General features: G+C 38.3%; 1 protein-coding gene and 4 pseudogenes across 1 annotated transcript; all 5 read left to right on the forward strand.

The window, feature by feature from the left end:
* The first annotated feature begins 585 nt into the window (after positions 1-585).
* LOC130831276 (tripartite motif-containing protein 5-like) lies at positions 586-7,428 on the forward strand (annotated as a pseudogene).
* Positions 7,429-19,761: 12,333 nt separating this feature from the next.
* Positions 19,762-20,503, forward strand: LOC130830906 (sorting nexin-3-like; annotated as a pseudogene).
* A 6,379-nt stretch (positions 20,504-26,882) lies between these two features.
* Positions 26,883-41,533, forward strand: LOC130830907 (tripartite motif-containing protein 5-like; annotated as a pseudogene).
* Positions 41,534-43,639: 2,106 nt separating this feature from the next.
* LOC130831125 (tripartite motif-containing protein 5-like) lies at positions 43,640-51,535 on the forward strand. The gene is given in 8 exon segments (XM_057698820.1): positions 43,640-43,676; positions 43,679-44,058; positions 44,646-44,741; positions 45,421-45,651; positions 49,283-49,305; positions 50,320-50,420; positions 50,701-50,727; positions 50,949-51,535. Coding segments are annotated over 8 exon segments (1,482 nt in total).
* An 8,609-nt stretch (positions 51,536-60,144) lies between these two features.
* LOC130832009 (tripartite motif-containing protein 5-like) lies at positions 60,145-62,116 on the forward strand (annotated as a pseudogene).
* Positions 62,117-72,089: the final 9,973 nt, after the last annotated feature.

The following is a 72,089-nucleotide window of genomic DNA, read 5'->3' on the forward strand; positions in this document are numbered from 1 at the left end:
AAATAGTTTAGTTAGAGCAGGTGTTTGTGATGAAAGAACATGTAAGAAGAGTGTTTATTGAAGTATAAGAGAGAGTCATACTGATATCAAGGGCAGCACTCCATGCTGAGAAAAGAGTGGGTATAAAAGTCCAACATCATTAAGTGGTTTCTACCTTTTGATATTGAGGATGCTTCTTGGGGCATGGGAAAGAAAAAGCAGATAGATGGTGGATCATACAAGTATCTTAGTAGAAAAGGTATCAGGTAATCCTTTTGCTTAGTAAAATTAAATAATAAGAATCATTGCACAGATAAGGATGGAATTTGTCATGTGACATGAATGATGAACTGAAAGTGAAGTTTTTACAATTATTATGAAATTTCCTTTTGGCCAGGTTACCAAGCTCCTTCACTTGTTTCTCCCTGTTTTCTTTTGTTTCCTTCAATAAATTGATCTTAGACTGTACTTGATTTAAACACAATTAGTATTATGTATTTCTATCTTTCTTACTCTGCCCCTTTTTATCCTGCCCAATCATGCAGAGATCTGTGAGCAAGAGAACCCACAGAAGTCAGGACAGGTAGGAGCGGAGGAATGGCTGCAATGACTTCAGGACATTTAGTGAAACTACAGGAGGAGGTGACCTGCCCTATTTTCCTGGAGCTTCTGAAAGAACCCCTGAGCCTTGACTGTGGCCACACCTTCTGTGAAGCCTGCATCACTGCAAAAAACAAGGAGGCAGTGATTGACCAAGAGGGGGAGAGCAGCTGCCCTGTGTGTGCAGAATCATGTATGAGCCTAATAGGCACCTGGCCAACATAATGGAGAGGCTCCAAGAGGTCAAGCTGAGCCTGGAGGAGCAAGAGGGAAATCTGTGTGTGCGCCATGGAGAGAAACTCCTGCTCTTCTGTGAGGAGGATGGGAAGGTCATTTGCTGGCTTTGCGAGCAGTCCCAGGAGCACTGTGGTCACCCCACATTGCTCATGGAGGAGGCTGCTGAGAAGTACCAGGTAAGAGACCAGAGAGGAGAAAAGACAGGTCAGAAAATGGTACTTGAGGGGAAATCTCTACTTTGCATTAGACTTTAATTACCTGATCACCATGAACCTGAGGTCTGTGATCTCTTTTCTTCCTATCTCCACCCTCTTACATCTGAAGGAAATCTCTGTGCATTCTGCCAATTACAAAGTAATAACTCTACACACAGACTCTTAGCCAGAAGCAGACACTTGTAGGTTGTGCTAATAGGTGGACACCTGGTGCCCAAGAGAAGCTCTCATTACCCCTTTGAACAGGAGGGGTAACTAGGACACTGGGTGGATTGAGGTGTAAGTTGTTTCCCTTCTGCAGGATCAGGTTTCTTTTAGAACAAAGAGAACCAGTCTTCTCTTGGCAAGTATACAGGGACTTCTATCACTTGAATCATAAAGAACACATTCCCCACCTCAGGTTTTCTTCTAGGTGATAGATTCTAATTGCTGTTCTCACAGTTTCTGTAGGGTCTATTCTCTTTGGAAATCTGCCTCATTTCTCCTCTACAGTGATGCTGAGAAAGCCCATAGCTTGACCCTAGTGTGTTTCTTTTCTCACAGAAGATGCTCCAGGTATATCTAGAGAGGCTGAAGGGGGAGCAGCAGGAAGCTGAGGAGTTGGGATGTGATTTCAGAGAAAAGATTGCTACCTGGAAGGTAGGAGGTGAAACTTCCTAAGGGAGTTAGATTATCAGGACAGGACCTTGGGTTAGTCACAAACAGATGCTTTCCTCTTTGTTCCCTGACAGTTAAGTCACTTGACTAGTCCTTTTCTTCATCCTTTTCCCGAGAGGGGTGGGTGCTGAAAAGTGAACATATCACAAATGAACACAGATACTGGAAGGGAGGTGTTCATATGGAGGGAGTCTCTGGTGAGGATGGCTAGTGAATTTCAGATTCCATTCCTGTCATGTGTTTTAGCCTTTGACTCTTCTCGGGCAGACATTTGTCAGTGGCTCATTGTTCAATCCTCAGCATTCAAGTTTTTGGCAGAGGGAGATGGGAGGAGGTCAGGACTAATGCAAGGAGGCACAAGCATCCTGGACAGATGTGTGAAGTCTGAGCCACACCTAGGGAACAAATCTGGCTCTGAGTTGTTATCAATAATGCAGACTTGGGGGATTATTGTGGAGTGTGATAGAAAACGATAGGAAAAGTCAGTTTCCCCAAGAGTTGCTTTCCTCCTCTCTCTCTGTCCCTATCCCTGTCTCCCTCTCTCTCTCATTCCTGAAGAAGCAAATACAACATGAGAGACAAAATATGCAGGCAGAGTTTAAAAAACTGAGAGTGATCTTGGACACTGAGGAACTAAAGGAACTGCAAAAGCTGAGCAATGAAGAGGAAGTTGGTCTACGTACCATGGCAGACTCTGAGAATGAGCTGGTCCAGCAGAGCCAGTTGGTGAGAGATCTCATCGTAGATCTGGAGTGTCGTTTGCAGGGGTCAACAATGGAGATGCTGCAGGTAAGACTTGGGAAGAAGCCCCTGCATCTGAGATATGAGAAGCATGAAGACAAAGTTTCCAGCTCTTCTGTGTTGCCGTGCTCTTTTTGGTGCTTTCACTAAAGTTGCCTTGGCCCTGCAGTACCCCTTCCCTGCATGTATTTCAGAGGTTATAAGTGAATACATGAATTGAATACAGGAATAACAAGGGAAATTTTTATTTATTTATTTCTAAAATGCCAAGTTCAGTGCAAAACTTTGATTGTGGAGAGAAGATTCATTGTGTTCGGTGGTTTTCTAAAGGCCTCTGCTATCTGTGATCTAGTGTTAAGCATTTATTGGGTACCTCTCCATGATCCAGCTTAGTCCCAGACAAACACATGCACTTCGGATTCCAAGAGGCTTTTTCTTTTCCCCTCAATATGCTGAGGTTTTCTTCCTCTTTCTCTGTTTCTGAAGAAAATTTTTGAAAGACTTATTTATTCTTTAAATATTCAGTGGAATTCACTAGAGAAGACATCTCACTCTGGGTGTTTTTTTTTTTTTTTCAAATACACAATTTAATGAGTTTTGACATGTATATGCCCATGAAACCATGATCAAAACAATATATTGAGTGTATTCATCTTCCCAAAGACTCCTTGTGCCCCTTTGTAATTCCTGCCTTCTATTCCACTCCCCTTGCCACTCCGAAGCAACCACTGATATGCAGACTGTCACTATAACTATGGGTGTGTCTTATTAAAAGGGTTTAAAAAATTTTACTTGTATTAGAATTATTTAGATTTTTTGCACTCCTTGAATCAGTTTTTGTATGTTTTTGTAGGAATTTGTCTATTCTAAGTTGTCTGATTTGTAAGCATAAAGTTAGTTATAATAATGCTTTATTACCCCTTTAATTTCTGTAATATTCATGGTAATGTCTCCTCTTTTATTCCTGATTTTGGTGATTTGCTTTTTCACTTTTTTTGTGGTCAGTTTTTTTATGTTTTGCTAAATTATTGATTTTAAAAAACAAACATTGTTTTAGTTATTTTGTCTATTTCTTATCCTTTCTTATTCATTTATTTCTGCTCTTACATTTATTGTTTTCTTTGTGTGTGTGTGTCTTTGTACATATTTGTGTGTGTGTGTGGGGGAGGTGGGTGGGTGTGCTGGTTTAATTTACTATTCCTTTCTTAGTTCCTTGAAGTGGAAACTTGGATCTCTGATTTGAGACCATCTCCTCTGATATAGTGTTTAATGATATAAGGGCACTTAATTCATTTTATTTCATACATTTTGATTATTTAGTTTTAATTTTTATTCAGTTCAACTTATTCTTAAATTTCTTTTGCAGTTTTGTTGTTTTGCTTTTTAAACCTTGGAGTTTTTAGAGTGTGTTGGTAATGAGAAAATACTTGGTGATTTCTGAGTTTCACTTCTGCTGTGGGTTTCAAATTTAATTCTGCAGTAATCAGAGAACATATATTTTTATTATTTCAAGCTTTTAAGTTTATTAATACTTGTTTATGGCCTAAAATACTGAGTGTACAGAAAAATTTTCATTATGAATTTGAAAAGATTGTATTCTTCATTCATTGGGTACAACGGACTATAGCTGCCACTTAGGTCAACTTGGTTGATAGTTTGTATATGTCTTCTATAAAAATGATGGTTTCCATACAAAATGTTCTCTCATTCTTGAGAGTGAGTTATTGAAATCTAGAACTATCATTACTGAATTGTGTATTTCTCCTTTCATTTTTGCTTTGAATAGTTTGAAGTCTTCTATCAGGTGCATGTACATTTATAACTGGTATATCTTTTTAATGTACTGAACCTTTTATAATTATGAAATTTCCCTTTCATTCTCTCATAACATTAATCTTAAAGTCTATTTTGTGTAATATTAATGTAAATAATTGACCTTTTTTGATTACTGCTTGCATGGTATGTATTTTTCTGTTTTTTACTTTTGCCCTTTCTTTGCCTTGATTATGTCTCATAAATAGCAGTAGTTGCATTTTGCTTTTTATCCAGGTCAGCAATCTCTGATTTCAATTGAGGCATTAACACATGACATTTAATGCAGTTATTGATATGGCTGTAATTAAATGTACTCTTCTGCTATTTGCTTTCTCTATGGCTACTGTAGGCTTCATTCTTCTCTTTCTCCTTACTACCTTCTTTTGTGTTAAACAGATATTTCTAGTATAAAATTTTGTCTTCTTATTTTCTAACTAGTTTTTTAGTTTTTTTTCCTAAGTTGGTCTAGTGATTAAAACATATTTCCTATGCTATCATGATCTAGTTCAGACTAATGTTTACTTAGTTTCAGTAAAATAGACACTTCCTGAAGCATCACTTTTTGTTTCCTTTCAGCGACAACACAGTGATACTTTAACATGGACACCTGACCCTACAGGCTAACACCTGTAGGCATCTGAACTTTTTTCTATAACAGGGAAGAGAAGCTCTCTTTTTTCTGGAGTTAATACCAGGAGGTTTATGTTTCCTTCACAAACTGAGAAAAAGGGTCAATATAGGTTGAATAAATAGAATTGGAGAAAGACACAGACCAGATTAGGAAGACAATGTTTGACTTTCAAAATTAAACTATGATTCAAGTTGCAACTGTCCTCCTATCCTTTATTCTTTCTTTACTTATTCTAGTTTAATTTGATTTTTGTCATATACACAAAAGAACCCTAATGCAGAGAGCATTTTTTTTGAAACTCAGATGTTTCCCTTGTTTTTGGTGACATGGGGGAAGTAAATCTGAAGTAAAAGTGATTAAATACAGTGGTACATACCTAATCAAACAAGCAAAACAATAAATGTGATGATTAAGAAGATTAGATGGCTAAAAACTGTTAAGGACCCAGAGTATACTGACTCAGTAGAGACTAAAGTGCAGGTAAATGCACTAGGTTTTGGGCAGTGTGTATATATTGGTAACATTTTGAAAATGGGGTACAAGAGAAGAGACAACTTGTTTGGCAAAAAAGTTACATATTAGACATCCTAAGTTACTGATTCCTGTGGCTTATTTACTACTGAATATATTAATATGCATTTACAAGACAAAGTTGAGTAAAAATAAAAGAAATGGAAATCAACTGCACACATGTGTATGCTGAATTTGAAGGAGTGGAAGAGATCACTAATAGTGTATAAGATGAGAAGAGAGAGACCTTAAAAACACCTAGAGAAATGCATTTGTTTCCTTGTACCCTAAATAAAAGCCATATAAATATCTTGAGGAATATTAGGTTTCTGTATTCATCTTTGATTCTCCAAAGCCTCATTTAATACTTTGCAAATAGTAGTATATCATTTCAGTTTTGTTGAATAAATGAAAGAACCATGAATTATTCAAATCATCTCATGGGTCAACAGAATTACAGACCTCTTTTTCTTCCCATGAATATGTCTCAACTCCAGATACTAGAAGCCTCATGCTTCCACAAAGGGAAAAGCCTTTTTACCTTTTTGGAAACCTGACAACATCACATGACTCTTCTGGAATGACTGACCTTACTCTTCTCTTTACTTTTTGACTCTCACATTGAGACCATCTCTATTCTCACAATCAGGGGCTGATGGGGATGTGATGAAGCTTTATAGGTGGGGGTACCTATCACTTCTTGACTCATGTTATCTTTTTTCTCACTGGGATGTGAATGGTGTCATGCAAAGGTTTGTGTGGGAGACCAGAGATGGTCCTTTTGTGCTGTGAAAGTAATGTAAAGCTACTAAAGTTATCTGTGGTCAATTAAAATAAAACAATGCTCAGGGCAGAAAAATGGAGTATAGATTTACCTTAGATTTCTGTTCACAAATCATGGCTAGATTGTTCTATAAACATTGAGAATGGACCAGATTCTGTGGTAGAGAATTTTTGTTGTGGGAAGTTGCAGAATTTGGGACAGTAGCAGTATTAAGAATAAGGCATTACAGTGTCAAGTCCCTGTGACTTCATAAATTCAATTCACATCGGGTGTCATTATGCAACTCAAGTTCCCACATTTAATAGGTGCTTCTCTTATCATGGGAAGGTTGAGTCTTCTTTACCTGCCAAGGACCTAGAATTGGAGACAATTCCTTTATATTTGAATTTTCAACTGCATATAGAAGAGACCAGGTCCTTCTATATCTTTCTGTTTAGATTTCCAAAAACAGACTTGAATCTTAAGAAATATTCTGGCCCTGGTACAAACCATTGATCCATCTTGGTCCCATAATTTAGAAGTCACAATGAAAAGGCAGCATCCTTGTGTCTGAATTTGCACAAGTACACGGCAGTAGCAAGATCTTTACAAACACATGAAATTTAGATCCTGTTAGTTTAATGTCTTCTTTTCCAAGGGTTTGTCATTATTCCCAGAGAACCTGAAATCTCAGGGTATTCTGAAGGCCTCCATATTGGACAGCAGCCTTTGAAGGTCTGGGGACTCTCTAGACAGTGTTCTCATACCTGACAGGTCTCAAACACCTAGAAGCCAGGCTCTGCAACCTCATTTTCTGACACCTCCCTGGGAGCACATACTTATGCAGTGACTTTTGCACAAATTAATTTTTTTAGGTACCAAAGATTTGTTTTGTTAAATGTATTTTTTCATACAATTTCATATGATCTCAAGGAGGTAGAGAGGGAGAGGTTAATGATTTCATTTTGGAAGGAAGAAACTGTCCTTCAGACAGGTCAAGATCTTCCCAGATTTCACACAGAGTGTAACTGGAAAGGTGGACACGAGCACATTTCTTCTGGCTCCAAGGTCAGGCATCCACTCGCTCCTTTCCGAGGGTTTCCAGAGAAGACAATTCAAGTGCATAAATGGGGTAGGAGTATTGCACATCAGTGGTTTCAGAGGGACACAAACTCAGAGGTGTGGGGGTCAATTTTTGTTTTCTCAAGGAGTGAGACCTTGATTCTGAAGAAACCAACAACTTTCTCTGAGGAACAGAGGATAGCATTTCGAGCTCCTGATCTGAGAGACATACTGCAAGTGTTTAATGGTGAGGAGTTATACCTTAGTGGGTGTGTATGAGATTCTTGTGATGGATGGGAAATGGGGAGGAGGCTCCAATTTCTAGGTGTGGATGGAGACAGTGAAGTTTAGATACTATGTGCTGATGACATGGTCATATTTATGGGGAATGACCAGGGGCTTGGTTCATCCTCTCTTTTACCAGTTCACTACCTCACCATAGCCCTTCCCCTAATTTGGAGTGGATTTCATTGCTAACTCCTTTGCTTATATTTAATATTATGGATTTTTATCATTTCAGAGTTGAGAAATGTGCAATGCCACTGGGGTAAGGAGACATCACACTGTCATTAAGCCACACTGTTCTCACCATCTTCTAGAAGATTTTATTTTTTTAGGAGGTCTTATGTTTTAAGACCCATACTTCCTAGGTCTTAAACAGAAACATATCTTTCCACTCAAGTTATTCTAAGCAACCTTTTATAATGTCACAAATAAAACTACATCATCACCCTAAGCCAAGCCTATAATTTTTCAACAGTTCACGTGACTCTGAATCCTCCCAAGGGTACATCAAATGTTGCCATTTCTGCGGATGCAAGACAAGTGAGATATGTGCACAATCAGCAACAATATAATGAATATCACAATATTGATTATGAAGATAATGGTGTCCTGGGCTCCCCCGTTATCACATCAGGGAGACATTACTGGGAGAGAGACGTGTCAGAGAAACGTGCCTGGATCCTGGGCGTATATAGTGAAAAATGCCCTGAATATAATGTGAAGTTACCAGAGAATTATGCCCCGTCCCTTTCTTTATTTGGTAACTACAACCCTAAAAGAACAAATAGAATAAATATATGTAATGTACAGTTTCCAGTTGAAACCAGTATAAATTGTCAAACTGTTTACTCGAGATATCAACCTAAATATGGCTATTGGGTCATAGGGTTAAAGCATGATTCTGTATATAATGCTTTTAATGATTCTTCCTCCTCAGATCCCTTGATCTTACCACTTTCCCTGAGTGTTCCTCCCCGTCGTATTGGAGTTTTCCTAGACTATAATGCTCACATAATCTCTTTTCTTAATGTCACAAACCATGGGTTTGTCATCTATAAATTCTCCTCATGTTCCTTTTCTGAGAACACTTATCCATATTTCAATCCTATGAAATGTGATACCCCCATGACTCTGTGCTCACCAGACTTTTGAACCTTATCACACCCACTTCTCTGCAGTGCTGCATGCTATGGGTTCACCTTACACACCTATGTTTATAGGTACCATTCTCATTTTTGTCCTTGCTCCATCTCCTTTGTCTTTTAAATGTCCTTTATTCATCAGTAGGGTGTACAATTTGCCTTGTGTCATATTTTCTCCAATATCATATTTGCATTAGGAGAAAATCTTAATTCACCATTTTCCATACCCCAAGGGAAAATGACTGATGTCCCATAAAGAAAGAGTAGTATCAAGTTAGCACCTCTGCCAAATTTTTACAATCTCATTTCCTCTGCCCCTGACTGAGAAGATGAAGGAAAGCTTCTCAACAACTTTTGTGTATTAGAGACCTAGTACAGGAGTCATTCACCAAACAAGACATCCTGAGCAGTGTCTCTGTTTACCCATCATGTCCCTTATTCATCAAGTAGTTAAGGAGAAAATATCATAAATGATATGTACTGAGTGGAAGTTTTGTGCCCAGAGTGTCTGAGTTCAAGTCCTGTCTCTCCACATATTAGCAGTGCAACCTAGAATAACCTCCCTAAATGCTATGTTTATTTTCTTAATGTAATCTTGGTATAAAATCTGCAGCATACATAAGATCATTGTCAGAAGATAAATGCTATTGAGTGTAAAACATCTAAGTGTCTCAAGTTAATAATAAATATTTGATCTATTCGTTACTGAAAAATTCAACCTATGTCAGTGTATTTTTTTTCTTTTCATTTTGTATGTACCCAGTTTATTGAGGAGTTGCAAATCATTGCAGTGTAGACATAAAAGTTTAATTTTTTTCTACAGCTGCTCCCCAACTCTATTATGTTCAACTCCCCTTCCTCCTACTTTTCTTTATTTACATCTCACTCTTTCATATGTCTCCAGTCTCGTCTAGTAGTTTGAATTGTCTCATTTAAAACTCACTCCTATTTATTGTAAAGTTTTCATCGCAAACATGATTTAAAGTTGTTTTCTCCCCACCCAGGTTAGAACCATCTTGGCCTCTAACAGTCTGAAGTGAGGATGAGGAGGTTGAGTGCCTTCAGAGGCACAAGTGTTTTTTTTATTGAAGTCTCATTTTCCAAATCCTAGATACCTCTGTGCTGCTGTCAAGACTACTTCAGCTCTTCCTGTCATAGAAAAGCATGTATGTGTGTGTGCTCACAGTTAGGATTTTATTATAATTCTGGGGTTGCTACATACAGGCTCTTGTCAAGTAAACTATATTCTATGGAATTCAGTTTCTCATTTTTTAAAAAGTGTACAAAACTTACCTAATTAGTATTGTGAATATTAAACAATACAGTGCTTGCATTAACTTCTGTAAGTCCTAGCACAAAAGCAATAGTCCGATATGGTGTTTATTCTTTTTTTTTGGTTCCCTCTTACTGTGACTGAAATAAATCATTTTCAGAATACATATTAGTTTATTTTCAACATTATTACCCTTTGTTTTAAGAAACAGAAAAAAATTGATTAAAGAATTACAATTTCCTTTAAATTTTACCTAATTGTTAAATGTTTCTATATAGCTGCTTTATTTTATTTTTTTTTAAAGTTCTGTAGTAATTCTATTTCATTGAAATTGAATTTAAATTTGGGCTCTGTTTGTGCAGCTTTAAAAAGTTATCATTCAGTGTGATACATTAAGCCTCAGAAGTGTAATTGTGGGATTTCTTAACAATGGTGTAGGTAGGTGTTGTGTGTGCCCTTGGTCAGCCTTACTTTTGCAATGAGGTAAATGTTCTCAGGAATAAAGACAAAAGTCTATTATCTTCCTTTAGTGAGAGAAGAGGGGAACTGTTTCTGCAATGGATGTTCATTCAGGGCTTGGTGGGATCTGATGTCTTTTGAAATTTTTAATCCCAACAGAGTCAAAGTTTGTTTTTTTTTTTTTTTTTAAGTGGATCAAGTGCACCTGCTCTCATCCCTGCTTCCCCAAAATTCCATCTTCCTTACCTTTGGATGACCTTTAATTTGACAAGTGTTTCCAAGGAGGATTTTTTCTAGTTTCTGTATCTGTGTGGGTATGCACACACCTATATCTTAGCACTCATCCTTGGAAACAGGGGAAAATGGGTCTTTTAAATATTTCCTTTGACCTGTGCCTTCCTGTCACCCCATTGCTACAATGACTGAGACTCTGACTCACTTGGAAAATCTGTACTCTTGAATTATTGACAAATGACTCTCCGGGGACATTGATGCCTTTTCCTTTACTGGAATGCCTAGTCCTCCAGTTCAGGATGAAGTACCGAGTTACAAGAAAATGAGGAACTGAATTTTTACAGACAACAAAAAAATCTGTACACTGAGAGGCATATACTTTCTAACAGAGACTCAGGGCCCAGAAATAAATCCCTCAGCTGAAAAGAAGATGACATCGTTAGGTACCTCCCAGTCACATAGTCTGTTCCCAGTAAAAGGCCAAAGAAGGCAGCCTGGAAGTTCTTCAGTAATTGGTGCTGGGAAAATTGGACAGCTACATCAGGAGAATGAGAATTGAACATTTCCTCCCACCATATACAAAAGTAAACTCAAAATGGATTAAACTCTTAAATGTTAAGTCCTAAAATCATAAAAGTCCTACAAGAGAATATAGGTAGAACACTGTTGGACATAAATCATAGCAATATATTTTTGCATTTCTCTGTAGGCAAAATAAGTAAAAGCCAAAATAAACAAGTGGGACCAAAGTAAACTTAAAAGCTTTTGCACAGTGAAGGAAACATTCAACGAAATAAAGACGACCTACAGAATGGGAGAAAAACTTGTAACTGAAATGAATAATAATCAGTTAATATTCAAAATTTTTAGGGAGGAATCAAGATGGTAGAGTAGGAGGATGTGCACTCACTCCCTCCTGCAAGAGCACCAGAATTACAACTAAATGCTGAACAATCATTGACAGAAAGACACAGAAAGACACATTGACAGAAACTCACCAAAAGAAAAAAAAAAACACCCCGCATCCAGAGACAAAGGAGACGCCACAATGAGATGGTAGGAGGGGCACAATTGCATTAAAATAAAATCCCATAAATGCTGGGTGGGTGACTCACAAACTGGAAAACAGTTATACCGCACAAGACTACCCACTAAAATGAGGGTTCTGAGCCCCACATCAGGCCTCCTAACCTGGGGGTCCAGCAATGGGAGGAGGTAATCACAGAGAATCAGATTTTGAAAGCAAGCAGGATTTGATTGCAGGACCTCCACAGGACTGGGGGAAATGGAGACTCCACTCTTCGAGGGCACACAAAAAATAGTGTGCTCACCAGGACCCAGGGGGAAGGAGCAGTGACCCCATAGGAGACTGAACCAGACTTACCTGCTGGTGTTGGAGAGTTGCCTGCAGAGGTGGGGGGCAACTGTGGCTCACCGAGGAGACAGGGGCACTGGCAGCAGGGTTTCTGGGAAGTGCACATTGGCGTGAGCCCTCCCAGAGTGTGCCATTAGCCCCTCCAAAGAGCCTGTAAGCTCCAGTGCTGGGTAGCCTCAGGCCAAACAAGAAAAAAGGTGGGAACACAGCCCCACCCATTGGCAGACAAGAAGATTGAAGTTTTACTGAGCTCCACCCACCAAATCAGATTAGTTTTACTGAGCTCCGCCCACCCAGCCCAACCCACCATCAGTCCCTCCCATCAGGAAGCACCCATGAGCCTCCCAGGTAGCTTCCTCCACAAGAGGGCAGACAGCAGTAGCAGCAGTATTTCATCTTGTGGAGCTGAAAACCACAGCCACAGAAAGACAGAGAAAATGAAAAGGCAAAAGAGTTTGTAACAGATGAAGGGACGAGATAAAATGCCAGAAAAACAACTAAATGAAAAGGAGATAGGCACCCTTACAGAAGAAGAATTCAGAATAATGATGGCGAAGAAGATCCAGGACTTTGAAAAAAGCCTGGATACAAAGATTGAAAAGTTGCAAGAAAAGTTTACCAAAGACCTAGAAGAATTAAAGAACAAACAAACAGAGATATGCAACACAATAACGGAAATGAAAAATACACTAGAAGGAGCCAATAGCAGATTAACTGAGGCAGAAGGGCAAATAAGTGAGCTGGAAGACAGAATGGTGATAATCACTGATGTGGAAAAGAATAAAGAAAAAAGAATGAAAAGAACTGAAGACAGCCTAAGAGCCCTCTGGGACAATGTTAAACACACCAACATTCGCTTTATAGGGGTCCCAGAAGGAGACAAGAGAGAGAAAGGACCTAAGAAAATATTGGAAGAGATTGTAGTCGAAAACTTCCCTAACATGGGAAAGGAAATAGGTACCCAAATCCAGGAAGCACAGAGAGTCCCAGGCAGGATAAACCCAAGGAGAAACATGCCAAGACATATAGTAGTCAAACTGACAAAAATTAAAGACAGAGAAAAGTTATTAAAAGCAACAAGGGAAAAACAACAAATAATATACAAGGGACCTCCCATAAGGTTGACAGCTGATTTCTCAGCAGAAAGTCTGCAAGCCAGAAGGGAGTGGCATGATATATTTCAAGTGATGAAAGGGAAGAACCTGCAACCAAGAATACTCTACCCAGCAAGGATCTCATTCAGATTCAAGGGAGAAATCAAAATCTTTCCATACAAGCAACAGCTAAGAGAATTCAGCACCACCAAACCAGCCCTACAACAAATGCTAAAGGAATTTCTCTAAGTGGGAAACATACAAGAAGAAAAGGACCTACAAAAACAAAAACAAAATGATTAAGACAATGGTACTAGGAACATACATATCAATAATTACCTTGAATGTAAATGGACTAAATGCACCAACCAGAAGACACAGCCTGGATGAATGGATACAAAAAGAAGACCCATATATATGCTGTCTACAAGAGACCCACTTCAGACCTAGGGACACATACAGACTGAAAGTGAGGGGATGGAAAAAGATATTCCATGCAAATGGAAATCAAAAGAAAGCTGGAGTAGCAATACTCATATCAGATAATATAGACTTTAAAATAAAAAATGTTACAAGAGACAAGAAAGGACACTACATAAAGATCAAGGAATCCATCCAAGAAGAAGAGATAACAATTATAAATATATATGCTCCCAATATTGGAGTACCTTAGTACATAAGGCAAATGCTAACAACTATGAAAGAGGAAATTGACAGGTCACAATCATAGTGGGGGAATTTAACACCCCACTTACACCAATGGACAGATCATCAGACAGAAACTTGATAAGGAAACACAGGTTTAAATGACACAATAAATCAGCTTGATTTAATAGATATCTATAGGACATTACATCCAAAAACAGCAGATCACGTGTTCTTCTCAAGTGCACATGGAACATTCTCCAGGATAGATCACATTTTGGGTCATAATCAAGCCTTGGTAAATTCAAGAAAATTGAAATTGTATCAAGTATCTTTTCTGATCGCAATCCTATGAGATTAGAAATCAATTACAGGGAAAAAACTGTAAGAAATGCAAACACATGGAGGCTAAAAAATACACTACTAAATAACCAAGAGATCACTGAAGAAATCAAAGAGGAAATCAAAAAATACCTAGAGACAAATGACAATGAAAACACAACAATCCAAAACCGATGGGATGCAGCAAAGGCAGTTCTAAGAGGGAAGTTTATAGCAATACAATCCTACTTCATGAAACAAGAAAAATCCCAAATAAACAACCTAAACTTACACCTCAAGAAACTAGAGAAAGAAGAGAAAACAAAACCCAAATTTAGTAGAAGGAGAGAAATCATAAAGATCAGATCAGAGATAAAACAAAAAGAAATGAAGGAAACAATAGCAAAAATCAATAAAACTATAAGCTGGTTGTTTGAGAAGAGAAATAAAATTGATAAACCTCTAGCAAGACTCATCAAGAAAAGGAGGGAGAGGACTCAAATCAAGAAAATTAGAACTGAAATAGGAGAGGTTACAACAGACACCACAGAAATAAAAACACCATAAGAGACTACTACAAGCAACTATATGCCAATAAAATGGACAACCTGGAGGAAATAGACAGATTCTTAAAAAGGTATAATCTTCCAAGACTGAATCAGGAAGAAATCAAAAATATGAACAGACCAATCACAAGTACTGAAATTGAGACTGTGATTAAAAATCTTCCAAAAAACAAAAGTCCAGGACCAGATGGATTCACAGGTGAATTTTATCAAACATTTAGAGAAGAGCTAACACCCATCCTTCTCAAGCTCTTCCAAAAAATTTGAGAGGAAGGAACACTCCCACTCATTTTATGAGGCCACCATCACCCTGATACCAAAACCAGACAAAGATGCCTCAAAAAAAGAAAATTACAGACCAATATCACTGATGAATTTAGATGCAAAAATCCTCAACAAAATACTAGCCAACAGAATCCAACATCCCATTAAAAGGATCACACACCATGATCAAGTTGAGTTTATCCCTGGAATGCAAAGATTCTTTAATATATGCAAATCTATCAAAGTGATATACAATATTACAAATTGAAGGATAAACCACATGATCATCTCCATAGACGCAGAAAAAGCTTTTGACAAAATTCAACACCCATTTATGATAAAAACTCTCCAGAAAATGGGCATAGAAGGAAACTACTTCAGCATAATAAAGGCCATATATGACAAACCCACAGCAAATATCATTCTCAATGGTAAAAAACTGAAAGCATTCCCTCTAAGATCAGGAACAAGACAAGGATGTCCACTCTCTCCTCTACTATTCAACATAGTTTTGGAAGTCCTTGCCACAGCAATCAGAGAAGAAAAAGAAATAAAAGAATCCAAATTGGAAAAGAAGTAAAACTGTCACTGTTCGCAGATGACATGATATTATACATAGAAAATCCTAAAGATGCCTCCAGAAAACTATTGGCAAAGTTGCAGGATACAAAATGAACACACAGAAATCTCTTGCATTTCTACACACTAACAATGAAAGATCAGAAAGAGAAATTAAGGAAACAATCCCATTCACCATTGCAACAAAAAGAATAAAATACCTAGGAATAAACCTAACCAAGGAGGTAAAAAACCTGTACTCAGAAACTATAAGCCACTAATGAAAGAAATCAAAGAAGACACAAACAGATGGAGGGACATACCATGTTCTTGGGATGGAAGAATCAACATTGTGAATATGACTCTACTACCCAAAGCAATTTACAGATACAATGCAATCCCTATCAAATAACCAATGGCATTTTTCACAGAACTAGAACAAGAAATTTTACGATTTGTATAGAAATGCAAAAGACCCCGAATAGCCAAAGCAATCTTGAGAAGGAAAGACAGAGTTGGTGGAATCAGGCTTCCTTACTTCAAACTGTACTACAAGCCTACAGTGATCTAGACAGTATGGTATTGGCACAAAAACAGAAATATGGATCATTGTAACAGGATAGAAAGCCCAGAGATAAACTATGGTCAACTAATCTATGACAAAGGAGGCAAGGATATGCAATCGAGAAAAGGCAGCTTCTTCAATAAGTGGTGCTGGGAAAACTGGAGAGCTACATGCAAAAGAATGAAATTAGAACACTCCTTAACACCATACACAAAAATAAACTCAAAATGGATTAAAGACCTACATGTAAGGCCATACACTGTAAAACTCCTAGAGGAAAACATAGGAAGAACACTCTTTGAAATAAATCACAGCAAGATCTTTTTTGATCCACCCCTTAGAGTAATGGAAATAAAAACAAAAATAAATATGTGGGACCTAATGAAACTTCAAAGCTTCTGCACAGCAAACTATAAGCAAGACGAAAAGACAACCCTAAGAATGGGAGAAAATATTTGCATATGAATCAACAGACAAAGGATTGATCTCCAAAATATATAACAGTTCACCCAGATCAATATCAAAAAAATGAACAATGCAATCAAAAATTGGGCAAAAGACCTAAATAGGCATTTCTCCAAAGAAGATATATGGGTGGCCAAGAGGCATATGAAAAACTGCTCAACATCACTAATTATTAGAGAAATGCAAATCAAAATTACAATGAGGTATCACCTCATACCAGTTAGAACAGACATCATCAGAAAATCTACTAACAGTAAATGCTGGAGAGGGTGTGGAGAAAAGGGAATGCTCTTGCACTGTTGGTGGGAATGTAAATTGATACAGCCACTATGGAGAACAGTATGGAGGTTTCTTGAAAAACTAAAAATAGAGTTACCATATGACCAAGCAATCCCACTGCTGGGCATATACCCAGAGAACACCATAATTCAAAAAGACGCATGAACCCCAATGTTCATTGCAGCACTATTTACAATAGCCAGGACATGGAAGCAACCTAAATGTCCATCAACAGACGAATGGATAAAAAAAGATGTGGTACATATATATAATGGAATATTATTCAGCTGTAGAAAGGAACGAAATTGGGACATTTATAGAGACATGGATGGACCTAGAGACTGTCATACAGAGTGAAATGAGTCAGAAAGAGAAAAACAAATATCATATATTAACACATATATGCGGAATATAGAAAAATGGTACAAATCAACCAGTTTGCAAGGCAGAAACAGAGACACGGATGTAGAGAACAAACATATGGACACCAAGTGGGGAAAGTGGGGAAGGTTGGGGGGGGATGAATGGGGAGATTAGGATACCAAATTGTACACTCTAAATATATGCAGTTTATTGCATGTTAACTGTATTTCAATCAAAGTTCTTTAAAAAAAAGTGGACAGAGTAAGAAAGGTAGAAATATAAGATACTAATTGTATATAAATCAAGCAGAGGAAAAGGTCAATTTATTGAAGAAAACAAAAGAAAACATGGAGAAACAAGTGAAGAAGCTTGGAGACCTGGCCAAAAGGACATTTCATACTAACTTCAAACTCTTTACTCTCAGTTCAACATTCATGTCACATAACAAATTTCATCCTTCTCTGTGCAATGATTCTCATTATTTAATTTTACCAAACAAAAGGATGACCTGACATCTTTTCTACTAATATACTCATATGACCCACCATCCATCCTGCTTTTTTTCTTTGCTTGCCCCAAGAGGAGTCCTCAATATCTAAAGGGTGAAACCACTTAATGCGTTTGGATTTTTATACCCACTCTTCTCTCAGCATGGAATGGTGTCCCTGATATCAGTATTACTCTCTCTTATACTTCAGTAAACTCTCTCCTTACACGTTCTCTCAACACAAAGACCTGCTCTAACTAAATTATTTACCGTGTAACCACTGCCATCATTTCCTGTACATTTACAATGACTTCCTTTATTATTATGACATAATATATGACAACGTGTTTGTATATATAATAAGAGCAAATGCTTTATCAGATGTACAAATAGAGAAAATTACTTATAAAGATCATGTATCTGCAATACACAGAATGGGTCTGAACCTAATACGTTAGGGGTCCTCCTGCAGAGCCCTTTCTCCTACCCCACTGAGTTAATCGAGGAAAACAGAAGTAACTTCATTTGACACTCAGAGCAATGGGTGGTGTGGAAAGGAAGAGATCAAAACCAGTTGGGAAGTTCTGCAAAGACTTCAGTGTGTAAATACTGATTTCAGCTTGGCCTGGAAATATGTCAAGGACATTGATAGGAGTCTAAAGATGCATGTGGTATGAGGATGGTGATGAGGGAGTTAGTATAAATAGACTGACAGAATCACACAAGTCAGATATCTAAAAATATATAAACATAAGTTCAATGAATGTCAGTTTTGAGAAATAAAAAAGGCTCAAAATATTACACCAGATCATTCAACTAATTATTGTTGATGAAGAATTATGTGCTGCCAATGGGACTAATATCCATACACAGTGAGATGAGTCTAAACAGAGGGTTTAAAGCACTGTGAACTTGATATTCACCTGGAAAGTAATAGTAAATAGTCAGTCATATAGATTAGAGATAGAGATAGAAATAGAGATAGAGAGAGAGAGAGATAGAGATATAGATATAGAGATATATGTGGGGGGTGTGTGTGTACAAAAGAGCAGATGTTAAAAAATAATACTACAGAGACATACTTGTTCAGAAATCAAATAACGTGCATAAAGAAGGGTTATCCAAGAATTCCCATTTAAAAACATAAGGGTTGAACTTAAAGCTGAGGAAGTTGAAGAACACACGAAATGAGAGAGGAAAAAACATATTAGTTGGAGGCAATGACCTACTACTGGAAGACATAGCATCTTAGTGTGGCTGGTGGGCAGAAAATTGCTAGTCCCTTGGTATCACAAGAGGCTGCAGTGACATTAAATATGATACTTCCTAAGTTATGTAATATTTAAAAATGCTTTTCCAAGACCAAGGACAAGGTATCAATGTTTTTCTATCAAAGAAGTGTAGGGGCATAACCAACTGTGCACTTGGGCTGTGAGATGCTGGATGGATCCAGTGTGGAATTGGGAGAATCAGGTAGAATCATTTTTCACAAAGTTATGGTGACTCTAATCTCTAAATATGTCTTCTTGGGCCACTGGAGCCTGGTTCTCACGGTCTTTTACAAGGTATTCAGGCCTTTGCAGCACTAGGCTTATCTAACCTGTGATGGTTTCACACACATGCATCTAGTCTGGTTCCTTACAAAGCTGAGATGACAGAGATAACGTACCTCCTGTAAGGAGCATCTCTGAGAGCTCACCTGAGGCAGCTTTGCCCAATGCTGCATCTCCTGTCCTGTAACTCCCAGTTAAACTAAGTGAACGTGCAGTTTATGTTTATGTGGGTAGGACTGGTGATCCAGACTGGAGACCACTGCTGGTAGTCAGTCAGAGTGGGTATCACAGAATGGTAGCACAATGATGCTCATTCTTCAACCTGGACTCAGTATGACCCTGTGGCCATAGTCCTGGCTCAGAAGTTCTATCAAAGTCTCCAGGAAAATGGGGCTATGAAGCAACAGGCAAAGAAAGGGAAAATCTCAGATGATATTCGCGTCCTGATGAGTGCCAAAGTTTGATGATAAAAGAAAGATCTCCAGGGTAAGATAGTCAATAAGTTTCTCTTTGCTCTGCACAAGGGAGGGAGAAGGTATAAAGGCAACACAGAGGTAAAATGATACCTACTGAAATTCTCCATTTGTGCCATATTCATCCTACATGAAGGAACATGATAAAGAATGAGGCTGAGGGCTTCCGCTGGGGCTCCTGGCCCGGGACGCCACGTTCCTGCGGGTCAGCTGTTCCCCTTCTGGGCACAAGAGGCAGAAGCCGGAGGGGCGCGGGGAGGAGCTACGCGCGCGGGGTTGAACGTCAGCCCTATGTGCTCCTTTGCCTTGCCACCGCGGCGCGCCAGCCCGGTGTCCCGGCGGCGGGCAGCAGCGGCGGCGGCGGTGGGGTCGGTGGAACGCGGCGGAGGCGGAGGGAGCCCGCGGCGGCGGCGGCGCAGGTGGCGGACACCCCGGCTGGTCACCAAGCCGCGGAACCTGAATGACGCCTACGGGCCTCCCAGCAACTTCCTGGAGATCGATGTGAGCCATCGGCAGACAGTGGGGGTCGGACGGGGCCGCTTCACCACCTACGAAATCAGGGTCAAGGCAAATCTGCCTATTTTCAAGCTGAAGGAATCTACCGTTAGAAGAAGATACAGTGACTTTGAATGGCTGCGGAGTGAATTAGAAAGAGAGCAAAGTGGTAGCCCCCCCACTCCCTGGAAAAGCATTTTTGCATCAAATTCCTTTTAGAGGAGATGATGGAATATTGGACGATAGTTTTATTGAAGAAAGGAAGCAGGGGCTGGAGCAGTTTATGAACAAGGTCGCTGGTCATCCTCTGGCACAGAATGAACGTTGTCTTCATATGTTTTTACAGGATGAAATTATACACAAAAGCTATACTCCATCTAAAATAAGACATGCCTGAAATTTGGCAAGAAGGGGCAAAAAAAACTTTCCATGACTATTAATGATTCATATGCACCAGTGAAGAAGTTCAAACTAACTTTAGCACGCTGCACAAAAACTGGTATAATATGCCTTCAGTATACTAACACTTATATGCTCAATTTTGTTTTGTTTTGTTTTGGCAGTTGACAAGAAGTTAATTTGCTTTAGTGAAAAATCCCTCATTCCAGCCTTTCTATATAAATAGCTCTTTCTTGCTGTTTTAATGTGGTGCACACTCTAGCTTCACAAACCTGTTACTCCAGTATAGCCTGCAGTGTCCTAACTAAAGTTACTCACTTGGTCTTACCTGCAGTTTTTGTGTCATGTTTGCTCCTTGAATCTGGTTAATAGAATATTTCTCTTATCCCCTTTTCAATATGTGGTGTCCCTTGACCTAATTTATGTGTGGAAAACACTACACATTGGTTTCCAGTACCGCACACGTAAGATATACACTTGTGTGCAGAAAGTATATCCCTTCAGGCTTGTAATACCCTTCACATGGAAGATCAATGGGGGAAATCTTTATATTCTGTATAAAAACAAAATCAAATTTATATACTAAAATCATTTGCCTACAAATTTATGTTGTTTTCAAATAAAAATGCATTTCTGATATGCAAAAAAAAAAAAAAAAAAAAAAGAATGAGGCTGAATGTGAACCAGAAATGTTATCCAGGTACAGATACGGAAATAGCTTAGAAGCCATATGCAGTTTGCCCCTGGCTGCAAAGACGATGGCCCAGGTCAGGCTCTGTTGAATAACAAGATCAGAGTTAGACATTAGACATTATATCATTTATGGCTCAAGCTATTTCCAAATATGGTGGTGCTGCCTCCAATTATTTCTCATCCCATTCAACATCCAACCAATGCTGAAATGCACCAAGAGCCTATAGAGAAGGGAGGATCGGAGCACACATTCTGCCATGGAGTTGCAGAATTTATTTTCCCTGCAAGGCTCTAAGGCCCTAATGTCAAAGCTGCTACAGCAAAATAGACATGGAAGGAAGTAGTCTCTACACAAGGATGACCCCCACTGTTCCCTAAGCAGTGACCTAAGGGCTCCCCAGTAATCAGAGATACAGATGTGGGAACATGAGTGGCATCTGCCTGATAAAACTTCAGGTCAGTTGGCTGCCATGGTGTCAGGTGATTGAACCTTACAAGTTGGTTTTCTGACATCTGACCTCAGGAGAATACAAAATATCTCAGAGGTAACAGCTATGGATAAGCCAAAAGGACATAAAAAAGACAATAAATATGTAAAAGATTTAGATACAGAACTTTTATTGTGACTTCAGTGAAACTGTTTCTCTAAGCATGATAGCTACAAATTATGGATGTTGTATGGGAAAGGGTCACTTCTCCTGAATAGAATTGGAAAGTGAAATAGTGTTTTGTTTTATTTCCCAGACAGTCATCTAGTATTATTTAATATAAACTTCTTACAATACTAGCAAAATAAAACCTGAAGCAGAAAAGTAACAAAATCATTTCTAAAACCCTGTAGTAATTGGCCTGACAGAGCTGCACTGTATGAGTTCAGAAGACAAGGGTCTACCACTGACTATGGCTGAGATGGTGACAAGGAATATGCAGCAGAGGTAATAATCTCCATAGTCAACCTTGATGAAGTAAGATTTGGTTAGATGAGGGGAAATCATGGTGAGGAAAGAGATGTGACGGGTGTCATCCATGTGCCTGAGAAAGCTGGTGCAGCTGTACCTTCTATAGGAAGGAGAAGGGGAAATAACATATAGGCTCATCTAATTTACTTCCCTTGTGGGTCTCATGATGTTGTTATAATAATAAATCTCAGACAACTTTTTATATTCATAACACCAGTCAAGTAACAAGTTTTTTTCTTTTTTTTTAAATAAATTTATTTATTTATTTATTTTACTGGCTGTGTTGGGTCTTTTTTGCTGTGCACGGGCTTTCTTTTAGTTGCGGTGAGTGGGGGCTACTCTTCATTGTGGTGCGCAGGCTCCTCATTGACGTGGCTTCTCTTGTTGTGGAGCATGGGCTCTAGGCGCGTGGGCTTCAGTAGTTGCAGCACATGGGCTCAATAGTTGTGGCTCACGGGCTTAGTTGCTCCGTGGCATGTGGGATCTTCCTAGAGCAGGGATCAAACCCGTGTCCCCTGCATTGGCAGGTGGATTTTCAACCACTGCTCTACCTAGGAATCCCCAAGTAACAAGTTTTTTTTAAAGTAAAAGTTAGATGTCACTAACTATTAGATGTCACTGTTATTAAAAGTTAGATGCTTCCAGATGTCACTTCTGGAAATTCCTCCCGTGTGCTTCTCTTGCCCCTGACCTCTCAGCTGAGCTGGTTCTGGGTGGCAGATCCTGCTCAAGGAGAAAGAAGAGCAGGTTAGGGATGTAAGGAACAGCAGCACTTCCCTGTGTCTGGACCAGTGAATACATAAGAGGCTGCAGGGCCTGCCAGCTGTCACACTATCAGGCTCCTGAGCACAGGCCAAGGGGATGAGAATTTATCTATGTGGTCATGCAGAAATACTACATTGTTACACTGATAGAAATTTAAATATCAGGGCTCAGAGACCCCTTGCCCTTTTACCTGTTGTTGAGGGAAGGGACTTTCTACCTCTGAAAAATCACGGATTCTAGCTGTCCTCAGCAATGTTCACTTCAAACTTACAGAATGGGAAGGAGCTGTGGGTGGATTCAGCCTAGAGAAATCAACAGTCCCTCCAAGGAAATAACAAAGCCTTTCTCTTCTTCTAAACCTACTTTTTGCAAGACTTGCCCTCCTGGAGCCAGATCTTCAGTCAGCACTCTCAGCAAGAAGCGAGCAAGCTGGGCTTTTTCTCCCTTTAGAACAGCTTCCAGACAACAAATTAAACTCACCCAAGCTGGATTGAATTTCTCTTCTGTGTCTCTCAAGGTCTACCCACAACAAACTACTCAGCTATCTTCAGACCCCAATGGAGAAGTTGTGATTCCTTGGAGAAGAGTGAAGGCAGGCCCTGGGCAGATGTGTCCAGGATTCACTCACCAAACCAGGTGCCTGACCTCCACTAAGAAGATCCTCAGTAGAAGATGAGGGAAAGTGAAAGTTAAATTCTAGAAGGTGGAGTATGAGCAGGAAAGGAGAACAGAAACCATAGACCAATAGGAGGGCTCCAGATAGGGCCTCTGGGAAATGACAAGGCTTTTGTGCTTGAGCCTGGTGCATCAGTGACTGCATTTTTATTCCTATCTCAGCTCTCCTCCTGAAAGCTGTTCTCTTCAAAGTAATCCATCCTTTAGAAAACTAGGCTTCCTGAGCAATGTAATTTCACACACCCACCTTGTCTTGTTTCCTTACTAATGAGCTGTCAGGAGGAGGGAGTGAAGCACCTCCTTTACCCCAGTGAAGACCCACACTGAGCGCTGCCCTGAGACAGCAACACTGGCATGCTCTCCCCTGGTCTCTGTCCACCCGCTGAAGTAAGTGACTCTGGCCAGTCTATGTCCTATTAAGTCATGTTAGAGGAAATGGCTCTCCAAATCTAAAATCATTCAGGTGGACAGTCGGAGGGGTGATCACAGACCAGTGGTTCACTGATGCTGACTTTCAGAAGTTGGACAAAATGTAGCCAAAATGACACTTTTTCTAAATAGGCGAGGAAGGTGAAAGTGTAGGAAGTGTCATTTGTTTGTCAGTGTCATCTAATATTATTTAACATATAACCCCCATGATCTTACCATAATGAAGATGAAGCAGGAAAATTAGTGAGATGGTTAATTTTATGTGTCACCTGGACTGGTCACTGGGTGCCCAGATTAAACATTCTTTCTTGGTGTATCTGTATGTTGTTTCCAGATGAGATTAGAACTGGATCTGTGGACTCAATAATATGGTTTGCTTTTGCCAGGTTGTGGGGCATCATCTAATTTGCTGAGGGCCTGAAAAGAACAAAAATGTGGAAGAAGGAAGAATTTGCTTCCTATTCCTGCCTGCCTGCTTACACTGGGATATAGGTCTTCTCCTGTCCTTAGACTAGATTTACACCATGGCCACTCTGGTCTCAAGCTTTCAGACTTGGACTGAGTTACCTGGGTCTCCAGCTGGCAGAAATGGAAATTGTCAGTGTCTATAATATGTGAGCCAATTCCTTACAATAAAGCACCTTTGAATATATGTAATGAAGACAGATCGTAGATAGATAGATGATAGATAGATAGATGATAGCTAGCTAGCTAGAGATAGATTGAGAGACTTTGCTTCTCGGAAGAACCTTGAGTAATACAGTTGTAAAAGAATTCTAAAATTCTGTGTTAAGTGACACAGGAGAGTGGCGATAGTGACAATGATGACACAGGTAAACTGCAATTTCAAAATATGTGAGCCAAACAGTGGTACTTTTTGTTTTTGTTTCCGTTTCTTGTTTTTTGATACAGAGTTGTATGGGCTATTTAAAACTTTTGTAGGTCCTTTTCTTCTCTTATGTTTCCGCTTAGAGAAATTCCTTTAGCATTTGTTGTAGGGCTGGTTTGGTGGTGCTGAATTCTCTTAGCTGTTGCTTGTATGGAAAGATTTTGATTTCTCCCTTGAATCTGAATGAGATCCTTGCTGGGTAGAGTATTCTTGGTTGCAGGTTCTTCCCTTTCATCACTTGAAATATATCATGCCACTCCCTTCTGGCTTGCAGACTTTCTGCTGAGAAATCAGCTGTTAACTTTACGGGAGTTCCCTTGTATGTTATTTGTCATTTTCCCCTTGTTGCTTTTAATAACTTTTCTCTGTCTTTAATTTTTGTCAGTTTGACTACTATATGTCTTGGCATGTTTCTCCTTGGGTTTATCCTGCCTGGGACTCTCTGTGCTTCCTGGATTTGGGTACCTATTTCCTTTCCCATGTTAGGGAAGTTTTCGACTACAATCTCTTCCAATATTTTCTTAGGTCCTTTTTCTCTCTCGTCTCCTTCTGGGACCCCTATAAAGCGAATGTTGGTGTGTTTAACATTGTCCCAGAGGGCTCTTAGGCTGTCTTCAGTTCTTTTCATTCTTTTTTCTTTATTCTTTTCCACATCAGTGATTATCACCATTCTGTCTTCCAGCTCACTTATTTGCCCTTCTGCCTCAGTTAATCTGCTATTGGCTCCTTCTAGTGTATTTTTCATTTCCGTTATTGTGTTGCATATCTTTGTTTGTTTGTTCTTTAATTCTTCTAGGTCTTTGGTAAACTTTTCTTGCAACTTTTCAATCTTTGCATCCAGGCTTTTTTCAAAGTCCTGGATCTTCTTCGCCATCATTATTCTGAATTCTTCTTCTGTAAGGGTGCCTATCTCCTTTTCATTTAGCTGTTTTTCTGGCATTTTATCTCGTCCCTTCATCTGTTACAAACTCTTTTGCCTTTTCATTTTCTCTGTCTTTCTGTGGCTGTGGTTTTCAGCTCCACAAGATGAAATACTGCTGCTACTGCTGTCTGCCCTCTTGTGGAGGAAGCTACCTGGGAGGCTCATGGGTGCTTCCTGATGGGAGGGACTGATGGTGGGTTGGGCTGGGTGGGCGGAGCTCAGTAAAACTAATCTGATTTGGTGGGTGGAGCTCAGTAAAACTTCAATCTTCTTGTCTGCCAATGGGTGGGGCTGTGTTCCCACCTTTTTTCTTGTTTGGCCTGAGGCTACCCAGCACTGGAGCTTACAGGCTCTTTGGAGGGGCTAATGGCACACTCTGGGAGGGCTCACGCCAATGTGCACTTCCCAGAAACCCTGCTGCCAGTGCCCCTGTCTCCTCGGTGAGCCACAGTTGCCCCCCACCTCTGCAGGCAACTCTCCAACACCAGCAGGTAAGTCTGGTTCAGTCTCCTATGGGGTCACTGCTCCTTCCCCCTGGGTCCTGGTGAGCACACTATTTTTTGTGTGCCCTCGAAGAGTGGAGTCTCCATTTCCCCCAGTCCTGTGGAGGTCCTGCAATCAAATCCTGCTTGCTTTCAAAATCTGATTCTCTGTGATTACCTCCTCCCATTGCTGGACCCCCAGGTTAGGAGGCCTGATGTGGGGCTCAGAACCCTCATTTTAGTGGGTAGTCTTGTGCGGTATAACTGTTTTCCAGTTTGTGAGTCACCCACCCAGCATTTATGGGATTTTATTTTAATGCAATTGCTCCCCTCCTACCATCTCATTGTGGCGTCTCCTTTGTCTCTGGATGTGGGGTGTCTTTTTTGGTGATTTCCAGTGTCTTTCTGTCAATGATTGTTCAGCATTTTGTTGTAATTCCAGTGCTCTTGCAAGAGGGAGTGATCACCTGTCCTCCTACTCTGCCATCTTGATTCCTCCTTCACTCTGTCCACTTTTACCCTTTCCAATCATGCAGGGATCTGTGAGCAAGAGAAACCTCAGAAGTCAGGAAAGTAGGAGCAGGGTAGAAGCTGTCATGGCTTCAGGGTATTTGGTGAACCTCCAGGAGGAGGTAACCTGCTCCATTTGCCTGGAACTTCTGATAGAACCCCAAGCCTTAACGCGGCCACAGTTTCAGTCAAGCCTGCATCGCTGCAGACCACAAGGAGTCCATGTTTGGCCAAGAGAAAGAGACAAGCTGCTCTGTGTGCAGAATCAGTTACCAGCCTGGAAACCTAAGGCCTAATGGGCATGTGGCCAACATAGTGCAGAGGCTTCGAAAGGTAAAGCTGAGCCCAGAGTTGGAGCAAAAGAGAAATCTGTGTGTGCAGTGGAGAGAAACTCCTGCTCTTCTGTGAGGAGGATGGGGAGTTCATTTGCTGGCTTTGCGAGCGGTCTCAGGAGCACCATGATCACCCCACGTTCCTCATGGAGGAGGTTGCCCAGGAGTACCATGTAAGAGACCAGAATGAAGGAAAGATAGGGCAGAAAATTGAGGGGAAATCCCTACTTTTCATTGGACCTTAATTACCTGATCACCATGAACCTGAGGCCTGTGATCTTTTTTCTTCCTATATCCACCCTCTTACATTTGAAGGAAATCTCTGTGCATTCTGCCAATTACAAAGTAATAAATCTACACACAGACTGTTAGCCAAAAGTAGACATTCATGTATGTTTTGCTAATAGGTGGAGATCTGGTGCCCAAGAGAAGCTCTCATTACCCTTTTAACGGGGGGGGGGGGGGGGGGGGGGTGGTAAGTAGGATGCTGGGTGGATTGACGTGTAAGTTTTTTCCTTTCTGCAGGATCAGGTTTCTTCTAGAACAAAGAGAACCAGTCTTCTTTGGAGAAAGGAAGAGAGGATGGTGACTTCTATCTCCTCAGTCTTAAAGAACACATTCCCTACCCCATGGCTTTGTCCTTAGTGTTCAACTTTTTGGCAGAGGGTGGTGGGAGGGGGTCAGGAGTAATGCAGGGATGCATGGATATTCTGGAGAGCTGTGTGAAGGCTGAGCCACATACAGGAAATCCATTTGCCTCAGTGTTGTCCTCAATAATGCAAACTTGGGACCAATAGTTTTCAATGTGATAGAGGAAAAAAAATGGCAAGTCAGCTTCCCCAAGAATTTCTTTCCTCCTTCCTGTCTCTCTCTCTCATTCCTAAAGGAGCAAATACAAAATGAAAGGCAAAATGTCTAGGCAAAGTTTAAAAAACTGAGAGCCTTCCTGGAATATAAAGAGATGAAGGAACTGCAAAAGCTGAAGAATGAGGTGGGAGTTATTCTAAGTAACCTGGCAGAGTCTGAGCATGAGCTGGTCCAGCAGAGCCAGTTGGTGAGAGACCTCATCTCAGATCTGGAGCATCATTTGCAGGGGTCAACAGTGGAGGTGCTGCAGGTAAGACTGGGGAAGAAGCTAGCATCTGAGACATAATAGACATGAAGACTAAGTTTCCATCTTTTCTGTTTTGCTCTGCTCTTTCTGGTGCTGTCACTTGGTTGCTTTGGCCCTGCAATACCCCTTCCCAGCGTGTATTTCAGAGGTTATAAGAATAAGTGAATGCATGAATTGAATTCAGGAATAACAAGGGAAATTTTAAGTTTTTTAAATATGCCAAGTTCAGTGCAAAACTTTGATTGTGGAGAGAAGATTCATTGTGTTCTGTGATTTTCTATTATCTGTGATTTTGGGTTATGCATTTATTAGTACCTCTTCATGATCCAGGTTAGTCACAGACAGACAAATTCACCTCACATTCCATGAGACTTTTTTCCCCTCCATGTTTTAAGATTTTCTTCCTTTTTCTCTATTTCTGAAGAAAATTTTTGAGGCACTGTTATTTATTCTTTGAGTAGTCAATGAAATTCACTAGTGAAGCCATCTCACTCTGGGTGTTTCTTATTGAAAAGGTTTAAAATATTTTACTCATATTTGGATTATTTAGATTTTTTAAAGTCCTTGAGTCAGCTTTTGTATATCTTTGTAGGAATCTGTCTATTCTAAGTTGTCTGATTTGTATGCATGAAGTTAGTTATAATAATCCTTTATTACCTGTTTAATTTCTAAGATATTCACAGTAATGTCTTCTCTTTTATTTCTGATTTTGGTGATTTACTTTTTTCAGTTTTTTCTTAATCATTTTAGTATGTTTTATTAATTTATTGATTTTTTTAAGAAACAAACATCCTTTTAGTTATTTTCTCTATTTCTTAACCTTATTCATTTATTTCTGCTCTTATATTTATTGTTTTCTTTATGTGTGTATGTATATATTTGTGTGTGTGCGTGTGTGTGTGTTATGTGTATGTGCTGGTTTAATTTACTGTTCCCTTCTTAGTTTCTTGAAGTGGAAACTTAGATCACTGATTTGAGACCATCTCTTCTGATACAGTGTTTAATGATATAAGTGCATTTATTAATTTTATTTCATACATTTTGTTTAATTTTTATTTTTGTTCAATCCAAGTTATGCCCAAATTCCCTTAGCAGTTTTTTTGTTTTGTTTTGTTTTTGTTAAACCTTGGATATTTTAAAGTGTGTTCTTAATGAGAAAATACTTGGTGAGAAATGAGTTTCACTTCTGCTGTGGATTTCAAATTTAATTCTGTCATAATCAGAGAACATATATTTTTATTATTTTAAACTTTTAAATTTTGACACTTTTTTATGGCTTAAAATACTGTATGTCCAGAAAAATTTTCATTATGAATTTGGAAAGATTGTGTGTTCCTCATTCACTGGGTACAATGGTCTATAACTGTCACTTAGGTCAACATTGTTGACAGTATTGTACATGTCTGCTATAAAACTGATGGTTTCCATATAAGCTGTTCTCTCATTCTTGAGAGTGAGTTATTGAAATTGGTAAATATTATTATTGAATTGTCTATTTCTCCTTTCACTTTTGCTTTGAGTATTTTGAAGCTCTACTGTTAGGTGCATACACGTTTATAATTGTTATATCTTTTTGATGTGCTGAACATTTTATAATTATAAAATTTCCCTCTCATTTTCTTGTAATATTTATCTTAAAGTCTATTTTGTCTGATATTAATATAAATACTTGACCAATTTTTAATTACTGCTTGAATGGTCTGTATTTTTCTATTATTTTTCCTTTTGCCCTTTTTTGTTCCTTGAGTATGTCTCTTATAAATAGCAGAAGTTGAATTTTGCTTTTTATCCATGTCAGAAATCTCTGATTTCAATTGAGGCATTAATACAGGACATTTAATGCAATTATTGAAAATGTTATATTTAAATTTACTATTTTGCTATTTGCTTTCTATATGGCTACTGTAGCTTTCATTCTTCACTTTCTCCTTAATTAGCTTCTTTTGTGTTAAACAGATATTTCTAGTATAAAGTTATACATTTTCCTATTTTCTAATTGTATTTTTTAGTTTTTTTCCTAATGGTTTCTCTAGTGTTTGAAGTATGTTTTCTGCCCTATCATGATCCACATCAGACTAACACTAACCTAGTAACAGTAAAAATAGAAACTTCCTGCAGGATTGCTTCATTTTCTTTCAGCAACAGCACAGGGTTGTTTCTAATATTGCCACCTGATCCTATAGGCTAAGACCTGTAGGCATTCAAATGTTTTATTATAACAGGGAAGAGAAACTCTCTTTTCTTCTGGAGTTTATATCAAAGGAATTTATGTTTCCTTTATAAATTGAGAGAGACAGTCAATATAGGTTGAATAAATAGAATTGGAGAAAGACAAAGACCAGATTCTGATGATAAAGTTTGAGCTTCAAAATTAAACTTTGATTAAAGTTGTGACTGCTTCCCCCACATCCGTTATCCTTTCTCTACTTGTTCTAGTTTTATTTGATTTTTGTTATATACACAAAGGAGCCCTAATACAGAGAGAATTTTTTTTTCAAAACTCAGCTGCTACCCTAGTTTTTGGTGACATGGAGAAAGTAAATCTCTATGTAAAAGAGATCAGATATAGTGGTACATACCTGTTCAAACAAATAAAACAATATATGTGATGATTAAGAAGATTAGATGGCTAAAATTTATTAAAGACCTAGACTAAACTGACTCAGTAGAGACAAAAATGCAGGTAAGTGTTCTAGTTTTAGGACACTGACTGGGTGGATATTGGTAACATTATGAAAATGGTGTAAAAGAGAGGAGACAGTTTGGTTGGTGAAAAGAAAGTTACATGTTTGACATTCTGAGTTACTGATTCCTGTGGCTTGTTTACTACTGAATATATTAATATGCATTTAAGAGACAAACTCGAGTGAAAATAAAGAGCCTGAAATCAACTGCACATGTGTGTATGCTGAATTTAAGAGACTGGAAATCATCAGTAACAGTGTGGAAAATGATAAGAGAGATTACTGTAGCTTTGTAGTATAGTCTGCTGTCAGGGAGAGTCTGATTTTTCAAAGCTACAGTAATCAAAACAGCATCATACTGGCACAAAAACAGAAACATAGATCAATGGAACAAGATAGTAAGATAGTCCAGAGATAAACCCATGCATCTATGGTCACCTAATCTATGACAAAGGAGGCAAGAATATACAATGGAAAAGAGCCTCTTCAATAAGTGATGTGGGGAAAACTGGACAGCGACATGTAAAAAAATGAAATTAGAACACCATACACACAAAAAACCCTCAAAATGGATTAAAGACCTAAATGTAAGGCAGACACTGTAAAATTCTTAGAGGAAAACATAGGCAGAACACTGTTTGACATAAATCACAGCAAAATCTTTTTTGATCCACCTCCTAGAGTAATGAAAATAAGAACAATGATAAACAAATGGGACCTAATGAAACTTAAAAGCTTTTGCACAGCAAAGTAAACCATAAGACAGCCATAAGAATGGAAGAAAATATTTGTAAACAAAGCAACTGACAAGGGATTAATCTCCAAAATATACAAACAGCTCATGCACCTCAATATATAACCCAATCAAAAATGGGGGGGATTTAAAAAGATGGTGGCAAAGTAGAAGGATGTGGAATGCATACCTCTCTACAGATGTATCAGGAATACATCAAAAGATGCAATAATTCCCACAGAAAACCAGCTGAACACCAGCAGAAGACCTTGGACATGAGAAAGGATAGCAAAGATCCCAACATCACTGGGACAAGCAAACTCTGAATTCTGAATTACTCGACCACATGTCAAGTTGGAGACTCTGGGGAGGGAGCACCAAATCCAGGATGCAAGACCACTAGAGAGTCCTCAGCCACAGGGAATATTAACTGCAGAGAATTCTCACAGAGCCCTCTATCAGAGTCTAAGACCCATCTTCACCCGACTGTCTGCAACTGCCAGTGCTGGACACCTCACACCAAACTACAAACAAGACAGGAACACAAACCCACCCATCAGCACACAGACAACCTAAAGCCATGTTAACCTCACAGATACCCTAAAAGCTCACACATCACCTGACATGGCTCTGCTCATCAGAGAGAAAAGACTCAGATCCACGCACTGGAAAGCAGGCACCAGACCCTCCCACAAGGAAGACTACTCAAGACACTGGACCAACCCCACCACAGGGGGGCAGAGAGCAGAAACAAGAGGAATTACTATTAGGCAGCATAGAGAAAGGAGACAGCAAATACTATAAATTAGACAAAACGAGAAAACAAAGAAACACCTTGAAGGCAAAGGAGCAAGATTAAAAACACACAAGACCCAATAAATGAAGACTAAATAGGAAAACTGCCTGAAAAAGAATTCAGAGTAATGATAGTAAAGATGATCCAAAATCTCAAAAACAAAATAGAGAAAATACAAGAAACATTTAATAAGGACCCAGAAGAACTAAAGAGCAAATAAGCAGTAATGAACAACACAATAACTGAAATTAAAAATACTCTAGATGGTATAAACAGCAGAAAAACTGGCACAGAAGAATGAGTAAGTGAGTTGGAAGATACAATGGGGGAAATAACTGCCACAGAGCAGGAAAGAGAAAAAAGAATTAAAAGAATGGAAGGCAGTCTCAGAGACCTCGATGACAGCATTAAGTGCACCGACATTTGAATCATGCACATCCCAGAAGAAGAAGAAAAAAGGAAAGGATCTGAGAAAATATTTGAAGAGGTTATAGTGGAAAACTTCCCCAACATGGGAAAGGAAATAATTAACCAAGTCCAAGAAGCACAGAGAGTCCCATACAGAATAAACCCAAAGAGAAACACACTGGGGCACATATTAATCAAACTAATGAAAATTAAATACAAAGAAAAAATATTAAAAGCAGCAGGAGAAAAGCAACAAATAAAAGGGAAAACCCTGATAGAATACTCTACCCAACAAGAATATCATTCAGATTCAATGGAGAAATCAAAAGCTTTACAAACAAGCAAAACTTATGAGAATTGAACACCACCAAATCAGTCTTACAACAACTGTTACAGGAAATTTTCTAAGCAGAACACAAGAGAAGGAAAAGACCTACAAAAACAAACCTAAAACAATTAAGAAAATGGTAATAGGAACATACATGTCAGTAATTACCTTAAATGTAAATGGATTAAATGCTCCAACCAAAAGACAACACTGGCAGAACGGATACAAAAACAAGACCCTTATATGTGCTGTCTACAAGAAACCCACTTCAGACCTAGGGACACATACAGACTGAAAGTAAGGGGATGGAAAATATATTCCATGCAAATAGAAGTGAAAAGAAAGCCAGAGTAGTAATACTCATATCAGACAAATTAGACTTTAAAGTAAAGACTATTACAAGAGACAAGGAAGGACACTACATAACGATCAAGGGATCAATCCAAAAAGAACATATAACAATTGTAAATATCTATGCACCCAACATAGGAGCACCTCAATACATAAGGCAAATGCTCACAGCCATAAAAGGGGAAATTGACAGTAACATGAGAATAGTAGGAGAATTTATCATCCCACTTACACCAATGGACAGATCATACAAACAGAAAATAAATAAGGACACACAAGCTTTAAATTACACATTAGACCATCTCGACTTAATGGATATTTATAGGACATTCCATCCAAAAACGACAGACTACACTTTCTTCTCAAGTGCACTCGGAACATTTTCCAGGATAGATCACATCTTGGGTCACAAATCAAGCCTTGGTAAATTCAAGAAAATTGAAATCATATCAAGCATCTTCTCTGACCACAATGCCCTGAGACTAGACTTCAATTACAAGAAAAAAAAAAAAAAACTGTAAAAATACAAACACATGGAGACTAAACAACACACTATTAAACAACCAAGAAACCACTAAAGAAATCAAAGAGGAAATCAAAAAATATCTAGAAACAAATGACTATGAAAACACAACAACCCAAAACCTATGGGACGCAGCAAAAGCAGTTCTAAGAGGGAAGTTTATAGCCATACAGTCCTACCTCGAGAAACAAGGAAAATCTCAAATAAAAAACCTAAAACAATTAGAGAAAGAAGAACAAAGAAACCCCAAAGTGAGAAGAAGGAAAGAAATCACAAAAATCAGATCAGAAATAAATGAAAAAGAAAAGAAGGAAACAATAGCAAAGATCAATGAAACTAAAAGCTGCTTCTTTGAGAAGATAAACAAAACTGATAAACCATTAGCCAGACTTATCAGGAAAAAATGGAGAAGATACAAATCAACAGAATTAAAAATGAAAAAGGAGAAGTAACAACTAACAACACAGAAATACAAAAGATCATGAGAGACTGCTACAAACAACTATATGCCAATAAATTGGATAACCTGGAAGAAATAGATAAATTCTTGAAAAAGTTCAATCTTTCAAGACTGAACCAGGAAGAAACAGAAAATATGAACAGACCAATCACAAGTTCTGAAATTGAGACTGTGATTAAAAACCTCCCAACAAACAAAATCCCAGGGCCAGATGGCTTCACAGGTGAATTCTATAAAACATTTAGAGAAGAGTGAACACCTATCCTTCTCAAACTCTTTCAAAATATAGCAGAAGGAGGGACACTCCCTAACTCATTCCAGGCCACCATCACCCTGATACCAAAACCAGATAAAGATATCACAAAAAAATTATAGGCCAATATCACTTATGAATATAGATGAAAAAATCCTCAACAAAATGCTAGCTAACAGAATCCAACAGCACAATAAAAAGATCATACACCATGATCAAGTGGGGTTTATCCCTGGAATGCAAGGATTCTTCAATATATGCTAATCAATGTGATACATCATTAACAAATTGAATAATAAACACCATATGATCATCTCAATAGATGCAGAAAAAGCTTTTGACATAATTCAACATCCATTTATGATAAAAAAAAAACTCTCCAGAAAATGGGCATAGAGGGAAATTACCTCAACATAATAGAAGCCATATATGACAAACCAACAGCCTACATCATTCTAAACAGTGAAAAACTGAAAGCATTCCCTCTAAGAAAAGGAACGAGACAAGGGTGCCCACTCTCACCATTATTATTCAACATAGTTTTGGAAGTGTTAGCCACAGCAATCAGAGAAGAACATGAAATAAAAGGAATCCAATTGGAAAAGAAGTAAACTTGTCACTCTTTGCAGATGACATGATTTTATACATAGAAAACCCTAAAGATTCTACCAGAAAACTTCTGGCACTAATCAATGAATTTAGTAAAGTAGCAGGATACAAAATTAATGTGTAGAAATCTCTTGCATTCCTATACACTAACAACGAAAGAGCAGAAAGAGAAATTAAGGAAACTCTCCCATTTACCATTGCAATAAAAAAAATAAAATACCTAGGAATAAATCTGCCTAAGGAGGCAAAAGACCTGAATGCAGAAAATTATACGACATTGATGGAAGAAATCAGATACGATACAAACAGATGGAGAGATATACCATGTTCTTGGATTGGAAGAATCAACATTGTGAAAATGACTGTACTACCCAAAGCAATTTACAGATTCATTGCAATCCCTACCAAATTACCAATAGCATTTTTCACAGAACTAGAACAAGAAATCTTACGATTTGTATGGAAATGCAAAAGACCCCAAATAGCCAAAGCAATCTTGAGAATGAAAGACAGAGCTGGTGGAATTAGACTTCCTGACTTCAAACTATACTGTAAGGCTACAGTGATCAAGACAGTATGGTACTGGCACAGAAACAGGAATGTAAATCAATGGAACAGTATAGAGAACCCAGAGGTAAACCCAAGCACATGTGAGCACCTTATCTTTGACAAAGGAGGCAAGAATATACAGTGGAAAAAAGACAGCTTCTTCAATAAGTGGTGCTGGGAAAATTGGACAGCTACATGTAAAAGAATGAAATTAGAACACTTCCTAACACCATACACAAAAATAAACTCAAATTGGAGTAAAGACCTAAATATAAGGCCAGAGATTATAAAACTCTTAGAGGAAAACATAGGCAGAACTCTCTATGACATACATCAAAGCAAGATCCTTTTGAACCCACCTCCTAGAATAATGGAAATAAAGTAAAAAATAAACAAATGGGACCTAATGAAACTTAAAGCTTTTGCACAGCAAAGGAAACCATAAACAAGACAAGAAGACAGCCCTCAGAATGGGAGAAAATATTTGCCAGTGAAGCAATGGACAAAAGATTAATCTCCAAAATATATAAGCAGCTCATGCAACTTAATACCAAAAAAGCAAATAACCCAATTCACAAATGGGTGGAAGACCTAAATAGACATTTCTCTAAAGAAGACATGCAGATGGCTAACAAACCCATGAAAAGATGCTCAAAATCACGAATCATTAGAGAAATGCAAGTCAAAGCCACAATGAGGTATCACCTCACATCAGTCAGAATGGGCATCATCAAAACATCTAGAAACAATAAATGCTGGAGAGGGTGTGGAGAAAAGAGAACCCTCCTGCACTGTTGGTGAGAATGTAAGTTGGTACAGCCACTATGGAAAACAGTTTGGAGGTTCCTTATAAAACTAAAAATGGAACTACCATATGACCCAGCAATCCCATTACTGGGCATATACCTAGAGAAAACCATAATCCAGAAAGAAACATGTACCATAATGTTCATTGCAGCACTATTTACAATAGCCAGTGCATGGAATCAACCTAAATGTCCATCAGCAAATGAATGGATAAAGAAGATGTGGCTTATATACACAATGGAATATTACTCAGCCATAAAGAGGCATGAAATGGAGCTATATGTAATGAGGTGGATAGACCTAGAGACTGTCATACAGAGTGAAGTAAGCCAGAAAGAGAAAAACAAATACCGTATGCTAACTCATATTTATGGAATCTAAAAAAAAAAGAAAAATGGTACTGATGAACCCAGTGACAAGGCAAGAATAAAGATGCATATGTAGAGAATGGACTTGAGGACACAGGGTTGAGTGGCGGGGGGCGAATGGGAAGCTAGGAGGAAGTGAGTGTAACATTGACATACATACACTACCAAATGTAAAATAGATAGCTAGTGGGAAGTTGCTGCATAACATATGGAGATATTCTTGATGACAGGTTATGACTTAGAGGGTCAGGATAAGGAGGGTGGGAGGGAGTCGCAGGAGGAAGGGGATATGGGGATATATGTATATATACAGCTGATTCACTTTGGTGTATCTCAAAAACTGGCACAAGTGTGTAAAGCAATTATATTCCAATAAAGAGCTTTAAAAAAACAGGGGGAAGATCTAAATAGACATTTCGCAAAAGAGTATATACAGATGGCCAAAAAGCACATGAAAAGATGCTTAACATCGCTAATTATTACAGAAATGCAAATCAAAACTACAATGAGGTATCACCTCACACCTGTCAGAATGACCACCATCGAAATATCTACAAACAATAAATGCTGGAGAGGGTGTGGAGAATAGGGAACCCTCCCATAATGTTGTTGGGAATGTAACTTAGTACAGCCACTATGGAAAAGGTATGGAATTTCCTTTAAAAACTACAAATAGAACTAACGTATGACCCAGAAATCCCACTTGTAGGCATATACTTGGGGAAAACCATAATTCGAAATTATACATGCACCCCAATGTTCATTGCAACACTATTTACAATAGAGAGGACATAGAAGCAACTTAAATACCCATCAACAGAGGAATGGATAAAGATGTGGTACATATGCACAATGTAATATTATTTAGCCATAAAAAAGAACAAAATATTGCCATTTGCAGCAATGTGGATGGACCTAGAGATTGTCATACTGAATGAAGTAACTCAGACAAAGACAAGTATCATATGATATCACTTACATGTGGAATCTAGAAAAAGGGTACAAATGAACATTTTTACAAAACAGAAGTAGAGTCTCAGATGTAGAAAAAAAACATAGGTATGAAGGTATGTGGGGAGGGATAAATTGGGAGATTGGGATTGAAGTATACATACTGCTATATTTAAAATATATAATTAATAAGGACCTACTGTACAGCATGGGGGACTCTACTCAATTTTCTTTAATGACATGTGGGAAAAGAAACTAAAAAAAAAAAGAGTGGATATATGTATATGTATACCTGATTCATTTTGCTATACACTGGAAATAACACAACATTGTAAATCAACTATGCTCCAATAAAAATTTTAAAAAATCAAGTATATACATCCCCCAAATACAAGGGTAAAAAAAATAAAATAAAATGATAAGAGAGACCTAAGAAGCATCTACATTGATACATTTGGTTGCTCGTACCCTCAACAAAAGCCATGTAACTATCTTGAGGAATATTAGGATTATCTATTCATCTTTGCTTCTGCAAAGCCTCTTTTAATGCTTGGCAAATAATAGTATATCACTTCACGGTTTTATTGAATAAATGAAAGAACCATGAATTATTCAAATCATCTCATGGGGCACCAAAATTAAAGGCCTCTTTATCTTCCCATAAACATATCTCATCTCTACATACTAGAAATCTCATGCTTTCACAAGTGTCAAAGCTATTTTACCTTTTTGGAAACCTGAGAACATCACATGAGTCTTCTGGAATGATTGCCCTCACACTTGTCTTTACTTTCTGGCTTCCAATTGAGATCATCTCTATTCCCACATCAGGGGGTGGTGGGATTGATAAAACTAGATTGTTCTATAAACATTGAGAATGGACCAGATTCTATAGTAGAGTATTTTGGTTGTGGGAAGTTGCAGAGTTTGGGTCAGTACCAGTATTAGGAATAAGGCATTGCAGTATCAGATTCATGTGACCTCATAAATTTATTTCACACTATGTGTCATTATGTAGCTCAGGTTCCCATATTTAGTAGGTGCTTGTCTTATCATGGACAGGTCTAGTCTTCTTTACCTGTTAAGTGCCCAGAATTGGAGAGAACTTTGAATTTCTGAAATTCAAAAATGTTTGAATTTCTTCCCCGGGTATAGAAGAGATCAGGCCCTTCTATATCTTTCTGTTTAAATTTGCAAAACAGACTTGAATCTCAAGGAATATTTTGGTCCTGCTGCAAACAATTGATCCATCTTGGTCACATATGCAGAAGCCAGAATTGGAAAGGCAACACACTTGTGTCTGAATTCGCACACCTACATGGCAGCATCAATCTCTTTACAAACACAGGAAGTTCAGATTACTATTTGTTCAATATTTATGATGTCTACTTTTCCAACGATTTTAAATTCTTTCCACAAAACCTAAAATCTCAGATTATTCTGAGGGCCTCTCTATTGGGGAGCAGCCTTTGAAGATATGGGGACTCTCTAGACAGTGTTTGCATACCTAATATGTCTCAAACACCCAGGATCCAGGTCCTGCCACCTCAATTTCTGACACCTCCCTGGGAACACATATCTATGCAGTGACTTTTCCACAAATTAATTTAAAATAAATTTTTTTAGCTCTTTATTGGAATATAATTGCTTTACACTGTTGTGCCAGTTTCTGCTGTACAACAAAGTGAATCAGCTGTATTTGTACATATCTCCCCATATCCCGTCCCTCATTATCATTATCACTAATGCAGCTCACCTGTGTCACCTAACAGAATTTTAGAATCCTTTTATAACTGTATTACTCAAGGTTCTTCAGAGAAACAAAGTCAGTCTATCATCTATCTATCTATCTATCTGTCTGTCTGTCTGTCTGTCTGTCTATCTATCTATCTATCTGTCTGTCTGTCTGTCTGTCTATCTATCTATCTATCTATCTATCTATCTATCTATCTATTTAATCTTCATCATATATATTTGAAGGTGCTTTATTATAAGGAATTGGCTCGTATAATTATGGAGCCTGAGAAATTCCAGCCCTGCCTCCCACAAGCTGGAGACCCAGGTAACTCGATCCAAGTCAGAAAGCTTGAGACAAGTGTAGCCATGGTGTAAGTCTTCCCCTAAGGACAGAAAACCTATATCCGAGCTCAAGCAGGCTGGCAGGAAGAGAAAGAGCAAATTCTTCCTTCTTCCACATTTTTGTTCTTTTAAGGCCCTCAACAAATTGGATGATGCCCATCCATGCTGGGGAAAACAAACTACATTACTGAGTCTATAGATCTAATTTTAATCTCATCTGGAAATAACACTCTCAAAGACATACACAGAGAGAATGTCTAATCTGAGTACCCAGAGACCAGTCTGGTTGACATATAAAATTAACCATCTCACTAATTTTCCTGCTTCATCTTCATTATGCTAAGATCATAGGGGTTATATGTTAAATAATATTAGATGACATTGCCCGACAAATGACACTGCTATAATTTCATCTTTTTCCTCCTATTTAGAAAAAGAGTCATTTTGGCCACATTGCATCCTGGTTCTAAAAATCAGCATCAGTGAACTACCACTCTGTGGTCACCCCTCCGACTGGGCACCTGGATGTTTCAGACTTGGAGAGTCATTTCCTCTAACCTGACCTAATAGGACACAGATTGGCTGGAATCACTTACTTCAGCGGGTGGACAGAAGCCAGGGAAGAGCATGCTAGTGTTGCTGCCTCAGGGCAGCCCTCAGTGTGGGTCTTCACTGGGGTAAAGGAGGTGCTTCACTCCCTCCTCCTGACTGCTCATTAGTAAGGAAACAAGACAAGGTGGGTGTGTGAAATTACACTGCTCAGGAAGCCTAGTTTTCCAAAGGATGGGTTACTTTGAAGCGACATGAGAACACTTCCAGGAGGAGAGCTGAGATAGGCATAAAAATGCTGTCACTGACCCCCCAGGCTCAGGCACAAGCCTTGTCATTTCTCAGGGGCCTTATATGGAGCCCTCCTGTTGGTCTATGGTTTCTGTTCTCCTTTCCTGCCCATACTCCTCTCCCTAGAATTTAACTTTCATTTTCCCTCATCTTCTACTGGAGATCTTCTTAGTGGAGGTCAGGCACCTGGTTTGGTGAGTGAATCCTGGACACATCTGCCCAGGGCCTGCCTTCACACCAAGGAATCGCAACTTCTGCACCGGGGTCTGAAGAATGTTGAGTGGTTTGTGGAGGGCAGCGGTTGGGAGACTCACACAGATGAACTGAATTGCTTCGGTGAGTTTAATTTGTTGTCAGGAAGCTGTTCTGAAGGGGGAAAAGGCCCAGCTTTCAGGTTTCCTGCTGAGAGTGCTGACTGAAGATCAGTCTGGGGAAGGGAAAGTCTTAGGAGAAGGGGAGTTGGAAGAAGAGAAAGGCTGTGCTTTTACCTTGGAGAGATTGTTTACTTCTCTAGCCTGAATCTACCCTCAGCTGAATTTTAATTTGCTATTACTTTCCAGGTGACTAGCAAGTTCATAGTGGTTTAAACCTCTGTTTAGACTCATCTTTCTGTTTATGGATTTAGTCGAGTCGACACTACATAATTTTTCATCAACAAATATCAGTTGAATGATCTTGGCTACTATTTTGAGACTTTTTTTTCTCAAGCTAGAGACTCATTTCAGCTGTGTTTCTATCTTTTTATGTATCTGACTCATGTGATCCTATGAGTATATTTGTACCATCTCCTTCACCATCCTCATTCTTCCATATTATTAATCTCCTAACAATGTCCTCGGCATATTTCTGAGCCAAAATGAAATCAATATTTACACACTCAAGGCTACCCAGAACCTCCTGCTGGTTTGGATCTCCTCACTTCCACACACTCCATTGCATTGCATATTAATTGTCATGAAGTCACCTCTGTTTGTCTTTGATTAACTCAGTATGTTAGGAGCCAGTCCTCCAAAGGAGGACCGTGAATACATTAGGTTCATCCTCATTTTGTGTATGAAGATGCATGATCTTCGTAAGTCACTGTCTCTATTTGCACATCTGATAATAGGTTTGTTTTTATAATATACACAAAAATTGTCATATATTATGTCATGATAATAAGGGAAATCATCATAAAGGTTCAGCAAATGATGGCAAAGATTACACTGTAATAAGTCATCAGAGCAGGTCTTTGTGGTAAGAGAACACGTAAGAAGAGAGTTTACTGAACTATAAGAGAGAGTTCTACTCTAGTCAGAAGGGCCATCATTAAAAAGTCTGCAAATAATAAATGCTGGAGAAGGCATAGAGAAGAAGGAACCCACCCACACCTTTGGTGGGAGTGTAAATTGGTGCAGCCACTGTGGAAAACTGTATGGAGGTTTCTTAAAAAACTAAAAATAGAGTCACCATATGATCCTGTAATCTCACTCTTGGACGTATAGCCACATTAAATTCTAATTAGAAAAGATACATGCACCCCAATGTTCATTAGAGCACTATTTACGATAGCCAAGACGTGGAAGCAACCTAAATGTCAATTGGCAGATGAGTGGATAAAGAAGATGTACAATGGAATATATACAATGGGATATTACTCAGTCATTAAAAAAAGAATAAAATAATATCATTCACAGCAACATGGATGGGCCTAGAAATTATCATATTCAGTGAAATAAGTCAGAAAGAGAAAGACAAATATCATGTGATATCACTTACATATGGAATCTAAAATAATGATACAAATGAACTTATTTACAAAACAGAAATAGACTCACAGAGATAGAAAACAAACTTATGGTTACCAAAGGGTATGGGGCAGGGACATAAATTAGGAGTTTGGGATTAACATATATACTACTGTATATAAAATAGGTAAACAATAGGGACTTACTGTTTAGCACAGGAAACTATACTCAGTATCTTGTAATAACCTCTAATGGAAAAGAATCTTAAAAAGAATGTATATATATGTGCATGTGTATATATATATATATATATATATATATATATATATATATATAATTGAATCACTTTGCTATACAACTGAAACTAACACAAAATTGTAAATCAACTATACTTCGATAAAAAAAAAAAGAGTGAGTCATACTGACATACCATGCTGAGAGAAGAGAAGTTATAAAAGCCCCAAAACATAAGTGGTTTGGGGCTTTCTACATTGAGGGTGTGTTTTTAGCATGCAGGAGAAAAAGCACGACAGATGGTGGGCCACACAGGATCTTGGTAAGAAAAAGCAACTAGTTTTTGCTTTAGTAACGTAAAGGAAAATAGTTATTACACAGATAAGGATAGATGGAATTTGTCATGTGACATGAACCAGAAGTAAAGTGTTTAGAATTTTTATAGAAAGTCATTTTACCAGGACAAGAAGCACCTTTATTTCTCCACCTTTTCTTTTTTCCGTCAATATTTTGTTCTTGGCTCGTCCTTGATTTCTACAAAACTAGTGTCATTAGATTTCTACCTTTCTTATTCTGCCCACTTTTAACCTTTCCAATCATGCAGGGATCTGTGAGCAAAAGAACCCTCAGAATCAGGACAAGTAGGTGCAGGGGAGCAGCTGCCATGACTTCAGAATTCCTGGTGAACATACAGGAGGAGGTGACCCCATTTGCCTGGAGCTTCTGACAGAACCGCTGAGCCTTGACTGTGGCCACACCTTCTGCCAAGCCTGCATCACTGCAAACAACAAGGAATCCGTGATTGGCCAAGAGGGGGAGAGGAGCTGTCCTGTGTGCAGAACCAGTTACCAGTCTGGGAACCTGCGGCCTAATAAGCATGTTGCCAACATAGTGGAGAAGCTCAGAGAGGTCAAGCTGAGCCCGGAGGTGGAGCAAAAGAGAAATCTGTGTGTGCAGCATGAAGAAAAACTCCTGCTCTTCTGCGAGAAGGATAAGGAGGTCATTTGCTGGGTTTGTGAGCGATCTCAGAAGCACCGTGGTCACCATACGTTGCTCGTGGAGGAGGTTTCCCAGGAGTACCAGGTAAGAGACCAGAATTGAGGAAAGACAGGTCAGAAAATGGTATTTGAGGGCACAACATTACTTTCATTGGACTGTAATTACATGATCACCATAGATTTGAGACCTGTGATCTCTTTTCTTCCTATGCTCACTCTCTGATGTCTGAAGCAAATCTCTGTGCATTCCCCAAATTACGAAAGTACAAGCAAACAGACTCCTAGGCGGAAGTAGACACTCATGTATGTTGTGCTAATAGGTGGAGACCTGGTGCCCAAGAGAAGCTCTCATTACCCCTTTGAACAACAGGGGTAACTAGGACACTGGGTGGATTGAGGAGTAAGTTATTTTCTTGCTGCTGAATCAGGTTTCTTCTAGAACAAAGAGAACCAGTCTTCCCTCAGCAAGAGGATGATGATTTCTATTGCTTGAGTCTCAAAGAACACATTCACCAACTCAGGTTTTTTTCAAAGTCACAGATTCTAATTACTATTTTCAGTTTCTATAAAGTCTATTCTTTTTGGAAATCAGCCTCATTTCTCACCCATTTATCCTCTACAGTGATGCTGAGAAAGCCCATAGCTTGACTCTGGTGTGTTTCTTTTCTACAGAAGAAACTTCAGGTAGCTTTGGTGAGGCTGAGGGAGGAGCAGCAGGAAGCTGAGAAGATGGAAGTTCAAGTCAGAGAAGAGATCGCTACCTGGAAGGTAGGAGGAGATACGAGAGAGTTAGATATCTCAGAAGAACATTTGGTTAGTCAAAAGGAGCTGCCTTCCTCTTTGTTCCCTGACAGTTAAGTCACTTGACTAGTCCTTTTCTTCATCCTCTCCCTGACTAGTCCTTTTCTTCATCCTCTCCCTTTTCTTCATCCTCTCCCTGATTGGGTGCTGAAAAGTGAACATATCACAAATGGACACAGATACTGGAAGGGAGGTATTCATATGGAGGGACTCTCTGGTGAGGATGACTAGTGAATTTCAGATTCCATTCCTGTCATGTGTTTTAGCCTTTGACTCTTTTCAGGGAGACATCTGGAAATGGCTCATGGTTCTGTCAGCAGTGTTCAACTTTTTGATAGAGGGTAGTGGGAGGGGATCAGGAGTAATGCAGGGAGACGTGAGCATCCTGGACAGCTGCGTGAAGGCTGAGCCACACGCAGGGATCCTGTTTTGGCTCTGAGTTGTCCTGGTAATGCAGACTTGGCGCCATTATTTTGAAATGTGTTGGAGAGAAAAAAATAGGAAAGGCAGCTTCCCTAAGGATTGCTTCCCTCTTTCTATCTCACTTCCCTGTGGGAACTGCCCAAGTAGAATAGCTCTTTTTCTGGCTCCCAGTCTCTGCCCAATAGTCCTAACACCTCTCCCTCTGTGTTTCTCATTCCTGAAGAGTCGAATAGAACATGAGAGACAAAATGTCCAGGAGGAGTTTAAAAAACTGAGAGGTATCCTGGCCAGTGAGGAGGTGAAGGAATTGTAAAAGCTGAAGAATGAGGAGGGATTGATTCTAAGTAACCTGGCCAGTTCTGAGTATGAGCTGGTCCAGCAGAGCCAGTTGGTGAGAGATCTTATCTCTGATCTGGAGCATCGTTTGCAGGGGTCAACAGTGGACATGCTGCAGGTAAGACTGGGGAAGAAGCCCCAGCATCTGAGACATGAGAGAAGTGAAGACTAAATTTCCATCTCTTCTGTGTTGCTGTGCTCTTTCTGGTACTGTCGCTAAGGTTGCTTTGACCCTGCAATACACTTTCCCTGCATCTATTTCAGAGGTTATAGGAATAACTGAATGTATGGATTGAATAGAGGAATAAAAAGGGAAAACTTTAGTTTTATTAATATATCAAACAGTGCAAAATGTGACTGTCTGGAGAAGATTCATTGTGTTCAGTGACTTTCTAAAGGCTCCTGTTATCTGTGATCTAGTGTTAAGCATTTTTCATGTGCCTCTTCATGACCCAGCTTAGTCACAAACAAACAAATTCACTCAGATTCCAAGAGGTTTTTTGTTTTGCTTTTTTTCTCATTCTGTTGAAAATTTATTTCTCTTTTTCTATTTTTGAAGACAGTTTGTGAAGAACTGTTATTTATTCTTTAAAGATTCAACAGAATTCACCAGGTGGCCATTTCACTCTGGGTTTTTCTTATTGGAAAGTTTTAAAATATATATATGTATTTTTTTTTCTTTTTTACTTGTATTAGGATTCTTTAGATTTTTTTACAGTCCTTTAATTCTTTTTTGTATGTCTTTTTTGGAATCTGTATACTCTGTCTAAGTTGCCCAATTTGTAGACATAAATTTATTTATAACCATCCCTTATCATCTCTTTAATTTCTATAGTAACTAGGAGTAATGTCCCATCTTTTATTCCTGATTTTGGTGATTTGCTCTTTAACTTTTTTCTTGCTCAGTTTAGTCATGTTTTGTCAATTTTATTAATTTTTTTCAAAAACAATCATTGTTTCAGTGATTTCATCTATTTTGTAAACTTTCTTATTCATTTATTTCTGCTCTCACATTTATTGTTTTCTTTGTGTGTTTGTAAACACTTTTGCACGTGTGTACGTGTGTGTGTGCTGCTTTAATTTACTGTTTCTTTTTTAGTTTCTTGACTTGAAAACTTAGTAGATCACTGATTTGAGATAATCTCTTCTGATATTATTTTAATGATTTAAGTGCATTGCCTTAGTTGCTTTCTATATATTTTGATTGTTTAGTTTTTATTTTCATTCAGTTCAATTGTTTTCAAATTTCCTATGCAATTTCTTTTTGTTAAACCATGGATATTTGAAAGTGTGTTGTTAATTAGAAATACTTGGTGATTTCTGAGTTTTACTTCTGCTGTGGATTTCAAATTTAATTCTATTGTAATCAGAGAATATATATTTTATTACTTTAAACTTTTTAATTCACTCATACTTGTTTACAAACTAAGATACTGTATGTCCGGACAAATTTTCATTGTTAATTTGAAAAGACTGTGTATTCTGCATTCATTGGGTGAAATATTTGGTCTATAGATGTCAGTTAGGTCAACTTGGTTGATTGTACTGTGCGTGTCTTTTATAAGTCTGATGATTTCCATGCAAGTTGTTCTCTCCTTATTGAGAATGAGTTGTTAAAATCTGCAACTACTATTATTGAATTGTCTATTTTTCCTTTCAACTTTGCTTTGCGTATTTTGAAGCTCTGCTGTTAGGTGCATGTATAATCTATTATAGATTTACTTTTTATTTTCATTTACAGTGCATGTAAACCAGAATGGCTACTGTAGTTTTCATTCTTCTCTTTCTCTTTAACTAGCTTTTTTTGCATTAAACAAATATTTCTGGTATGATATTTTAGATTTTCCTATTTTCTGACTGTATATTTTTAGTTTTTTTTCCTAGTGGTCGCTCTAGTGATTACAACATTTCCTATCCTATCATGTAATTTACTTCAGATTAATACTAACAATCTCAGTAAAAATAGACACTTGCTGCAGCATTGCCTCATTTCCTTCCAGCAACAACACAGTGATGCTTTTTATAAGGGCACCTGATCCTCTGCAGTCTAAGGCCTGCAGGCATCTGAATGTTTTGTTATAACTGGGAAGGAAATGCTCTTTTCTTCTGGAGTTTATATCAGGAGATTCTTTTAAAACTGAGAATAAAGTCAATATAGGTGGAATAAATAGAATTGGAGAAAGACAGAGACGAGAGTCTGATAATAAGTTTGGGGCTTCAGAATTAAACTTTCATTAATTTTATAACTGCCCCCCCTTTCAGATCCTTTATCCTTTATCTACCTATTCTAGTTTTACTTGATTTTTGTCATATATAACAAAAAAGCCTGAATACAGAGAGAATTTTTTTGTTTTGTTTCTAAACCCAGCTGTTATCCTAGTTTTTGGTGACATGGAGGAAGTAAATCTGAAGTAAAAGAGATTAGATATATTGGTGCATATCTATTCAGACACATAAAAAATATATGATGATTAAGATTAGATAGTTAAAAACTATTAAGGACCTGGACTATACTGATTTAATAGAGACTAAATACAGGTAAATGTTGTAGTTTTTAGGACAGTGACTGAGTGGTTATTAGTAACATTATCAAAATAGGGTACAGGAGAGGAAACAATCTGGTTGGTGAATACTTAGTTACATATTACACATCTCAAATTACTGATGCCTGTGGCTATTTACTACTGGATATTTTAATATGCATTTAAGATACAAAATTGAGTAAAAATAAAGATTTGGAATTCAAATGCACTGTGTGTATGTTGAATTTAAGGGAGTGGAAGACATCATTAGCAGATAGTGTATAAATGAGAAGAGAGACCTGAAAAACACGTATGTTGATATATTTGTTTTCTTGTACCAAAACAAAAGCCATATAAATAGCTTGAGGAATATTAGAATTATGTATTCATCTTTGATTCTACAAAAGCTGGTTTAATGCTTGGCAAATAATATATATCACTTCACAGTTTTGTTGAGTAAATGAACCATGAATTATTCAAATCATATCATGGGGCACCAAAATTAGAGGCCTCTTGTTTTTCCCATTAATATGTCTCATCTCCAGATACTAGAAGCCTCTTGCTTCCACAAGAGTCAAAGCTTTTTTACCTTTTTGGAAATCTGAGAACATCACATGAATCTTCTGGAAAGACTGGCCTCACTCTTGTCTTTACTTTCTGGCTCTCACATTGAGACCATTTCTATTCCCACAATCCCGAATGATGGGAATGTGATGCAGCTTTGTAAGTGGGGGAACCTATTACTTCTTTTCTGTTTTAAGAACTTTTATTGAGATACAGTTAACAGACAATAAACTGCATATATTTAGAGTGTACAATTTGGTATTCTTTTTCTTATTAGTAATGTATATATGGCAATCCCAATCTCCCAATTCATTCCGCCCCAGCCCTCCTGCTTTCCACACTTGGTGTCCATATGTTTGTTCTCTACATCTGTGTCTCTATTTCTGCCTTGCAAACTGGTTGATTTGTACCATTTTTCTATGTTCTGCATATATGTGTTAATATATGATATTCGCTTTTCTCTTTCTGACTCACTTCACTCTGTATGACAGTCTCTAAGTCCACTCTGTATGACAGTCTCTGGTCTCTACAAATATCCCAGTTTCATTCCTTTTTACAGCTGAGTAATATTCCATTGTATATATGTACCACATCTTTTTTATCCATTCATCTGTTGGTGGGAACCTATTACTTCTTGACTCATGTTCTCTCTTTTCTCACTAGGATGTGAATGACATCATGAAAAGGTATGTGTCAGAGACCAGAGACGGTCCATTTTGTGCTATGAAAAGAGGATTAAAGTTATTAGAGTCATCTAGTGGTCAGTTAAAATAAAACAATGCTCCGGGCAGATAAACAGTGTATAGATTTACCTTAGATTTCTGCTCACAAATCATGGCTAGATTGTCTAGCCTTCTTTACCTGCCGCGAACCCAGAATTGGAGACAACTCCTTTATATTTAAATTTTTGCACCAGGAATAGAAGAGACCAGGTCTTTCCATATCATTCTGTTTAGATTTCCAAAAACAGACTTGAATCTCAAGGAAAATTTTGGTCTTTCTGCAAACAATTGATTCATCTTGGTAACATATTCTAGAAGCCAGAATGGAAAGGTAACACCCTTGGTCTGAATTTGTACAACTACATACTGCATCAAGCCCTTTACAAACACATGAAATTCTGAACACTATTTGTTTAGTATTCATAACCGTCTTCTTTTCTAAGGTGTGTAATTATTCCCAGAGATCCTGAAATCTCAGTTTATTCTGAGGATGTCCTATGGTGGAGCAGCCTTTGAAGATCTGGGGACTCTCTAGATAGTGTTCTCATACTGGATGTGTCTCAAACAGCCAAGAGCCAGGCCCTGAAAACTCACTTTCTAACATCTCCCTGGAATTCATAACTAGGCAGTGACTTTTACACATATTAATTTTTTAAGGTAACAAAATTTTGTTTTGTTAAATTTAATATTTTGAGTAATTTCATATGACCTGTAGGAGGTAGAGAGGGAGATGATTTCATTTTGGAAGGAAGAAACTCTCCTTCTGCAGGTCAAGACTATCCCAGGTCACACAGTGTAGCTGGGAAGGCAGATATGAGTACATTTCTTCTGGCTCCAAAGTCAGGTGTCCACTCTCTCCTTTCCAAGCATCTCTCAGAAAACAGTTCAAGCTCATCAATGGGGTGAAAATATTGCAAGTTAGTAGTTTTAGAGGGACAAAATGTCAGAGATATGGGTATCAATTTTTGTCTTCCCCAGGAGTGAGAACTTGACTGTGAAGAAGCCAAAAAGTTTTTCCAAGGAGCAAAGTAGAGTTTTTCGAGCTCCTGATCTGAGAGACATACTGCGCGTGTTTAATGGCGAGGAGTGCTACCCAAGTGGGTGTCTGTGGGATTCTTGTGATGGTAGGGAGAATGGGAAGGAGGCTCCAAATTCTAGGTGTAGATGGAGACAGCTAAGCCCAGACACTATGTGCTGATGATATGGTCATGTTTATGGGGAGTGACCAGTGGCTTCATTTATCCTCTCTTTCACCAGTTCACTACCTCACTACAGCCCTTCCCCTAATCTGGAAAAGAATAGATTTCAGTGCTGACTCCTTTGCTGTTATTTAACATTATGGATTTTTTATCATTTCAGAGCTGACAGACATGCAACGCTACTGGGGTAAGGAGACATATCACAGTATCATCAAGCCACCTTGTTTTCATTATTTTTTAGAATTTTTCATTTGTTAGTAGGTCTCATGTTTATGAACCATGTTTTCCCTCCCAATGCATACAAACATATTATCTTTCCACTCAAGGTATTCTAAAGATCCCTTATAAAATGTCACAAATAAAGCTATTAAATCATAGCTCTCCCCTAACCTTGTAATTTTTCAACAGTTCACGTGACCCTGAATCCTGTCAAGCTTAAAAAAGATGTTATTTCTGCGGATCAGAGACAAGTGAAGCACAAGTTTATTCTGGAACAATATAATACATATCGGAATGATGATTATGAAGATTATGGTGTCCTGGGCTCCCCCATTATCACATCAGGGAGACATTACTGGGAGGTAGATGTGTCAAGGAAATGTGCCTGGATCCTGGGGGTATATAGTGAAAGACGGCCTGAATATACTTTGAAGTTACCAGTTAAAATTAGTGGAAATTGTCAAAATGTTTACTCGAGATATCAACCTAAATATGGCTACTGGGTCATATGGTTAAATCATGATTCTGTATATAATGCCTTTAAAGATTCTTCCTCCTCAGATCCCTTGATTTTAACCCTCTGTCTGAGTGTTCCTCCCCATCGTATTGGGGTTTTCCTAGACTATAAGGCTGGCACGGTCTTATTTCTCAACGTCACAAACCACGGGTTTCCCATTTATAAATTCTCTTCATGTTCTTTTTCTCAGAAAACATTTCCATATTTCAGTCCTATGAAATGTGATGCCCCCATGACTCTGTGCTCACCAAGCTCTTGAACCTTCTCACACCCACTTCTCTGCAGTGCCTCTTATACACCCGAGTTTATCTGCACCATTCTTACCTTTTTTCACGCTGCCTCTCGTTTTTTCCATTTGAATGCCCTTCATTTATCGATAGGGTGTAAGATTTGCCTTGTGTCCTATTTTTCCCAGTATCATGTTTGCATTAGGAGAAAATCCTAATTCACCATTTTCCATAACACAAGGGAAAATGACAAATGCCTCATAAAGACAGAGTAGTATCGATGTAGCACGTCTGCCGAATTTTTACAATCTTAATTCCTCTGGCGCTGACTGAGAAGATGAAGGAAAGCTTTTCAATTACTTTAGTATATTAGGAGGGTGAGTCAAAATTTTCCACACTGTGGCTGTAAAAATGCTACAGGCAGAGTGCAGATAGTTGTTGACTAACCTTCATATCAATGACCTAATATAGGAGTTATTCACTAAAGAATGAGTCCTGAGCAGTGTCTCTGTTTACCTATGATGTCCCTTATTTATTAAGGAATTAAGGAGAAAATATCAAAAATGATATGTACTAAGTGTTGCAGTTATGTTTCCAGAGTGTCTGAGTTCAAGTCCTCTCACTCTATATATTAGCAGTGTGACCGAGGATAACATCCCTAAATGCTGTTTTTATTTTCTTATTGTCATCTTGATATAGGAACTGCACCATACATAAGATCATTGTGAGAAGATAAATGCTATTAAGTGTAAAGCATACAAGTGTCTCAATAATGAATATTTGATCTATTAATTATTGAAAAATATAACCTGTGTCAGTGTCTTATTAAACAGGTATGTGCTTTAGGGGCACAAGGGTTCTTTTGATTGAAGTTTCATTTTCCAGATCCTAGATAATTCTGTGCAGCTGTCAAGTGTACTCCAACTCTCCCTGTCGTAGAAAAGCATGTATGTGTGTGTATGTGATCACAGCTAGAATTTTATTATAATTCAGGTGTTTTTACTACAGGGTCTTTAAAGTAAACTAAATTCTATGGAATTCAGTTTCTCATTTGTAAAAAAAAAGTACCTAATTAATATTGTGAGTATTAAACAATACAGTGTTTGAAATAACCTCTGTAATTCCGAACACAAAAATGGTATGGTGTTTATTCAATTTTTGTTCCCTCTCACTGTGACTGAAATAAGTCATTTTCAGAATACATATTAGTTTATTGTCAACATTATTTCTCTTTCTGTGTTTTAAGAAACAGAGTAAATTAATTACAGAATTACAATTTTCCTTAAACTTAACCTTGTTGTTAAATAAATGTTTCTGTATAGGTTCTTTATTTAAAAAAAAAAGTTGTACAGTAATTCTGTTTCATTGAAACTCAATTTCAATTTGGGCTCTGTTTGCTGAGCTTTAAAAAGTTATCATTCACAATGATACAAAGTGTAATTGTGGAATTTCTTAACAATGGTGTAGGTATGTGTTTTGTGTGCCCTGGTCATCCTTACTTTTTCAATGAGGTGAAATGTTCAGGAATGAAGAGAAAAGTCTGTTATCTTCCTTTAGTGAGATAAGAGGGAAATTTCTGCAGTGGATGTTCATTCAGGGATTGGTGGCATTTCCATATTTCCATGTGTTTTGGAATTTTTAATCTCAATTCTTTCTCCAACGGAGTCAAAGTTTTTTTTTTTTTTTTTTTTTTTTTTTTTTAAAGAAAAGTATATCAAGTTCATCTGCTCTCACCCCTGCTTCTTCCCCAAAATTCCATCTTCCTTAGCTTTGGATGACCTTTGATTTGACAGGGGTTTCCAAGGAGGATTTTTTCCAGTTTCTGGGTCTGTGTGTGTATGCACATATCTATATCTTACCACTCATCTTTGGAAAGGGGGAAAAATTGGTCTTTGAAATATTTCCTTTGACCTGTGCCTTCCTGTTACCCCATGCTACAATGACTGATGTCCTGACTCACTAGGAAAAATCTGTTCTCTTGAATTTTTGACAAATGACTTTTCAGGGACATTGATGCCTTTTCATTTACTGGAATGCCCAGTCCTCCAGTTCAGGATGAAGTACCTAGTTACAAGAAAATGAGGAACTGAATTTTTATAGACAACAAAAAAATCTGCACACTGAGGGGCATTCACTTTCTAACAGAGACTCAGGGCCCAGAAATAAATCCCTCAGCTGAAAAGAAGACGACATCGATAGGTAGCTCCCAGTCACATAGTCTGTTCCCAGTAAAAGACCTAAGAAGGTGTCCTGGAATCTCATCATTAATTGGTGCTGGGAAAACTGGACAGCTACATGCAGGAGAATGAGAATTGAACACTTCCTCTCACCATATACAAAAGTAAACTCAAAATGGATTAAAGGCCTTAATGTTAAGTCATGAAACCATAAAAGTCCTACAAGAGAACAGAAGTAGAACACTGTTGGACATAAATCATAGCAATAGCCTTTTGCAGCCTGTTTAGGAAAAGTGTCATTTTGGCCACATTGCATTCAGCTCCTGAAAGTCAGTGTCAGTGAACTACCAGTCTGTGATCACCCCTCTGACTCGCCACCTATGTGATTTCAGCTTTGGAGTGCTATTTCCTCTAACATGACCTAGTAGGACACAGACTGGCCAGAGTCACTTACTTCAGCAGGTGGACAGAGGCCAGGGGAGAGCATGCCAGGGGAGAGCATGCCAGTGTTGCTGCCTCAGGGTAGCCCTCAGTGTGGGTCTTCACTGGGGTAAAGGAGGTGCTTCACTCCCTCCTCCTGACTGCTCATTAGTAAGGAAACAAGACAAGGTGGGTGTGTGAAATTACACTGCTCAGGAAGCCTAGTTTTCCAAAGGATGGGTTACTTTGAAGCGACATGAGAACACTTCCAGGAGGAGAGCTGAGATAGGCATAAAAATGCTGTCACTGACCCCGAGGTTCAGGCACAAAGCCTTGTCATTTCCTAGGGACTCTATGTGGAGCCCTCCTATTGGTCTGTAGGAGGCATTTCCTGCCCATATTCCACCCTCCTGAATTTAACTTTCATTTTTCCTCAGCTCTCTGAGACATCTACTTTTGGTATATCCAGCCTTGGGTTTGGTGAGTGAATCCTGAACACATCTGCCCAGGGCCTGCCTTCACTCTTCTCCAAGGAATCACAAGTTCTCCACTGGGGTCTGAAGAATGTTGAGTGGTTTGTGGAGGGAAGAGTTTGGGAGGCTCACATGGAAAAACTGAATCTTCTTGGGTGAGTTTAATTTGTTATCTGGAAGCTGTTACAAGAAGTGAGGTTGGAAGAAGAGAAAGGCTTTGTTTGTTCCCTGGATGGACTGTTGATTTCTCTAGGCTGAATCTACCCACAGCTCCTTCCCGTTCTGCAAGTCTGAACTGCACTTTGCTGGGGATAGCCAGGATCCCTGATTTTCAGAGGTAGAAAGTTCCACCCTCAACAACAGGAACAAAGGCCAAAGCATCTTTCAGTCCTGATATTTTAATTTCTATCAGTGTAATAATGTAGTATTTCTGCATGACCACATAGATAAATTCTCATCCCCTTGGCCTGTCTGTGCTTAGGAGCCTGATGGTGTGAGAGCTGGCAGGCCCTGCAGCCTCTTATGTGTTCACTGGTCCAGACACAGGGAAGTGCTGCCGTTCCTTACATCCCTAACCTGCTGATCCTTCTCCTTGAGCAGGTCTGCCACCCAGAACCAGCTCAGATGAGAGATCAGGGGCAAGAGGAGCACGTGGGAGAATTTCTAGAACTGACATCTGGAAGCATCGAACATCTAATAACAGTGACATCTAACTTTTAATGTTAAAAACTTGTTACTTGACTGGTGTTAAGGATATAAAACAATGTTAGAAAAATATTTTTATAACAACATCATGAGACCTACCAAGGGGAGTAAATTACAGGAGCCTCTGTGTTTATCCCCCTCCTCCTTCCTGTACCCACCTTTCTCAGGCACATGGATGACAGCAGTCAAATCTCTTCTCTCATCATGATTTCCCCTCATCTGACCAAATCTTTCTTCATCAAGGTTAACCGTGGAGAGTATCACCTCTGCTACATATTCCTTGTGGCCCTCTAAGCCATAGTATGTGTTAGACCCTTGTCTTCTGAACTCATACAGTTCACCACTGTCAAGTCAATTACTACAGTGTTTTAGAATTGTTTTGTTACTTTATTGTTTCAGGTTTTATCTTGCTATTATTGTAAGGAGTGTATATTATGTAATACCCTGACTACCTCGAAAATAAATAAAAGCGGAATTTCGCTTTCTAATTCGATTTGGAAAAATGACTGTTTCTTATGTAACATCAGTAATTTGTGGCTTTATCATGTTTAGTGAAACAGTTTTACTGTAGTCACATAAGAAGAAAGTTCTGTCGATAAACTTGTTGTTTGGACTTTTACGTAATTACTTTCTTTTTCTGTCCTTTCTGCTTCTCTTTAGCTGTTACCTCTGAGATATTTTAAGTTTGTATTCTCCTGAGCTCAGAAGTCAAAAGACCAATGTGTATGGTGCAATCACCTGACACCATGGCAGCCAAATGACCTGAAGTTTTTTATCTGGCAGATGCCACTCATGTTCCCACATCTACTTCCTGTTTGTTGGGGAGAACTGGGTAAATGCTTAGGGAGTGGTGGCATCATTCTTCTTGTGTGAGGACTAGGTCTTTCCATGTCTATTGTGGCTACGGCTCTTTGACATTAGCTCCTTGGAGCTCTGCAGGGAAAATAAATTCTGCATCCCCATGGCTGAATGTGTGCTCTGATCCTCCCTTCTCTATAGGCTCTTGATGCTTCTCAGCACTGGTTGGATCTTGAATGGGATGAAATCTATTGGAGGGCTCTCACCATATCTGAATCACAGCTTGAGTCATAAACTGATATAATGTCTATTGCCAACTTTGTCATTTATCAGCGTATAATCTTGGGCACCCAGTCTTTGCAGCCAGGGGTAAACTGTATATCGCTCCCGGGCTAATTTCAGTATCTGTAACATTTGCTGGATAACATTTTTGGTTCACTTTCAGCCTCATTCTTTATCAGGTTCCCTTCATGTAGGATGAACATGGCATAAGTGGAAAGTTTCAGTAGGACTCTATCTTTGTGCAGCTTTTATAGCTTTCCGTCCTTTGTGCAGAGCAAAGGAAGACTTATTAGCTGTCTCAAACTGGAGATTTTTCTTTAACCATCAAACTTTGGCAACCATCAAGACACAAATAGTATCTGAGATATTCTCCTTCTTTGTTTATTGTTTTATAGCCTCATTTTGCTGGAGCTCCTGACAGAACTTCTGAACCTAGACTATGGCCACAAGGCCATAGCAAGTCCAGGTTGAAGAATGAGCATCACTGTGCTACCACTCAGTGATACCCCCTCTGACTTCCAGTCTGGATCACCAATCCCACCCACACAACTTCATAAGACATAAACTGCCAGGTTCACTAAGCTTATCTGGGGGTTACAGGAGATACAGTGTTGGGCAAGGCTGCCTCAGGTGAGCTCTCAGAGATGGTCCTTACAGGAGATACATTATCCCCATCATCTCAGCTTTGTGAGGAGCCAGACTAGGTTGATGTGTGTGAAAACACCACAGGTTAGATAAGCCTAGTGCTGCAAAGGACTGATTGCCTAGTAAAAAACCATGAGCACAGCATGCAGTGGCCTAAAAGAGACACATTTGATCATAAAAGTCATGATCCCCTTGTGAAAAATGAGCTCTATGTTTACCAACCTGCATTTAAATTCTATATAAAGTCTTTCTAGCACCAATGAATTTTATGCATCAGGCTAGTTTTGCTGTCAACAATGTGGCCTTGAAATGCTGCTGATTTTCCACTTTGTTCTAACCCTGTAGGTTTCCCAGAAAAACAACATACACACATACTCAAACAATAACAACAACAACAATAACAACAACAACTCAGGAGAAGAATAAGCCTATTGGCTTTATTTATCTTTACAGGAAGGAAGAGTCCAGGCCTGAAGTTAGCCCTATGTTTCTATGTACCTAATCCAACTCCCAGTCCTGTCCTTTTAGCTCTTCTTATCTCTCACATTCATCTGCTGCCCTGCATTTCCTTCATCTCCCTGTCCCTCAAGTTGTCATCCTCTCTCTCCTGAGCAGCTGTGCATGCATCCTACCTGATCCTCCCAGTTCCACACTGGATCCACCCAACATCACACAGCCCAAGTTCACAGCTAGTTTTGCTCCTACTCTTCTTTGATGGGAAAACTTTGATAACTTCTCCTTACTCTCGGAGATGGATATCAAATGTTACATAATTTGGGAAGTGTCATATTCAATGTCACTGCAGCCTTTTGTGATACCAAAGGCCTAGCAGTTTTCTGCACACCAGCCACACTGGTGTTTTAAAACTCACACAAGATACTATGTCTTCCATGGACAGGTCATTTCCTTCACCTAACATGTTTTTTCCTCTCTCTTTTTCCATGTTTACTTCATATTCTTCAGCTTTCAGTTCAACCATTATGTTTTCAAGTTGGAATTCTTGGATAATTCCTTATTTTCCCTTTTTCTTTGATTTCTGAACAACACACGTCTCTCTAGTAGTGTTTTCCACATCTGCTCTTTTGTGCTTGTGTATATATATACCTGAATTTTAATTTACTATTACTTTACAGGTGAATATCAAATTCGTGGTGGTTGATACCCTCTGTTTAGACTCATCTTTCTATTTATGGATATTAGTCCACATATTTCTTCATCAACAATAATTAGTTAAATGATCTTGGCTAAAATTTTGAGATGTTTTTCTCAAGATGGAGACTCATTTCATCTGTGTTTCTATCTTTTTATGTATCTGACTTGTGTGATCCTATGAGTGTATTTGTACCATCTCCCTCCTCACCATCCTCATACTTACATATTATTAGTCTTCTATCAATGTCCTCAGAATATTTCTGAGCCTAAATGAAATCAATATTTATACACTTGAGACTACCCAGAACCTCCTGGCTGGTTTGGATCCCCTCACTTCCACACACTCCATTGTTTTGAGTAGTAAGTGTGTCATGAAGTCACCTCTGTTTGTCTTTGACTAACTTGGTGGGTTAGGAGCCAGGCCTCTGAAGAAGAGCCCTGAATACGTTAGGTTCATCCCCATTCTGTGCATGAAGATACATGTTCTTCGTAAGTCACTGTCTCTATTTGCACATCTGATAAAGGGTTTGTTTCTACCATACCCATAAACACACATTCATATATTATGTCATGATATTCAGTAAATGGTGGCAATAGTTACAGTGTAATAAGTCATCAGAGCATGTCTTTGTGGTAAGAGAACGTGTAAAGTGAGAGTTTACTGAGGTATGAGAGAGAGTCCTACTCCGCTCAGAATGACCATCATTAAAAAGTCTACAAATAATAAATGCTGGAGAGGGTGTACAGAAAAAAGAACCCTTGTACACTGTTGGTGGGAGTGTAAATTGGTGCAGTCACTGTGGAAAACAGCATGGAGTTTTCTCAAAAAACTAAAAATAGAGTTATAATATGATCCCCTAATCCCACTCCTGGACATATATCAGGATTAAATTCTAATTCGGAAAAATACATGCACCCAATGTTCATTGCAGCACTATTTTTAATAGCCAAGACATGGAAGAAACCTAAATGTCCATTGACAGGTAAATGGATAAATAAGTTGTACAATGGAACATATACAATGGAATACTACTCAATCATAAAACAGAATGAAATAATGCTCTTTGCATCAACAGGGATGGACATAGAGATTATCATATTCAGTGAAGTAAGTCAGAAAGAGAAATACAAATATCTTATGATATCATTTATATGTGGAAGACAAAAAATAACACAAATGAACTTATTTACAAAATAGAAATAGACTCACAGACATAGAAAACAAACTTGTGGTTACCAAAAGGGGTGGGGGGGAGATAAATTAGGAGTTTGGGATTAACATATACATGCTACTATATATAAAATAGGCAAATACAAGGACTTACTGTATAGCATAGGGATCTATACTCAATACTTTGTAATAACCTCTGATGGGAAAGAATCTAAAAAAGAATATATATATATGTATGTATATACATGTAATTGAATCATTTTGCTGTACACTTTAAACCTACACAAAATTGTAAATCAACTATATTTGAATAAAAAAAAAGAGTAAGTCATACTGACATACCATGCTGAGAGAAGAACAGATATAAAAGCCCAAAAGCATAAGTGGTTTGGGACTTTGTACATTGGGCATGTGTTTTTAGCATGGAGGAGTAAAAGCAGGATAGATTGTGGGTCACACAAGGATCTAGGTAACAAAAGGCCACTATTTTTGGTTTAGTAAAGGAATGGAAAATAACAATCATTACACAGACAAGGATAGATGGAATTTGTCACGTGACATGAACGAGAAGTAAAGTGTTTAGAATTATTATGAAAAGTTACTTTACCAGGTCAAGAAGCTCTTTCTTTATTTATCCTCCTTTTCTTTTTTGTTCTTTAATAAATTGATCTTGGCCTGTGCTTACTTTGTAAGTAATTCATCTCATGTATTTCTACCTTTCTTATTCTGCCCCCTTTTAATCCTCCCAATCAGGCAGGGATCTGTGAGCAAGAGAACCCTCAGAAGTCAGGACAGGTAGGAGCAGGGGAGCAGCTGCCATGGCTTCAGGAATCTTTGTGAACCTACAGGAGGAGGCAACCTGCCCCATTTGCCTGGATCTTCTGACAGAACCCCTGAGCCTTGGCTGTGGCCACACCTTCTGCCAAGCCTGCATCACTGCAAACAACAAGCAGTCTATGACTGACCAAGAGGGGTAGAGCAGCTGTTCTGTGTGCAAAATGAGTTACCAGCCTGGAAATCTGAGGCCTAATCTACATTTGGCCAATGTAGTGGAGAGGATCCAAGAGGTCAAAGTGAGCCCAGAGGTTGAATAAAAGAGAAATCTCTGTGTGTGCGCCATGGAGAGAAACTCCTGCTCTTCTGTGAGGAGGATGGGGAGGTCATTTGCTAGCTCTGCAAGCAGTCCCAGGAGCATCATGGTCACCACACTTTCCTCATGGAGGAGGTTGCCTAGAAGTACCAGGTAAGAGACCAGAATGTAAGAAAGACAGGGCAGGGGAAATTTCTACTTTGCACTGGACTTTAATTACCTGATTACCATGAACCTGAGGCTGTGATCTCTTTTCTTCTTGTACCCACCTTCTGAAGTCTGAGGGACATTTCTGTGCATTCATCCAATTACAAAGTAATAACCCTATGTACAGACTCTTAGCCAGAAGTAGGCACTCATGTACCTTGTGTTAATAGGTGGAGATCTTCTGCCAAATAGGAGTTCTCATTATCCCTTTGAACAGGAGGGGTAACTAGGACACTGGTGAATTGAGGTGTAAGTTGTTTCTTGGCTGCTGGATAAGGTTTCTTCCAAAACAAAGAGAACCAGTCTTCACTCAGCAAGAGAATGGTGACTTCCATCTCTTCAGTCTTAAAGAACACATTCCCCACCTCAGAATTTCTTCCAGGTCACAGATTCTAATCGTTGTTCCCAAAGTTTCTGTAAAGTCTATTCTCTTTGGAAATCAGCCTCATTTCTCCCCCATTTACTCTCTACAGTGAGGCGGAGAAAGCCCATAGCTTGATTCTGGTGTGTTTCTTTTCTCACAGAAGAAACTCCAGGCAGCTCTGGAGAGGCTGAGAGAGGAGCAGCAAGAAGTTAAGAAGATGGAAGTTAAAGTCCGGGGAGAGATTGCTACCTGAATGTAGGAAGAGACACTTCCTGAGCGAGTTAGACAGCTATCAGGGAGCTGCCTTCCTCTTTGTTCACTGACAGTTGAGTCACTTGACTAGTCCTTTTCTTCATTCTTTCCCTGATAGGGTTGGTGCTGAAAAGTGAACACATCACAAATGAACACAGATACTGGAAGGGAGGTATTCATATGGAGGGACTCTCTGGTGAGGATGACTAGTGAATTTCAGATTCCATTCTTGTCACGTGTTTTAGGCTTTGACTCTTCTCAGGGAGACATCTGACAATGACTCATGGTTCTGTTCTCAGTGTTCAACTTTTAGCAGAGGGTAATGGGAGAGGTCAGGTGTAATGCAGGGAGGCACAAATGTCCTAGACAATGTGTGAAGGCTGAGTCACACCCAGGGGAATTTTTTGGCTCAGGATTGGCCTCAGTAATACAGACTTGAGGACATTATTTTGAAATGTGTTGGAGAGAAAATAATAGGCAAAGTCAGCTTCTTCAAGAATTGCTTTTCTCCTTCTATCTCACTTCCCTGTGGGATCTTTCCAGTTAGATTTCTTTTTTTTTCTGGCTCTTAGTCTCTGTCTGATAGTCTGAATACATCTCTCTCTTTTTCTCATTCCTGAAGAATCAAGTACAAAATGAGACCCAAAATGTCCAGGCAGAGTTTCAAAAACTGAGAGCAGTCCTGGAATATGAGGAGCTGAAGGAACTGCAAAAGCTGAAGAGTGAGGAGGGATTTATTCTAAGAAACCTGACAGACTCTGAGCATGAGCTGGTCCAGCAGAGCCAGTTGGTGAGAGATCTCATCTCAGATCTGGAGCATCGTTTGCAGGGGTCAACAGTGGACATTCTGCAGGTAAGACTGGGGAAAAAGCCCTAGCATCTGAGATATGAGAAAAATGAAGATTAAGTTTCCATCTTTTCTGTATTGCTGTGCTCTTTCTGGTGCTGTCACTAAGGTTGCTTTGGCCCTGCAGTAAGCTTCTCTGCATCTATTTCGGAGGTTATAAGAATAACTGAAAGCATTAATTGAATGCAGGAATAACAAGAGAACATTTCATTTTTTTTAATATACCAAGTTCAGTTCCAAAAATTGAATGTGGAGAGAAGATTCATTATGTTCAGTGATTTTCTAGAGGCTCCTGTTATCTGTGATCTAGTGTTAGGTATTTATCAGGTGCCTCTTCATGGTCCAGCTTAGTCACAGACAAACAAATGCACCTCAGGTTCTAAGGCTTTTTTTTTTCTCCACAGTGTGTTGAGATTTTCTCCCTCTTCCTCTGTATCTGAAGAAAATTTTTGAAGAGCTGTTATTTAGTCTTTAAATATTTGATGAATTCACTAGTGAAGCCATCTTGCTCTGTTTTTTCTTATTGGAAAGGTTCAAAATATTTTACCTGTATCAGCATTATTTAGATTTTTTACAGTCCTTGAGTGAGTTTTTTATGTATTTGTAGGAAATTGTCTATTCTAACTTGTCTGATTTGTAGGCATTGTTAGTTATAATAATACCTTATTATACCTTCAATATCTGTAATATTTATGGTAATGTCCCCTCCTCTGTTTTTTCAGAAACAAAGTTTTGTTTCAGTTATTTTGTCTATTTATTAACTTTTCTTATTCATTTATTTCTACTCTCACATTTATTGTTTTCATGTGTGTGCATATACAATTGTATATGTGCGTGTATGTGTGTGTGTGTGTGTGTGTGTGTGTGTGTGTGTTGTGCTGGTTTAATTTACTGTTCCTTTTTTAGCTTCTTGAAGTGGAAACTTAGATCACTGATTTGAGACAATCTCTTCTGTTAGTGTTTAATGATAAAAGAGCGTTCAATGAATTGTAGTCCATACATTTTGACTGTTCAGTTTTTATTTTCATTCAATTCAACTTATTCTCAAATTTCCTTTGCAGTTTCTTTCTTTCTTTCTTTTTTTTTTTTTGGTTAAAACATGGATATTTTAAAGTGTGTTTTGGTTCTCATACTGAGGCCATTTCTATTCCCACAATCAGGGGCTGGTGGGGACTGATGAAGCTTTGTAATTGGCAGGGCCTATCACTTCTTGTTTTCTTTTTTCTCACTAGGATGTGAATGACATCATGAAAAGGTATGTGTGGGAGGCCAGAGATGGTCCTTTTGTGCTGTGAAAATAATTTAAAGCCCCTAGAGTTATCTGGTGGCCAATTAGAACACAACAAAGCTCAGGGATTAAAAAATGGGGTGTAGATTTACCTTACATCTCTATTCACAAATCATGGCTAGATTGTTCCATAAATATCGAGAGTGAATCAGATCTGTAGTAGAGAATTTTGGGCATGAGAAGTTGCAAACTTTGGGTGAAAACAATATTAGGATATGGCATTGAATTATTAGACTCCTGTGACCTCAAATATTTAATTCACACTGTACATCATTGTGCAGCTCAGGTTCCCATAGTTAACAGGTGCTTGAATTATTATGTGAAGGTCTAGTGTTCTTTATCTGCCAAGCACCTAGAATTGGAGACAACTCCTTAATATTTAAATTTCTGCTCCAGGAAAAAGAGACCAGGTCCTTCTACATCTTTCTGTTTAGATTTCAAAAAACAGACTTGCATCTCAAGGAATATTTTGGCCTTTCTGAAAATAATTGATCCATCTTGGTCACACACTTTAGCACCTAGAACAGAAAGACAGCATCCTTGTGTCTGAATTTGCACACCTACATGGCAGCATCCAGGTATTTACCAACACATAAAATTCAGACCACCATTAGTTTAGTATTCATAATGTCTTCTTTTTCAAGGGTTTTTCATTGTTCCCAGAAATTCTGAAATTTCAACTTATTCTGAGGGCCACCTCATTGAGGAGTAGCCTTTGAAGATCTAGGGACTCTCTAGACAGTGTTCTCATACCTAACAGGTCTCAAAACCCAGGAGCCAGGTCCTGCCTCCTCACTTTCTGGGAATCAATATCCATGCAGTGACTTTTCCACAAATTAATTATTTTAAGGTATCAAAAAAAAAAAATGAGGTGATACCTCATTGTGGCTTTGACTTGCATTTCTCTAATGATTAGGGAAGTTGAGCGTCGTTTCATGTGTCTGTTGGCCATCTGTATGTCTTCTTTGGAGAAATGTCTATTTAGGTGTTCTGCCCATTTGTGGATTGGGTTATTTGCTTTTTGGGTATTAAGCTCATGAGCTGCTTGTATATTTTGGAGATTAATCCTTTGTCCATTGCATCGTTGGCAAGTGTTTTCTCCCATTCTGAGGATTGCCTTTTTGTCTTGTTTATGGTTTCTTTCGCTGTGCAAAAGCTTTTAAGTTTCATTAGGTCCCATTTGTTTATTCTTGATTTTATTTCCAGTATTCTAGGAGGTGGGTCCGAAAGGATCTTGCTTTGATGGATGTCATAGAGTGTTCTACCTATGTTTTCCTCTAGGAGTTTTGTAGTATCTGGCCTTACATGTAGATCTTTAAACCATTTCAAGTTTATTTTTGTGTATGGTGTTAGGAAGTGTTTTAATTTCATTCTTTTACATGTTGCTGTCCAATTTTCCCAGCACCACTTTTTGAAGAGGCTGTCTTTTTTTCCATTATATATTCTTGCCTCCTTTGTCAAAGATAAACTGCCCGTATGTGTGTGGGTTTAACTTAGAGTTCTCTATTCTGTTCCATTGATCTTCCTTTCTATTTTTGTGCCAGTACCATACTGTCTTGATCACTGTGGCCTTGTAGTATAGTTTGAAGTCAGGAAGCCTAATTCCACCAGCTCTGTCTTTCCTTCTCAAGATTGCTTTGGCTATTCGGGGTCTTTTGCATTTCCATACAAATCATAAGATTTCTTGTTCTAGTTCTGTGAAAAATGCTGTTGGTAATCTGATAGGGATTGCGTTGATTCTGTAAATTGCTTTGGGTGGTATAGTCATTTTCACAATGTTGATTCTTCCAATCCAGGAACATGGTATGTCTCTCCATCTGTTTGTATCAACTTTAATTTCTCTCATCAGTGTCTTAAAGTTTTCTGAAGGTCTTTTGCCTCCTTGGTTAGGTTTATTCCTAGGTATTTTATTCTTTTTGTTGCAGTGGTAAATGGGAGAGTTTCCTTAATTTCTTTTTCTGCTTTTTCGTTGTTAGTGTATAGGAATGCAAGAGGTTTCTGTGCATTAATTTTGTATCCTGCTACTTTACTCAATTCATTGATTAGTGCTAGCAGTTTTGTGGTAGAGTCTTGAGGGTTTTCTATGTATAATATCATGTCATCTGCAAAGAGTGACAAGTTTACTTCTCCTTTTCCAATTTGGATTCCTTTTATTTCATTTTCTTCTCTGATTGCTGTGGCTAAAACTTCCAAACTTATGTTGAATAATAATGGTGAGAGTGGGCACCCTTGTCTTGTTCCTGTTCTTAGAGGGAATGCTTTCAGTTTTTCACCACTGAGAACGATGTTGGCTGTTTGTTTGTCATATATGGCATTTAATATGTTGAGGTAATTGCCTTCTCTGCCCATTTTCTGGAGAGTTTTTATCATAAATGGATGTTGAATTTCATCAAAAGATTTTTCCGCATCTATTGAGATTATCTTATGGTTTTTATCCTGCAGTTTGTTGATATGATGTATCACATTGATTGATTTGCATATATTGAAGAATCCTTGCATAACAGGGCTAAACCCCACTTGATCATGGTGTATGAGTTTTTAATGTGCTGTTGGATTCTGTTAGCTAGTATTTTGTTGAGGATTTTTGCATCTATTCTCATCAGTGATATTGGCCTGTAATTTTCTTTTTGTGTGACATCTTTGCCTGGTTTTGGTATCAGGGTGATGGTGGCTTCACAGAATGAGTTTGAGCACATTCTTCCTTCTGCTATATTTTGGAAGAGTTTGAGAAGGATAGGTGTTAGTACTCCTCTAAATGTTTTATAGAATTCACCTGTGAATCCATCTGGCCCTGGGCTTTTGTTTATTGGAAGATTTTTAATCACAGTCTCAATTTCAGAACTTGTGATTGGTCTGTTCATATTTTCTGTTTCTTCCTGGTTCAGTCTTGGAAGATTGTATTTTTCTAAGAATTTATCCATTACTTCCAGGTTATCCAATTTATTGGCATATAGTTGTTTGTAGTAGTCTCTCATGATCTTTTGTATTTCTGTGCTGTCAGTAGTTATTTCTCCTTTTTCATTTCTCATTCTGTTGATTTGTGTCTTCTCCCTTTTTTTTCCTGATGTGTCTGGCTAATGGTTTATCAATTTTGATTATCTTCTCAAAGAATCAGCTTTTAGTTTTATTGATCTTTGCTATTGTTTCCTTCCTTTCTTTTTCATTTATTTCTGATCTGATTTTTATGATTTCTTTCCTTCTGCTCACTTTGGGGTTTCTTTGTTCTTCTTTCTCTAATTGTTCTAGGTGTAAGGTTAGGTTTTTTATTCGATATTTTCCTTGTTTCTTAAAGTAGGACTGTATTGCTATAAAATTCTCTCTTAGAACTGTTTCTGCTGTATCCCATAGGTTTTGGGTTGTTGTGTTTTCATAGTCATTTGTTTCTAGATATTTTTTGATTTCCTCTTTGATTTCTTTAGTGGTTTCTTGATTGTTTAATAGTGTATTGTTTAGTCTCCATGTGTTTGTATTTTTTACAGTTTTTTTTTTTTCCTGTAATTGAAATCTAGTTTCAGGGTGTTGTGGTCAGAGAAGATGCTTGACATGATTTCAATTTTCTTGAATTTACCGAGGCTTGATTTGTGACCCAAGATGTGATCTACCCTGGAGAATGTTCCATGTTCATTTGAGAAGAAAGTGTATTCTGTAGTTTTTGGATGGACTGTCCTATAAATATCCATTAAGTCGAGATGTTCTAATGTGTCATTTAAAGCTTGTGTGTCCTTATTTATTTTCTGTTTGGATGATCTGTCCATTGATGTAAGTGGGGTTTTCAAGTCTCCTACTATTATTGTGTTACTGTCGATTTCCCCTTTTATGGCTGTGAGCATTTGCCTTATGTATTGAGGTGCTCCTATGTTGGGTGCATAGATATTTACCATTGTGATATGTTCTTCTTACATTGATCCCTTGATGATTATGTAGTGTTCTTCCTTGTCTCTTGTAATAGTCTTTACTTTAAAGTCTAATGTGTCTGATATGAGTATTGCTACTCCAGCTTTCTTTGACTTCCATTTTCATGGAATATCTTTTTCCATCCCTTTACTTTCAGTCTATATGTATCCCTTGGTCTGAAGTGGGTTTCTTGTAGGCAGCATATAGAAGGGTCTTATTTTTGTATCCATTCAGCCAGTCTGTGTCTTTTGGTTGGAGCATTTAATCCATTGACATTTAAGGTGATTATTGACATGTGTGTTCCTATTATCATTTTCTTAATTGTTTTGGGTTTGTTTTTGTAGGTCTTTTCCTTCTCTTGTGTTTCCTACTTAGAAAAGTTCCTTTAGCACTTGTTGTAAGGCTGGTTTTGTGGTGATGAATTCTCTTCATTTTTGCTTGTCTGTAAAGCTTTTGATTTCTCCATCAAATCTGAATGAAATTCTTGCTGGTAGAGTATTCTTGGCTGTAGGTTTCTCTCTTTCAGGACTTTCAGTATATCCTGCCATTCCCTTCTGGCGTGCAGAGTTTCTGTAGAAAGGTCAGCTGTTATCCTTATGGGTTTTCCCTTATATGTTGTTTGTTGCTTTTCTCTTGCTGCTTTTAATATTATTTCTTTGTGTTTAATTGTCATTAATTTGATTAATATGTGCCTTGGTGTATTTTTCCTTGGGTTTATTCTGTATGGGACTCTCTGTGCTTCTTGGACCTGATTAATTATTTCCTTTTCCATGTTCAGGAAGTTTTCCACTACAAGCTCTTCAAATATTTTCTCAGACCCTTTCTTTTTTTCTTCTTCTTCTGGGACGCTTAATGTTGTCACCAAGGTCTCTGAGACTGTCTTCCATTCTTTTTATTCTTTTTTCTCTTTCCTACTCTTTGGCGGTTATTTACCCATTCTATCTTCCAACTCACTTATTTGTTCTTCTGCCTCAGTTATTCTGCTGTTTATACCATCTAGAGTATTTTTAATTTCAGTTATTTTGTTGTCCATTACTGTTTGTTTGCTCTTTAGTTCTTCTGAGTCCTTCCTAACTGTTTTTTGTATTTTCTGTATTTTGTTATTGAGATTTTGTATCTTTACTATCATTATTCTGAATTCTTTTTTCAGGCAATTTTCCTATTTCCTCTTCACTTATTTGGTCTTATTGTTTTTTTTCCTGCTCCTTTGCCTGCATGGTATTCTCTGTTTTCTCATAGTAGTCCAAACTTCAGAGGTTTCTTGTCCTGGAAATAAAGGTGTTTAAACAAGACTGTCCAAGCTCCAGATTAATGGCAGAGTGTTGAGTCAAACAAATGCTAAGTCAAGGAAACACATACATGTATAAAACACACAAATACATTCCATTCCTGCATCACCAGAAATTCAGTGAGTACAGATCAGTACCAACCATTCTCAGTTTATAGAGAGGCGACGCAGCCCTGGAGCTTACAGGCTCTTTGGTGAGGCTAATGGTGGACTCTGGAAGGACTCACACCAATGAGCACTTCTCAGAACCCCTGCTGCCAGTGCCCCTGTCTCCTTGGTGAGCCACAGCTGCCCCCCACCTCTGCAGGCAACCGTCCAACACCAGCAGGAGTTACTATCTGTGTCAACATATGAGGAACTATGGTTCAAAGATGTCAAGTGCCTTGCCGGAGAGGATATATTTTGGAAAGTGACTGAATATTCGTCTAATCCAATACTTGGACATTAGTCTGAGGCTTGGACAGTCTTCTATAAACACCTCTATCACCAGGACAAGCAACCCCAAAAGCTTGGACAACCATGAGGAAACAAAGAAACACCATGCAGGCAAAGGAGCAGGAAAAAAACCCACAAGACCAAATAAATGAGGAGGAAATAGGAAAAATGCCTGAAAAAGAATTTAGAGTAATGATAGTAAAAATGATACAAAATCTCGATAACAAATTAGAGAAAGTACAAGAAACAGTTCATAAGAACTCAGAAAAACAAACAGCAATGGATAACAAAATAACTGAAATTAAAAATACTCTAGATGCTCTAACCAGCAGAATGACTGAGGCAGAAGAACGAATAAGTGAGTTGGAAGATAGAATGGAAGAAATAAACGCCACAGAGCAGGAAAAAGATAAAAAAATAAAAAGACTAGAAGACAGCCTCAGAGACCTCAGTGATAACCTTAAATGTACCAACATTCAAATTATAGGCATCCCAGAAGAAGAAGAAAACAAGAAAGGGTCTGTGAAAATATTTGAAGAGGTTCTAGTGGAAAACTTCCCCAACATGGGAAAGGAAATAATGAACCAAGTCCACTGAAAGTGAAGGGATGGAAAAAGATATTCCATGCAAATGGAAGTCAAAAGAAAGCTGGAGTAGCAATACTCATATCAGACAAATTAGACTTGAAAGTAAAGACTATTAAAAGAGACAAGGAAGGGCACTACATAATGATCAAGGGATCCATCCAAGAAGAACATATCACAATGGTAAATATCTATGCCCCCAATATAGGAGCACCTCAATACATAAGGCAAATGCTAACAGCTATAAAAGGGGACATCGACAGTAACACAATTATAGTGGGAGACTTGAACACCCCACTTACATCAATGGACAGATCATCCAAACAGAAAATAAATAAAGACACACAAGCTTTAAATGACACATTAGACCATCTCGACTTAATTGATATTTATAGGACATTCCATCCAAAAACGACAGACTACACTTTCTTCTCAAGTGCACACGGAACATTTTCCAGGATAGATCACATCTTGGGTCACAAATCAAACCTCAGCAAATTCAAGAAAATTGAAATCATATCAAGCATCTTCTCAGACCACAACGCCATGAGACTAGATATCAATTACAGGAAAAAAACTGCAAAAAATACAAACACATGGAGGCTAAACAATTCACTCTTAAACAACCAAGGAATCATTACAGAAATCAAAGAGGAAATCAAAAAGTATCTAGAAACAAATGACAACGAAAACACAACAACCCAAAACCTATGGGACGCAGCAAAAGCAGTTCTAAGAGGGAAGTTTATAGCAATACAGTCCTACCTTAAGAAACAAGAAAATGATCGAATAAACAACCTAACCTTACACCTCAAACAACTAGAGAAAGAAGAACAAAGAAACCCCAAAGTGAGCAGAAGGAAAGAAATCGTAAAGATCAGAGCAGAAATAAATGAAAAAGAAAGGAAAGAAACCATAAGAAAAATAAATAAAACTAAAAGCTGGTTCCTTGAGAAGATTAACAAAATTGATAAACCATTAGCCAGACTCATCAAGAAAAAAAGGGAGAAGATGCAAATCAACAGAATTAGAAATGAAAAAGGAGAAGTCACAACGGACACCGCAGAAATACAAAACATCATGAGAGACTACTACAAGCAACTATATGCTAATCAATTGGATAACCTGGAAGAAATGGATACATTCTTAGAAAAATACAATCTTCCAAGACTGAACCAGGAAGAAATAGAAACCATGAACAGACCAATCACAAGTACAGAAATTGAGGCAGTGATTAAAAATCTCCCAACACACAAAAGCCCAGGACCAGATGGATTCACAGGCGAATTCTATCAAACATTTCGAGAAGAGTTAACACCTATCCTTCTCAAACTCTTCCAAAATATTGCAGAAGGCGGAGCACTCCCAAACTCATTCTATGAGGCTACCATCACCCTGATCCCAAAACCAGGCAAAGATGTCACAAAAAAAGAAAACTACAGACCAATATCACTGATGAATATAGATGCAAAAATCCTCAACAAAATACTAGCTAACAGACTGCAACAGCACATTAAAAAAATCATACACCACGATCAAGTGGGGTTTATCCCTGGGATGCAAGGATTCTTCAATATACGCAAATCAATCAACGTGATACATCATATCAACAAATTGAAGGATAAAAACCATATGATCATTTCAATAGATGCAGAAAAAGCTTTTGACAAAGTTCAACATCCATTTATGATAAAAGCTCTCCAGAAAATGGGCATAGAAGGAAATTACCTCAACATCATAAAAGCCATATATGACAAACCAAAAGCCAACATTGTTCTCAATGGAGAAAAACTGGAAGAATTCCCTCTAAGAACAGGAACAAGACAAGGGTGTCCACTCTCACCACTGTTATTCAACATAGTTTTGGAAGTATTAGCCACAGCAATCAGAGAAGAAAAAGAAATTAAAGGAATCCAAATTGGAAAAGAAGAAGTAAAATTATCACTCTTTGCAGATGACATGATACTATATATAGAAAACCCTAAAGACTCTACCAGAAAACTGCTAGCACTCATTGATGAGTTTAGTAAAGTAGCAGGATACAAAATTAATGCACAGAAATCTCTTGCATTCCTATACACTAACAACGGAAGAGCAGAAAGAGAAATTAAGGAAACTCTCCCATTCACCATTGCAACCAAAAGAATAAAATACCTAGGAATAAACCTGCCTAAGGAGGCAAAAGATCTGTATGCAGAAAACTTTAAGACATTGATGAAAGAAATCAAAGATGACATAAACAGATGGAGGGATATACCATGTTCCTGGATTGGAAGAATCAACATCGTGAAAATGACTGTACTACCCAAAGCAATTTACAGATTTAATGCAATCCCGATCAGATTACCAATGGCATTTTTCACAGAACTAGAGCAAGAAATCTTACGATTTGTATGGAAACGCAAAAGACCCCGAATAGCCAAAGCAATCTTGAGAAGGAAAAATGGAGTTGGTGGAATCAGGCTTCCTGACTTCAAACTATACTACAAGGCCATAGTGATCAAGACAGTATGG

This window comes from Hippopotamus amphibius, chromosome 11 (assembly GCF_030028045.1).
Source record: "Hippopotamus amphibius kiboko isolate mHipAmp2 chromosome 11, mHipAmp2.hap2, whole genome shotgun sequence".
In the NCBI taxonomy this organism is placed as follows: domain Eukaryota; kingdom Metazoa; phylum Chordata; class Mammalia; order Artiodactyla; family Hippopotamidae; genus Hippopotamus; species Hippopotamus amphibius.